Raw genomic sequence first — 60948 nt, 5'->3', positions numbered from 1 at the left:
TTTCGTGTCCTGACCCTCCTCAGGGGCTCACCGTCTTGCCACACACTGTGTAGAACTAGTTCCAGCTGAAATCTGAGCCAGCTAAGTTTGAAATGTGAGAAAATTGCAGTCCTTTCAAAGTGTGATTCCTGGAGCAGCAGCAGCACCTGGGAGCCGGTTAGAAGTGCAGATTCTCACTCCCCGCCTGGACCTATTGAATCAGAAACTCTGGGGACCAGGCCCAGCAACCCATGTTTTACTAAGCCCTCCAGAAGCTTCTGATGCACGTTGAAGGTTGAGACCACTGCTCGGTTTCTGTCACCATCTATGCCAAGAGGCCGCCAAACAGGCCCAAGTGCTGTTTAACTTTCCTAAAGCAAATTGACGTAACAGCAGTCGCCTGGGTTCCAACCCCGGTTGACAGGAGTTGAATTTCTTGGGGGTAGGAGGAAAGGACTGATCTATATCTTTAACTAGCGTCCCAGGTACTTCTTGTTCTGAGGGAAGTTTGGAAGCCCTTAGTATACAACTGATGTCACTGTAGTGATCTTCTAGTCAGCTGCTGGGATGAAAGTCTTCCTGCAAGCTTAGCATTCAGGAAAGGGAAGAGAAGTAACATTTACTGAGCAAGGACTGTGGGCCAGCCACTGTTCTAGACATTTCACATACATTACTTCCTACTGATGTTTATAACAACCCTATGAGGTAAAGTTTGTGCTCAGAAAATCTAAGTGTTTACCGTAGGTTGCTCAGTAAGAAACACGGCTGGGATTCACCCCCAAGGTAGCTCTGTGACCTCTAATACCCTTCTGTGTGGCCACCAGCATGGCCAGCTCAACTTCTCTCTGCCATGTCAAGGGCTCACAGGACCTTCTTTTTCTCTTCTCCTTTTTCCCTTTTAATGAAGTAGAATTCTCTATTCCACAAATACTTATGGGGCCCCTACTGTGTTCAAGGTATTGTGTTGTACACAAGTGTATACAGTGTTTAAATGCAATTCAAGAAGCTCTCAGACAACAGAAGGCGCTTGAAAGGCAGTGAACTTGGTGGCCGGGAATGCAAGGTTAGGATGACCTTGGAACTGAGTGCTAGTCCCACCCTTACTAGCTGTGTGAAGTTGGCAGTTTTTTTTTTTTAAACTTAGTTTCCTCATTTGTGTAAAGACATAGGAATGCCTCTCTCACAGCGGGCAAACCCTTGATAAAGGGCCTGGCACAGGTTGAGGGCCCAGTAAATGGCTCAGTAAATAAACTGTTATTGTCTTTAGTTTATTATTGTTGCCAGCTGTGGTAGATGCCCTAATAAATTGGCCTCCACATTTCATAAGAGTTGATATTTATATTTGTAAAGTGACAATAGTTTGGTTAACTATTCCAAAAAAAAAATACTACTAAATGTCATATTCCTATAATCATTCTCTAGCCCCTTCAGATCACCCCTACCTGCAGAACCCCAATCCTCCTCTCCCCAAATCCATGGTCTCCTTCTTCCTTTGGGAAAATATTTTGTTAAGGTACTGAGCTGTGTACAGAGTATATAATGGTTAAAGGAGATGTGAAAAATGAACAAAAATTAGCCTGTCCTTACTCAGGTGGCCACTCCAGCCTGGTGGTACTCTTTGGACATCTTTCCATTTGTATGTTGCCTTACAAACACTTCTCTCCTATGCAGTGCTTGGTTCATATTGGTCTCCAGCAAATGTTGCCAAAGCCACATAGGACCAATGTGCATAATTAAGATTTGAGAGGTTTTTGATTAAAGGGGCAACTTAGACCCTGGGGAGGGATCTTGCTGGAGAAGGTTGTTGGTTACCTCCTCCCAGTGCAGCAATCCTTGCACTTACAGACCAGGATGGTTCTAGAATCGCCTTATAGAAAAGGATATTTATGTGTCCCTCTGGGTCTTTTTTTTTTGGCCAGGAAAATGGGGGACCATGAATAACACAAGCCCATAGGTTTAGGGTCCCATGGAAGGTTCTAGAAGGAAAAAAATGTGACAAACGTAGTCTTGGTGATCTACAGTTTAACTTAAGTAACACTAAAGTTTCATAATTTTATTTGAAAATTTTAATCTGTTTCTGTCCATGTGAAGTGTATATCAGATATACTGATATAAAAGAAGAAAACACAGGTGACTCTTGCAGGCCTGCACAAATAGCCTAGCTCTGGTCATCCATGTGAGCTCTGTTTCATTTCTTGCTGACTTACACTACTATTTATTTTGAAAAGAAGATTGAAGGAGAGGGGACACAAAGTTAAGACAATAGTGGAGTATAAGCAGTTTGACAGTATGAATCAAAAGTCATAAAAATGTCCATATTCTGATATAAAAATTCAATTCGGGGATTAACCTAAGAAGTTAATTTAGAATATGGGGAGGAAAGCCACATACACATTATTCATTGCTATGTCATTGGTAGGGGTCAAAATTTGGAAGCAATCTTGATGCCCTATAATAAGGATAAATGTTTAAATTTCTATTCAACAAAACATTGTGTACCTTGAAAAAGAATGATTATGAAGATTATGTGGCAACGTAGAAAATACTTAAAATGTCGTGCCTTAAGGGAAATGAGCTGGAAATTACACCACCCAAATGAAAAAGATGGAGAGGAAGTATATCAAATGATAGCAGCTGTGTTTGGGTAATGGCATGATGGTGGTTATTTTCTCCTTTTCGCTCATGATTATTTTAATTAGTTTCCAATTTTATAAATTGAAAAACCAATTAAAAATACCCAAATTAAAAAGGCAATACTTGAAGCCAGAAAGAGTGAAGTAGGGTTACTTTAAAGTTGGCTGTTCTGCATGGAGCTTCATGAGGGATTTCACATGGGACAAAATCGCAAACAGTTATTGCAGTTGGGGGGCGGGCGGTAGTATGCATTTATTCCGAGAGTTGTTGGGGTGATTGGAAAGACAGTGGAATAATAGTAACAGAAACTAGACCCTCCCACCCCCAGCTGCCAGTAATTCAACCTAGGGCTTCAAGAAGCAATTTCTGCCCATTCAAAGTGCAGCTTATCCCTGGAGACTACCTCGGGCAGACCATTGTGATGGTGATGGCGATGGCGGGGTTGTGGGCCCACCTCCACCACAGCTCCCGGAGGGTCAGGCGTTTGATGGAAGGCCTGGGCAGCTGTCTCGGCTTGGGGTTGCTGGTCATCAGAGACAAGGCAGCATGTGCAATGTTGACCTGGAGGTGAACAGTCCCCTTTCTCAGACACACTCCCTGGAGGCAACCGTCCCTCATTAGGGTACAGTTTCTAATCCAAACAACCATTAATCTTTCTCAGGGTTAAAAGGCCAGGAAAGCAAGTTTTGCTCTCTATTTTGATACTGTACTTGTATTTTACAAGAGCAGACTTACTTCACTGACCACTGGAGAACACCCCCCAGCTGTGTCCACAGCTGTGCAAAAATGCCAAGCCCAGCACAGCCCTCCTGGTGCATGGGGAAGGGAAGGGAGTGCAAAACGAGTAGGCTGTTTATTGTGGCACTTGACAAAAATCATAAACATGATGTACTTGAAACAAATTAGTGTTCTGTATCATTAAACAAGTTAGGATGCACATGTATTTAAAGTGAAAATTCCACCAAATATGATAGTTTTGTGAAAGTGATATTCTACAAACTTTTGAATACTATTCTTTTAATTTTTCTTGCCTTTGCAAGAAAAGTTATCCATATAAATGAGCTGTAACCCCTGAGAACTTTTTGGACTTTTAAAGGTAATCAATAAAAAATAGGATTTGACTTAGAAAAATTGCTTGTTGTCTCAGAAATGTCAGTGTTTGGTTTACAGAAAGGGGCTGAATTTCTTATCTCACACTCTTTTAATAGCTGGTAAGTCAAGAAACACATCTTTTCCATATTCTCAAGTTGTAAGGACCAACATGATGGGTATTAAGATAAAAAACATGAAGCCTTCCTAAATCTGTTTCTTCATGCTTGACCTTTAAATCCTTCCTGTACAGAGTCATCATCGGTATGAATACCAAACACTCCTCCTGGTGAGTCACATTTAGACATCTGGCTACTGGTAGTAAAGGCAGAGAACATTTAAGAGAGATCGAGAATGAATTTTTATGTCTCAAATTATTTTACATTAAATCTCCCAAACTCAAAATCACACATTAAGGACTATGGAATACATAAAATCTAGGCACAGCATTTTCAAGCTGGAAGAGGCCTTGGTCGAATAAAGTAAAACCCAAGACAGACCAAGGGATTGGAGTGGAGCCCATGGCCCTTGACCCTTAATCTAATGATGGTATATCACCTCGTAGAATATAAGAGTTCTAGAACTTACCTGGACTTTTTTGGGAGGGTGGGTTGAGGGGAGACATATATATGTTTTTGCTGTGCCAAATGTATTTTGAGACATTAACAACTTTTAGTAAAGTTTCTTGAAGGATCTCAGATTGGCAGAGAGTTTCGCTGTACTCTCCATCTCACAGCTTCTGCCTTCAGAATCCATGAGACTCTTGAAATGCCGGAGGAAATTTTAGCTAGATGTGGTCTGCAAGGTACAACTGAAATTCTGTTAGTGTTGTCCTATGCTTGCCTTTTGGGCACTTAGTATAAATAATTTGAATGTTCTGTAGGAATTAAAACTATACCCTAATGATATCATTTCTAAGTCAAAAATATATTCACGCATATAATAAAAAACATAAACCAAAATTTTAACAGTGGCTCTTTTCTGGATGGTGCAGTATGAACAAATATTTCCTTTTGTGTTTATCTTTGTATTACCAGTTTTTGGTACTGACCATATTTTATGTTTATAGGTAGAGAAAGCTCTATAAACATTATTTCAATGTTATTTAAAAGATCTCAAGGAACTAAAGACCTCTATACAGATAAAGTGGGTCTGGCCAGGTTGAAGGCAAGTAATGCACTTCTCTTCCGTTTTTTAAAATCCTGATGTAATTATATATACATTACGTATTTGATTAAAAGTTTAATTCAATTTTAAAAAATGAATAAATCCATAAGTACACTGAGATCCAGACTGCCAAAGCTTGAGCAGGCAAAAACCACCAGTGTGGTAACCTTTATGAGGAGAAATGAGCTGTAGAAGTTTCTGCAGGCTGGGGATAACAGAGAGGCAGACTATCATACTGCTTAGATTCTGCTTGCAAGTCTGAAGTCTATAAACTACAACCCTGCTGGCTTTTGAATTAATTTATTCTGAACACTGAGCACATCTTTCCAAAGAGGGAGTTACCATATAGGATGTTAGTGTTTTTCTCAAAAAAACAATTTATGTACCTGAGGATCGGTCTCTAATATTTTACCTCTTTGGGTCTGTCTTAAACTTTGAATATTAGTTACTAGTATTTTTATAAATTAAGATGAATTTGACCTAAAACAATAAAGTGGTATTTGTCTCTGTTCTCTGGCCCCTTTATTTTTTTGGTCCTTTTAAAATCAGAAAATATGTTCTTGTTGTAACAAATCCAAAACAACACAGATGTTTATGAAATAAAAATAGGAAGTATAAAATATAAAGTGAATATTTTCTCTTAATTCTCTATACTCCAGATTCCATTTCTCCATTGATAACTTTTAATATTTTGATGTGTATCCTTCTTTTCTCTCTCTACAGACCTATATTCAGATATAATTTCAAAAGTAAAAATCAGACCATGCAAATAAATATTTGTTCTGCTTTTTTTCCATTTAGCAGCACATCGCGGGCATATTTCCAATAGATTTATCTCATTCTTATTGATAGCATGATAGCATTCCATTATTTAATATACTATGATTTATTTATCTTTATACTATTAACAAATATTTAGGTTCTTTCAGATATTTTATCAGGATAAGTGCTGCCAGAAACATCCTTGCCATATTTCTTAACACACTTGTGCTAATATTTCTATAGGATAAATTTGTAGACTAGGGATTACTGGGGATTGGGTATGTGCATTTAAGTTTTTGATAGATACTGAGTTTTTGCCCATTTGATAAATAGAGCGGTGGCAATCTGTGGGGCTTGGGACAGGAACACGGATGCCTAAAATCTAGCCCAAGTTCCAACATAGTGGGCATTTTTCCACCGGTTTATGGAAATAGCTTGATTTTGAGCATCAGGGAATCTTCTGCAGGATAAGTTTATATCACATTCAGACTGGTATCAGTTGTGTTACACATGGAGATGAAAAGACGAAGTTCTGGCTAGTTCGGCTTCTGTTGTCAGGACTGTGATGGCCAGTGGTAATTCTTTCAATGAGAATGAAGATTAATACAGTTTCATTGAAGCTTCAAACAGAGCAGACAGATCCTCTTCTGACTGAGGGCGTGGTGCAAGCTTGGTGACCCTTTCCTGAAACAGGAAACAGAAGAATTTACCCAGGGCTTTGAAAAGATAGTTTCTAAAAGCTACTAGGTTACGTGAGTTAACTTGGCCATAAGAAACAATGACTTGATAGTAGTCCTGTCTTTAAAAATCCTATTTCTTGTTTGCTTCATACTAGCTGATCCCTAACTCAGAAGTTCATCAGGTGGCGCCTCTTTCCCACAAAGCTTTCAAAAGCCATTGCCTTTGCCTTATGTTCCGGCAACAGCCTTCTGCCCCAAGTACAGAACCGATGAACCTTGGGTAAAACACCTCCTGTAATGGCCAAACTACATTGAATGCAGCCTTGGCCAGGTAGGCTCTCTGCGCAGAGAGCACGGTCCCAGGCATAGCAGGAGCTGCCAAGGAAAATAGAACCGGGTTGTCCTTCACTTCAAAGACCGTGTATTTCATAACTTGGACTTAAGGTATATTCAAAAAGACTTCATTAGGACATCAACTTTCAGGCTACAGACAACAAGTGACTCCTTTTTAATATTACCTAAGGTTTTATTTCTACCTTCCTAAATGAATTCAGTGACTTGATCAATTTCCCCAGTGTTATTGAGTGGAGTCAGCAAAGAGGCACACCCTATTGCTATTTATACCCCCATCAGTGTCTCCTTAGTCCCAATGGGACAGGAGATTAAAAGGTACTGTAATGACTACCTTGTGTCCAGATTTCTGGGCCTAAATGAAATTAAGATATATGCCAGTGTTTTGGTTCCATTCTCATGGGTCTCTTGGTTTGTTTTCTTATGATAAGTAATTGTGTGGGAGCATACCTGGTATATGAGGCATCTCCACGAGGGCAAGGCTGTACCCACTCTTCATGCCCAGTGCTCGACACACAGTACATAGGTGTCCGACAGTTATTTGTTGAATTAACGAAAATGGTGGTGGCGGGCATCTCAAAATTCACATATGTAAGACAGAACTATGACTCTACCTGCCTCCCATTTTTCTCATCTCAGCAGTGACACCCAGTCACTCAGGGAAAAGCCTAGGAGTCCTCTTGATTCCTTTTTCCCTTCTCTGCTAGTTTAATCCACCAGCAAATTTGTCAGATCTACCTCCAAAGTAAACCTCAATCTGACCACTTATCAGCTTCTGTTCCACGCCAACCCAAGTCTAAGTCATCCTGACTCCCCCCTCCAAAAGTCTGTTTCCACTTTTGCTCTACTCTCTCCCCCTAGAGGCCATTCTCCACACAGCAGCCAGAGTGATAACTTTTTTCCCCGCCAGTGTAAATTTGTTCATATCATTACTTGCTTAATGCTCTCTGATGACTTTCCATTGCAATGACAAGACCATGGCCTCTAATGCCACTCTGTTCTGGCCCTGCTGCTCACCTCAGCTCTGACTCGTCTCCCATCAGTTCTTCTCACTTAGTCCTACCATCCCCTCTCAGTCCCACGAAAATGCTCCTCTTCCTCCTGTCTCAGGCCTTTCCCCTCTGCCCAGAGCGCTACTCCCAGATGTCTTCTCCCAGCTCTTTAACAGGGCTACCTTCACCTCTAGTCAGAAACCTCTGTGACCACCTTTGCTGGAGTTCCTGCCATACTGTCCCGCGTTTAATCACTGTCTTATTACCCATGTTTCCCTTCATACCACTAATCATTATCTGAAATGATTTCATGTGTATTTTCTTTATATATTTGATTAGATGCACATTGTCTGTCTTCTCTAGAATGTAAGCTCCATGAGGGAGTGAAGAGACTTTATTTTCCTCTTCCTTGTATCCCATTCAATGCATGGTATATAGTAGGACCTCAGCAAGTATTTGTAAGGTAAAAGGAAGAATGAAGATAGGAAGGAGGTATTAAAAAATTAACTCAAAACAGGCCTAAATGTAGACTTAAATCTAAGAGCTAAAACCAAAACTCTTAGAAGAAAACCGGAAAATTTCACGATGTTAGATGTGGCAGTAATTTCTTGGATATGACACCAAAAACACAGGCAATAAAAAAATAGGACTACATCAAAATGTAAAACTTATGTATCAAAGGACACTCTCAAGAGAGTTGAAAAGACAACTCAGATAGAATGTGGAAAGTATTTGCAAATTATAGATCTGATACGGGGTTAATAACTAGAATATATAAATAATTACTACAACTCAACAGCAGAAAACCCCAGACAAACCAACTCAAAAATAGGCAAAAGATTTGAATAGATATTTCTTTAATGAAGATATATAAATAGCCACTAAACACATGAAAAGATGCTCAACATCTTTAGTCATCAGCAAAATGCAATTCAAAACCACAATGAGTTCTCACTTCTCATCCATCAGGATAGCTATCCAAAAAATGGAAAATAAGAAATCTTGGTGAAGATGTGGAGAAACTGGAACCCTCATGCATTGTTGGTGGGATGTAAACTGATGCAGCCTCTATGGAAAACAGTTTGGCAGTTCCTCAACAAGTTAAACAGAGAATTACCCTATGATCCTGCAATTTTATTCCTAGGTATATAACCAATTGAACTGAAAGCAGGGACTAAAACATATTTGTATACCAGTGTTCATAGTAGCACTATTTACAATAGCCAGAAGGTGGAAACAAACCCAGTGTCCATCTGCAGATGAATGGATAAGCAACAGGTGGTATATCCATGCACTGGAACATTACTCAGCCATAATAAGGAATGAAATTCGGACACATTAAAGATTTATGCTAAGTGAAGACACTGTGCAGACACAAAAGGACAAGTGTTGTATGATTCCTCTTATATGAGGTACCTGCAATAGGCAAATTCATAGAGACAAAATAGAATAGAGGTTATTGGGCTGGGAAAGGGGAGTTACTGTTTCACCATTAAGCAATAGAGCAGAGCTTCTATTTGAAATGATTTCAAAGTTCTGGAAATGGATAGTAGTGATGGTTGCACAACACTAAATGTACTCAATGGCATGGAATTGTACACTTAAAAGTAAGTGGTTAAAATAGTAAATTTTATGTTAAGTATATTTTACCATGATTAAAAAATAATTAGGAAGGATGGATGGACAGAATGGAGAAGGATGGGGGGACATGCTGATAAGTATGGGTAAAACCAAAGTAAAATTTTACACTGCAGCAGATCTTCAAAGACTCCAAAGAAATTTGAAAATCCAAAGCAAGGCAGAGACTTGTTCATGGTGGCGTATGTCTATGTTGGTGGCAGGGTCAAGAACTGAAGTTCAGCATTTGCTATGGCTGACAATTCCTGCCACACCATTCTGTTTATAACAGGAGAGAATCTTCTCTGATGAGCTCAGAGGCCCTTAAAACGATCCTGTTCATCTTTGGTGAAGTAGTTCAGGAGTCTCCAAAGTACTTGAGGCCAAGCTGATCTGAGTTTCTCTTTCACATGTCTAATACCCTGGGACAGGTTAAGTGAGGACAGGGATGTAAAGTTTGTGATCTGTCCCCACTCCTATCATTTATGCCATATAAAAGCTAAACTCTCCGAATTAAGATGTGTTCGGCAATGTGCTATTATTTATAGACGTGTAAGACCGAAGGACAACTGATTAACGTGGGCACTGAAATAAATCCTGACTTCCACTTTTAGCACATTCATAAAATAACAACATTTCAGCTGGCCTCTCTGCCAGGGAGTGGAAGTGCTCATTTTGGTAGACGGCTCTCCTCAGAAATGAAATGTTTTGATTTGAAATGTAAATGTTTTTTTCCAGAGGTTTCAGAAACCCCCACTTGGAAGATTAATTTATTCTTGCCTGCTCCCCTTGCAGCCTTGCTATGGCAGTTGGAAGCCTCCGTACACAGGGCTGCTGTTTGCTGCCATCAGTATGGGATGTGGTGTTTGGTCAAGAATACTGGCCTGGTTGTTCCTTCCAGAGAAAACTGATCCCTCCTTGCTGAACATAAAAGAAGCTTTATCAAATGTCGACTACGTACATAACCTTTCTGGCAGTATTCTTTGCAGCAACCAGTCTGTCCCTCTCACTACCTTAAATCCTGTAGATACTAATAAGTGAAGATTAGCCTGCTGCATGTGTAAAATTCTGAAGTTGCCATAGCAGTCCTGTAAAATGTTCACTGCTGCCAAAAATACCAAACAAAAAACCCCACAGTAGTTCTTCATCTGCAGAACAGACAGCTTTATTGCTACAATTCCTCCGAAAGTCCTGTCAATCTCCCCTGCCCTCTCCATATATAGAGCACATTGACTCAATTACCTGGACTCCAAAATGGAACCAGTGCTAGTTTATTAAAATTAACTATGCCTCTCCCAATCACAGACACATGATTTTAAAAGCAGCATTCACGTTGGGGCTGCCTTTTGAATACAGCTTGCGGAGATCCTCACCTACTCCTTTATGGACATGACTTGTATTCAAAAGACCCAATTTACCTTGCATCTTTTGTGAAACTAAGAAATTAGTTTTGTCTAATTAAGGGTTTGCTATCTGTGATTTCCCCCATATGATACGTGCACTGAGGCATTGAATATGATACCTAATAAACGTGCCATTTTAGTGGATGGTCTCAAGTGTTAGTCTGGATCTGTTGCTATCTGGAACAGTTTCTGAAAGTAAAAGACTGAGCACAGTAGAATTTAAACAGTAAACACTTGCCAACGTGTGCTGATGGCTGGAAGATGCGTTGCCACTAGCAATTAAATGGCCAGTTTTATCTGAAAATCATGGATACCATCCCTGCAGATTGACAAACACACATTCCTGAGCAAGCAGAACTTTTCAGAACCCCTCTTGCAAAACGGACTCTATCTCTGGAACCATGCTATCAGAGGCAGTGGCCATGTCAAAACCGTGGTGACCACTTGGCTTTCATGACTTCTTGTCATTAGGTGAGTCCTATTCAGTGTAAGGAAACCTCTGAAAAAGTTACCGCCATTCAGCCAATATGCTCATCTGCGCAGAAGACTTTGGAAGAGAGAGGGCTGCGGGTATGTGTTCATTTAACACGTTTACTAGCCTGTGCTGGGTGCAGTCGAGGATGGGTGAGCAAAACATGTCCTTGTACTCATGGAATTTATGGTCTAGTAGGTTTGGATAAAATAACTGTGTTGGTCATATTTTTTGGCTATTTAGTCCTTCAGACTTGTTGGTTAGAACTAAGGGTTGGTGAGAGCCTAGGAGCTCAACTACACTTTGAGATGTTTCTTTTTTTTCATTCATTGATATTTTTAGATGCAACTGAGTCTACTGGATCTGAGTCTAACTCAGGGAAAATGCCGGCCCATGGGCCATGTTTGGTTTGTTCAGTGGGTAATTGGAATACAATACAAACATCCAGATTGTTGATTTTTTGTTGGAAATTGGAAGCTCTACCAATTGGATTTTTGTTGGAAATTGGAAGCTCAATGCTGGGACCTGAATTTCTGCTTGGGTATAATATTGTAGCTACAAAGACACTCACCCAATGAGATGGATTATGAGCTTTCCAGTTCACCAAAGTCCCCACCACTCCCTGCTGCTTTAAATTACTTTGTTCATTGCTATTACCTACCTACCTCCTGAGGACACGTGAGTCTGTTAACCCAATCCCTACAAGTATTATCTCATGTGAGTGGTGAGGTCTTCAACATTCTAAGCAGTTGCCAAGTGGGGAAGAAGCTAGTGTGAGGCCTTTGTTTAACCAGAGTAGGGTGAGGGAAAAGCACTGCTGCTTATGGTTAGCGGGAATCTGTGCGGGGGGCGGGGGGTATTCTAGTTGTTAACTCTATTTCAGAGTCCGTGATAGATCCATGCTTGCCTTAACTTTGGGTAGAAGTGCCTTTCCCTCATGTGCTTACAGTGTTTAAGTGATCCACATCTTTCCTGTTTTAGACAGGAGGACTAGTGTGATGTGGTCCAAAACCTGAGAGCTCGTGGCTCTGGCTCTATTTTACGGTGAGTTGCAGTGAACGGGGGTCTTAGCCTATTAGGACCTGATGCTATAGCACAAGGGTATCTGATCCAAAATGTAAGGTGCAATGGGAAGGTAAATTCTCTTCATAAGAAACTTGGAGGGGAAACTCTACATCTATTATGATTCTACCCAATAACGGTTGGCAGCTCAGTTTAAATTCTTTAGTGACATTTAAGTAAATAAGACCCAAAGTGACACAGATATGTATATATATGTAACTGTATAAAATACTCTCCCAGATACGTTAAAAAGTGATTTTATAATAGTATAGATTTAAAGGCCATGCCTATTTTTCACAAAATAGTAGGAATTTATAACCCTTGTAATATAAAATAATATAGTGGTCCTTTTGGAACAGCTTCGGGTAGTTTTATGGAGGGCTCTTAAAAGAGCAGAAATGGTAAAAAGGGAAATTTTGCCATACCTCAAGACAAATGTGGTAGTTTTTGCCTTGAGTTTTTATAAAAGACCCTTTCAGTTGTATCATAAAAGCTCCAAAAAAGCCACAGTTTTATGGAAGAAAAGGTGAGGGAGCCTGGCCTCTTCCCACAGGGGAAGAGAAGAGCTGTTGTCTGGTGTGGAGGAGACCTGAAAGCTGCTGGAGGACCCCTGGGTTTTCCTCTCCCCTAAGACACCCCAGGTGTACCATGTTTTCCCAGCAGCTTCATGGTTCTCAGAAGGGAGTGAGGATGACTGCATCTCTTACCTGGGGCAGCGTTCCTTTCACTAATGCAGGGATATCAGCCTTGGAGTAACCAATGGCAGCTAGGCCATCATCAACATCCAGATCGTATAAGAATTTCCGGAGTGTGTCTGCCAAAATAGGCCCAGCATCTGCGATCCTGGCAGTGCGGGTGTGAGCTCCTAGAAGACACAAAGTGCTGACTGTAGAGAGAGAGGGTGTCATTCAGTCACAAGATAGCTGACTGTATAACCTACTGCGGCCTCCCTCCCACCAAGGACAAGGGCGCCGCTGTGCCTCCACATGGAGGCCAGCCCAGCAATCAACCCTGCAGGACACAGATGGGCCAGGCCAGCTTGCAGAACCCTGAGATCCTTTGCAGAGGCGTTGGCTGAGGCTAACCTGGCTTTCACATTGCCAGTGGGCCGCTCGCCCCTGGTGTGGTGGGAAGAAGAGGAACTGAGCCAGAAAAGAAGCACAGGGAGGAGACCAAAAAAGAAGGCTGGTGTTTGGATGAGGAGGAAGGAGCATTTGTAGGAGAAAACACAGCTTATGTAACTTTCAAGGCTTGGAATTTGCTGACATCTAGAGGTATATGTGTTCAGTGTCTTTTCTCACACCAACATCTTAGGAAAGAAGACCAACCCCTTGCAAACACCTTGTGAGGCAAGGACATTTAGAGGTACAAAAGCTCCAACACTGACTGCGCCAAAGGAGGAAAATGACAAAAATGGATTATGTGTGGCCAGGGAAGGAAATACTTTCTCTCTATTGCTATAAAACTTCTTATTTTGGGCTCCGTTGCCAAAGGGCAGGGCGAGTGCCTCTAAATAAATATCATAGAACCAGTCAGACAGAACCAAGAATGCAAAGACCCTCAGAAAATAGTATTTACTCTGTAGGTAATAATGATGTTGGTGAAGGGGGAAGAAGGTTGCCAAGGGGTGGAAATTTGGACACGATTAGTAATCAATACATGAGATTGTAGAGACATGAGTGTGGAAGAGCTAGGGGTTCTGCCCTCAGACAGGGTAGCAGTGGGAGTTCCCAGACCCTTAGCTCTCCAGCTCCTCGTCCGTTCTGGTCGAACACATCACTGCTAGGAAGTGAAGCATGTGACAAACAGATGTGGCGTAAGTTATTATCCAGAATGCCTCATGTTGAGTCAAAGCCCATGTGTAGTTATGTCCCTACTGAAGCACACTATTCAATTAGTTTTAACCTTTTTCTTCTATGACAGCAAGAACTGTTTCAGTAATCCAGGAAAAGGTATAAATGGAACCAGATACGGGGCTAGTTGGGCGGGTGGCTGGATGCAAGGTAAACCTTGCCTGACAAGACCAGTCTGTATTACACAGTGGCAACTGAAATATGGATTAGGTGGAAAGGTGACACGATACAAGGTTTATGAGGTTTTTATGTTCCTGGGATTGCTGCCATAAAACACACCATCAAAGCCTCTGGGTTTTCCTGTGAAGTATTTTAGAAAAAAAGAGAGGGTAGGAAAAAGAATAAATTGTTATAAAGCTAAGAAAATCTAAGATTACATAGGGAATTAAAATATTTAATGGCTAAGTATGGAATCACATTAAACAAAACTTCCTAGGCAAGGAGGAAGAGTTGGTGGATTCTTCTACCCCAAGTTTTATCTATTGGAGGAATTGCTTTCTCAGTGATGTTGGTTGCCTGGAATTTTAGCTTTGAGTTCTCTGAGACTTTCCCATTTACCATACATCTAGCCTACTGTTTGGGCTTCTTCCTACTTAACTACTGCATATTTACCAGGCATCTGTCTGAGTCCCCAAAATGGCTAAAAAACATCCCCGATCCGAAAGGGAAAAGGGACACAAGATCCTTGGTAAGGTGGGCACTGTATTTCCAGCAGCCCAGACTGGGCAATAAGCCCCCTGCACCGTTTCTCTACCCTGGACTTCTCTCATTAGCATTCCCAGCACAGCACCTGGAACTCTGTGAAAACACACACGTCAGCGTGAGAGAGACGTGGAGGTGAAGCAGGACATGTGGAAGGGGTGTGTGGTCATGCCTACCTTCTCGGAAATAACCTCTCCAACGGCTGGAGCTAGAAGAGCGTAATGAAGTTTTCTTTTTAGCTTTTCCCTTCCTACCCTAAGTGCAAGTAGGGGAATAAAATGTTTGGAAAGTTAATCAAATTCTTAAAGTCTACTTGAAAGAGTTCTCATCTTAGAAAAATACTAAAAATTTTTACTTAACACTAAAGCTAGCCTGAATATAATTTTTTTTTGCTTGTGAGATTCAAAAAGCACTGTGGGTGTCTTGGTATAGACATTATTTATTCTACAGAGCAGCAAAACAAACTCTTCTTTGGGATCTTTTTATAAAGTTTCTGGTTGTTTAGATTTTCTATAATTGGGAATGTATTGTTACTTCCTGAATTAGATTCATTTTATTACCTACAAAACTTAGCAAAAGCCATTTGCAACATTATTACTATGTAAAGAGTTTCATGTTCCTTGGGGATGAAAACAAGAGAAATACCATTACTACAACTTTAACATAAGCAATATTTGGTTCCATTTCATTGTTAATAGACTATTAGAAGCAAAATTACAGAATTTTAGTGCTATATAGGACTTTAGGCAGGTCACTCACATTTTATTATTAGACTATTTCAAAGCAACTTTACAGGTGTTATTATCCTTTGTGGTTTATCCTCAGAAGCAACCCTACAAAATGCTCCACATATGCGGGTCACGGATTTATGAGTAATTGTTCATACCCAGTATTTCTGCTGTTTCCAGGTGCCGTTCAGGAGACATCTGTGCTGTGAAAGTGAATACCGCTGGGGAGGTGAGTACCACAGAAAGGCCATGAGGCTGAAGAAAAACAAAATGTGGTGACCAGTGAGGCAAAGTTGGGTCTTCAACCTGCATATTCTAGATATTCAATTACTTTACTCTATACTCCAGCAATGAAGAATTGACAAATGCATTTAACAAATACATTTATGGCAACAGCAAAGAACATGAAATTTAATTAAAGAATTTATTATGATTTTACCACCAGTGGGTGATCCACATTATAATCCTTTGCTTTATAAGTCTTCACTAAGCCTGAAATTGGGTAAGACATTCCATGGCTAGAAAAGAAAGAAAGTCCTTAGGTTGACATATAGCTATCAGAAATTCAAGTTAACAAAACAAAGATACTTTTATGAGAGAGCCCTTCACGGTCTCTTGACAATATCGTTATCTCACAAAGTGATACATTCTGTTTTCTTTGATACAACAATATATTATTGCATTGGACATTTTGTGCATTTGTTAACAAAACCTCTGAAATGTTCAAATTCAAATGCTCATAGAATTGTATGTCATTAAAAAGTGTTGATGCAGAAATTGCTTCCCAAACACATTGATTTTTTTTTTTAAAGATTTTATTTACTTATTTGACAGAGAGACAGCCAGCGAGAGAGAGAACACAAGCATGGGGAGTGGGAGAGGAAGAAGCAGGCTCCCAGCGGAGGAGCCTGATGTGGGGCTCGATCCCAGAACACCGGGATCACGCCCTGAGCCGAAGGCAGACGCTTAACGACTGAGACACCCAGGCGCCCCCCCAAACACATTGATTAACCTGATGCTCTTGAAGAAATCAAGAATTTACTTTGAAATTTCTTTAAATGCGTTTTCTGTTTTGTTCTGTAACAAAAGGAGCACCTTGGCAGTGTGCTCCTGTGCAGCTGATGACGTGGGTGGGAGTTTTAGGAGCCAAGATGTGCTGCATTAGACACGTAAGCTTGACCCTCCAGTAATCTGTCCCATGGATAATTGATACATCCTTTCAAATGTTAGATACTAATAGAGGTGACTCATAAATGATTATTGAAGTTTGAAAGGCTATCAAGAAAAGGCATCATGGGGGTGCCTGGGTGGCTCAGTCATTAAGCATCTGCCTTTGGCTCAGGGCGTGATCCCAGGGTCCTGGGATCAAGCCCCACATCGGGCTCCCTGCTCTGCTGGGAGCCTGCTTCTTCCTCTCCCACTCCCCCTGCTTGTATTCCCTCTCTTGCTGGCTGTCTCTCTCTCTCTGTCAAATAAATAAAAATAAAATCTTAAAAAAATATGTATATATAAAAAAAGAAAAGGCATCATGGTTTTTATTTGTGGGGTTTGATTTGTTTTTATGAAAAACACTTTTTTATCCTCTTGAATTCTTGGTGAACAAACAGGACAATATTATAGTTTACTAGATGACCCAGAGATATATACCATGAGAAGCTTATATATTTATAATTAATATATTGTAAATGAAATGCTTTACAATAGTAAAATGGTCTGTAAGTCTTTTTATGTGGGTTATTGTATGACTTTGGGCTTACTCAGCAAAAGGTTTACATTTCATAGGAAGACAAAGTATTTTGGTGAACTGTATGATTACTCATCCAAAAAAGGCATCCCTTGCCTATCACTTTTGTGAGATGGATCAGAAGCTATTGGTTCTCTGAATTGCCGGTTACTTTAGGAATGTAAAAATACCAAGAAAGAAAGGGCTTTCTTGGGCTTCACAGTATTTGGAAAATTATTGCTTAGTGTTCTTTCGTGATGTGAAAGGGTTCATGTAGCTTTCAAAAGTAACTTTCTAACAATATCCAGCATCTTAGTTTGATTTCTTTTAAGAGTTGTATATGTTCTTTGTAAAAATTAGAATGGCCCATAATCCTATTTCTTCAAGATAAACATTAGGATGTTTCTTCTGGTCTTTTTATGCATATCATTAATTTACGATCATATGCACATACAGTTTCAAATATTGCTTTTGTTACTTGTTATTCTTTATAAACATTTTCCCATATCATTTTCTATTCTTCTAAAACATTATTTTTAACAGCCTTATTTTATTCTTTGAGTACTGCACTTCAGTGAACCATTCCCAAACTGTTAGAAATTAAGTTGTTTCCAAAATTTTCAATTATACATACCACTTAGGTGACTATCCTTATAAGGAAATTCTTTGATCATATGATGATGATGATTTCTTTATGCTACATTCATAGAACTAAAATTAGTGGGCCCAAGGATATAAACATTTTTCAAGCTCTTGGGAGGTTTTGATCACTTGCTTTTATTTATTAATATTGCTTATTATTTATTTATTTTAAAGATTTATTTATTTACCTGAGAGGGAACAAGCAGGAGGGGCAGAGGGAGAAGGGGAGAGAATCCTAAGCAGACTCTGCACCGAGTGCGGAGCCCGACACAGGGCTTGATCCCATGACCCTGAGATCATGACCAGAGCCGAAACCAAGAGTTGGACGCTTAACCGACTGCGCCATGCAGGCGCCCCACCCACCTGCTTTTTAGAAAGGTGGTATCAATCTGTGCTCTCAGCAGCCAAGTTTGGGGGTGACTTCACTGCACCCTCCGTAGCAAAGGCCTATTCTTAATTCTCAGTGATCACAGGTATTAAGGCATCATACCAATAAAGTTCTGATCAAACAAATCAGTTCTGGGCTACTGACAAAGATTCTGATCCCTTTCTTTTTGTGAGAGATTAGGAGAAAAAAATTCTTGAATTTGAGGTTTTAAAAATCCACAACACATGGTGAGGATGTGGAGAAATCAGAACCCTTATGCACTGCTTACTGAAATGTAAAATGGTATAGCTGCTGTGGGTTATAGTAGTAGTTCCTGAAAATTTAAACACAGAGTTACCATATGACCTAACAATTCCACTCCTAAGTATATGCTCAGTAGAAATGAAAACATATATCTACACAAAAAACTTGTACACAAATGTTCACAGCAGCATTATTCATAATAGCCAAAAAGTGGAAACAGCTAATGTCCATCTTCTGATGAATGGAGAAATAAAATGTGGCATATCCATACAGTGGAATGTTACTTGGCAGTAAAAAGGAATGACATACTGATGCATGTATGGATGAACCGTGAAAACATTATGCTATGTTAAAGGCACAAATGACCAAATATCATATAATTCCATTTATATAAAATATCCAGAGTAGGCAAATCTATAAAGACAGAAAGTAGATTAGTAGTTGCTTAAGACTGGGGGGTGTAGGAGGATTGATAGGTGGCAGCCAAGGGGTATGGGATTTCTTCTCAGGGTAATAAAATGTTCTAAAATTGATTGTGGTAATGGCTGCACAACTCCATGAATATGCTAAAGCCCACTGAATTATACATTTTGAATGGGTAAATTTTATAGTGTGTGAATTGTATCTCAATAAGGCTGTTATAAAAAAAAATCTATTGGGCGCCTAGCTGGCTTTGTTGGTGGAGCATGTGACTCTCGATCTCAGGGTCATGAGTTTGAGCCCCACATTAGGAGTAGAGTATCTTTTAAAAAAATAATAAAACTTAAAACTCCATGACCCAATAAATTACATTTGAATTAAAACATTCCAGGACCCTAAGTTAAATTTCTTCTTTCTATAGTGTATTTAGACCTTACCACTTGTCCTAAATTATAAACATTTTTTAAAATAAAAGCAATAGCTTAGGTGAAGAAATAAACTCTCAAGTTTGCTCACCACAGATGAACACCAGCATTTCCAAAGCCAATGCCAGCAAAAGCACTTGCCAAGTGCATATTAGACCTTGCTTCCAGATCATCAGGATTTCTGACAGCCCTGTGGATGATATAAATACCTACATCAACATGGGCATTTCCTAGTGAATAAAGAGCCGCCTTAGGGAAAGATCTGGGAAAAAAGAAATTTTTCCTCTAGGAAGAAAAATTAGGCAACTTATTCAAACGACATCTTGTCTTCTCAATGAAAACCGAAGGGAAACATATTTTCTCATCAATGGTTTTGGGCAAAAGCATAATAAATAATGCTGTCAGGCTGCTCATGTGATAAAAGTGCCAGGGGAAGCAAAGCACTGACCCTTGGACTGTGAGCAGCTCTAGAAAAGTGCCCTGAGACTCATTCTTCTTCTTCATTTGTCAGTGACCTTGACTGCAGCTGTGAATGGCCTGTGAGTAAACATACACTTAGAATGCACAGGGCCCAGACTGCTTCTCTGAAATGAGTCCCTGTCGCCTGGGGCTACCTGCAGGCTAAATGCAGCCTGCCCAGCCATCTTTCTTTCTGTGACACTGCCCCAAATAGAACCCTCTGGAGGCCTCTTTTAGTATCTGAGGAAACTATACATGTTATTTTAATATTTATCCTTATGGAAGTGGGATGTTATTGTAGGATGAGCCTTTGCTCGCTCTAGATGTCCCTACGCCACTTTGGAAAAGCAAATTCTCAAAGGCCCCTTGCAGATGCAGCTCAACCATCCTGCACACACTTGCTTAGAAACCCTGTCCTGGGGAAGGAGCCTAAGACTGTCAAGAATGACAGACCACCCCTTGCTTGCTTTTCACGATTTTGCCTGGAGTAAGGTTTCCTGTTATGAAGTAAGAGTGCTACAGCCTTTTATCTCCTTTCATTTGGAATGGTTGGGCAACTGTGGCTCCTTTCCGAACCCAGTGTTAGGTTCTTATTCCCTGAATACCAAGATGCTTTAGCAGATAATGGGGCTTTAGCCTTTCCTCTGTCCTTTATACTCCCTTACCTTCCACTGTGCTCTGCCAAGCCTTCTGTCCCTCTCTCACACACTGGCTGACCATTATCTGTTTCTGCATCTACCCAGTCAAATGCTACCCTGCTCTCTGATGGTCTCCTGAAAGAGCTGTGTCCCTTCCCTTTGCTTTACTACAAAATGCAGTCTGAGCTCCCTCTCTAGTGCAGCTTCCAGCTCGGGGCCAGGGTAAACACCATGTTCACATCTAGGTCCAACCTGCTGTGCTCTTTTCTTCTGTTATGTGTAAGTGCAAAAGTGAGTCTGGCTTTGCATAGGTCTTACTGTCTCAGGGATCAGCTTTCATCTCTAAGTATATGTTTGCTCTCTAAGGAGCCAATCATGGCTACATCATTCATAAATCTTTTGAAAGCTTTTAGAAAGCTTTTTATATCTCCTGGGACAGACAACTCTACACGTTCATTTCTTAAATTTAGTTCATGTGAGTTTGTTTATGGGGCTGACTCTGTGTGCCTTTTGACAGGGCCTGCATGGTAACAGCTAACATCTGCCTCTCTGGGTCTCATTTCAGCTCTTGGTGTAGCCAAATCTCAAAGGACATCTTCCCTCACCTGAGCTCTGGTTTCAAGACTTTGATGAATAATCCTTCTAGATGCATCCTTCAGAAATCAGGGGGTCATATTTTGTTCCCTTGCCTTTGCCTTTTCAGACTGAACGGTTCAGGTTTCATCTGTCCTCATGTGCGTACCTCCCCATCCTTTTCATCCTTCCAGAGCTTGCTGGTCTCTGGTGCCCCTCTACATCCACTGACTGATCTTTTGATGAACAGGCACGCTCAGGATATTTCAGGATCTGGCATGCTACATTTTATGTGAGGGTGGAATGTGGTTTTCCTGTTTTGGTTGTTTGTTTGTTTTTTAAAAGATTTTATTTTTAAGTAATTTCAACACCCAGTGTCGGGCTTAAACCTACAACCCCGAGATCAAGATTTGCATGCTTGACTGAGCCAGCCAGGTACCCCTTCCGTTCTGTTACTATCTCCTCTGGGCCACATACCTCTTCAGATACTTAGCGACGATCCGTAGTGCATGGACTGCCCAAATGTCGCTGATTGGGTTGCTGCCCTGGTATGCTGGGCGGGTGATAGGATTTGAAGGGCAGGGGCTCCGCATGTGGTAGGGGAGGGCAGTGTAGGACTCCAGGGCATGGCTAATAAGACATATTTAAAACACACAGATTGAAAGCACCTTCTTCTTTTTTTCCCTTCATTCAGATTACAGGCTCTCTTGGACATGTTCAGTATTCACTCCATTGCAGATATGCTCTGTAGCAGTGATAATCATAGTACGTTCCACCAGGTCAGACTCTTGCCCACAGTAGTAGTTGTTATAGAAATTAATAGTGAAGTTTATATGAATAGCACTATGGTGTTTTTTGACCAGTATGTATTACTGGATTATATATGGCTCCTTTCTAGTGCAAATAAATCTTTATGATGTTGAATTTTTACATATTTGGGTCATGAAGAAAAGCACTGAATCTAAAAAATGATCTCCTTTTAAAATATATTTACCATTTTATACCTTTTACTGATCAAATACCGTATTACCTAAGGAGGGTCATAGTTACATGAGCCTCCTATTAGGAATATGGTGCAGTGAGTGAGAACACAGACACTGGGTCAGCTGTAAATCCTGGCATCAAACCTTCCTGTTGCAGGCCTGGGGTAAGTCACTTTCTAGCCTGTGACTCTAAGACAAGGACAGATAATAGTATGTCTTCTTGGTCCTGGTGTGAAAATTAAATGAGGTGGTACACGTGAAGTACTTAGAACAATGACCAGCACATTGTAAAACTTACAATTCACCACTATTACTAAATTTTGGCCTGAAAAAAAAATTCAGTTCTTTTTTCTGACATGCCCTAAACTAAAGGTTGGCTATTTCAAGAACCAAGCTTCAGAATTTCCTCCACCTGCTGGCCTTTCATCAATTCTAATGAATCAACTGTGGGAGAGAAGAAAAAACATAGCCATCCAGATCAGTGATGCATTGGGAACACAATATAACATGAACTATTTTGGGCACGAATTATGGTTTTCAGTCTTAGAATGGAGAATTTCTACCCCTGAGAAGTAGATAATGTCTTTTGAACAAACCATTGGAAATTTTTATAAAATAGTTCGTAGATGGATGCTATGGCTTTATGGTTCTTAATCTGTTCCATCTGTGGGCAATGTAAGAATGAGGCATCTGTGTCAGGAGATAGTGACCAAATACCTATGATGTGACAGTCACTGTGCCGAGGGGCAGGGATGGAGAAGTATCATGGTCCTGTCCTCATCAAACTCACAGTGCAGTGAAGGAGATGGGCATGTGAAGTGGAGTGTCTTAGAAAGAATGTATAGGCAATTGGGAAGAGCAAAGAGTGGAGTGGTTGGTTGTACTTGAGGAGAGGAAAGGGGTGGGTCAGCAAAGGCTCCATCAAGGGAAGAATGCTCCAGTGGAACTGGAAGACGAATTCTCCAAATAGATGAAGAGCTAAGGATTAGGGATGTTCCAGGGCCAAAGAAATTTGGTCTTCTGGCAGTAGGTGTGGAAAGCCACTGAAAGACTTGTCAGGTATATGTGTGTGTGTGTGCACATGCACGCATGTATATGAGTGGTGATTATATTGCATTCTGAAAGCTTGCTGAGGCTGGAATGCAGGACAGACAGAAGGACTCTGGGAAGGAAGCAGGGAGACTGATGAGGAGACTAGTGCAACTGTCCAAGCAAGAGTTGGGCAGGTCTGAACGAAGGTGGGAATGATGAGGCTTGAGAGGAGGGAGCAGATAGGAGAGATTCAACCAGGACAAGTGGTAGAAAATGCTGGCTATGTGTGGGAACAAGAAAGAAGTTCATGGTAAGTCCTGCTGCTCACTAACTTAAGGGACTCAGGAGAAGCTGTGAGGTGGTGGGGTGGGGGTTAGAGAATTATCAGATTTCATCAAATTTAAGATGCCATGCATTATAAGATGCACCATTTTCAAAAATGTACCACTGAGGAAGAAAACCATACAGTTGTGCCACAGATTTTAAGATGTGAAAAAATGTGCACGTGCAAGTGGATGAAATAGGTGGTTCAGGACATGCTGAACGTGAAGCGTGTCCGTGGGTCACTGTGAGTGAGGCCACTGGAAGGAACATTGATCAGGGATCCATCAGCATACTGCCGCTGAGGCCCAGGGAGCATGCAGTAGACTCTGGCAAGTTACTAAACATCTCCAAGCCAGGTTTCTTTCTCGTGTGGCGCAGAGCTGTGGTGAAGTGATGATGTGTGCAAAGTGCTGAGGCGGTGAGCACAGTCCAGCTCAAGAAATGTCAGCTCCCTTTCCTGCCCTCTTCCGTGCTGTGGCAGCCCTGGCAATTTCCTGCTTCCTGTAGCCATAGAGGCAGTTGTTGTGGGTCTGAGCTGCTGCACGCCAGCTCCACCTGCTCCTTTCCCTGTGTCCCTGTGGCAGCCGCCGTGGCTGGCATGGTCCATCCTGAACAGGTCTGTGGCTCCTGCAGGAGCTCACCTAGTCACCAACCTTTATAGGTTCCATGTTTTCATCTAGGAAAGGGGACAATGACAGCCAAAGCTGGGGTGGTTGTGGAATACTAATCGATGTAAGCTTAGCAAGTGCTTTCAGCAAGAAAATACTGTCTATAGACTCAGGTACTAGAAAAGCCCCTCCAGTTGGCACCGGTACCTACCAAAGCACATCGAAGCCACTGTTGGCAACTACCCGGTCAGGCATGTGCAGGGTGTGCAGAGGATCAATCAGTCCCAGTGTGGGTTTGATGGCTCGGGAAGCAATGCCTAAGATAGGTATTTTCAATAGGGGCGATAGGTATGGACACCATTTTAAAAAATTAAGTTACTTTAGGATAACAATTTATTCCTAAAACATTAAAAATATGAGATAAGATTCATTCTCGTGAAGGGAGGCAGCAAGAACAGTTGGAAAGAGACCTGGAGTCAGAAACCTGGGTTTTTCAGTAGATCTGAAGCTCCTTCTGGTTTGAAGGAGCCAGGTGTGCACATCTCTTTCCAACTCCAGTTTGAATGATGTCACTGGCTATGATGGGAGTATTTACACCAAAGAAATTAGCCAATACTACCCATTGGGGCTTATTTACTGATTAAATTCCAGAGAGCTGGTTTACTAGCACACCACTGGTTTGGGTCCTGGTTCTGCAGCTTACTGTGTATCTTTGGGCAAGGCACTTAGTCACTCTGAATTCTTTGTTAGATTAGATCATGACAACATAGGGCTTCTATCCTTCATAGCTGATGTAAGGATCATATTAGAAAATATTATATAAAAGTCTTTGAAAAACCGTAAGGTAGAATTCAAGTATTGGCTACTATTATCTTTAATAATGTCAAACGATAATGTCATTTAATTTTAAAAAGAGATGTTACTATAAATGTGCAGTCAAATATCAATTTATTCTGCCTGGGACCTTTGGATCTTTCTGGAGTGATGGAAATGTTTTATACTTTGATTGGCTAACATGGCTGTATCTATTTGTCAACATTGAGCAAACTGACTCCTAAAATGTATGCATTTTATTATATAAAAATTATATCTCAATGAAATTGATTTAAAATGTTGAAAGGAAAAAAAATGTTGAAAAGATGTCCAAGAAAGGGAATAATCATTCACCACTGACATACAGTTACTAACTTGGGCAGAGAAATGACCAATCAAGATTATGGCATTTCAATATGCTTTTATAGGTAATTCTCAAAAAGGAGTTTATTAGACTGTTTCATATTTTGATATGTACTTGGAAAAAGAAAGAAAACACACACACACACACACACACACATACACTTTCCTTAACTCTATAACTCCTTGATTTTGAAATATTAGGATTAAACAAAAGGAGATGGGGTTGAAAGGTAAGAGAGAGAATTAAACACAATTTTTACAGGCACAGTTCTTACCAGTTTTTACTTTTAAGTGTTCATAGTCAAAGATGGCAACACCCGTAGTTTCACTTCCAGTTCCTGAGGTAGTTGGGACTTGAACAAAATAATATTAATTTACATAATGCATCTAAATAAAGGTCAGTGGAGATACTTAATTCAGCCTTAGGAAGCAAGGAACAAAGTTAGAGAAGGAAGCTCTGATGCCGCTGTTGCTCACCTGAGGTCTGTATCTATATTAATCTGCATGTATGCTGCACCTGTATGTCCATGTCTGCATTAACACACATGCATAATAGTATGTATGTCTGCATTAACACGCAGGTTTATTGTGCATGTGATGGCAGTGGCTGCATTAATACGCACACGGTTCACATGCATGGTGTCCACGTCTGCCAACATGTAGGCATGTCTAACATATACGTGCACTTTGATGAGTATGTGTGATACCTGTATCTGTATTAACACAGATGTATGATGTCCGTGCCTGTGCCAACATGTATATAGGCCTAACATGTATGTATGGTGTCCATGTAAATATTAACGTGTGTGTATATTTAACATGTATGTGTAATGTCTCTTTCTGTGTAAACAGCCAGGAACTCTGGGAATTCTAGCACCAGAGCTTATGCAGCTGCAACTAGGTATTCAAACACAGGCTGCTCAGCATCTTGGTTAGAAAACTCATATTTGCCTCTCTAAAAGACATCTTTATTCCCTCTTGGCAGCAAGCACAGTAACGTTCTGCCTTTTCTGGGCTCCGTGGTTTTGTAGTTCCGTAAAGTTTCTAAACTTTACTAATCACCCCTCTGTGTGATGCTGACACAGTTTCACCAGAGGGTTCCATTTGCCAGACATCAATTATGTTGCTCCCTGCTGATTGCTCATTCACGTCAAAGCAGTTCATCTGCCTTCAACTTAACTCCTATACCATCACAAGGCCCATACACAGTAGGGGCAGATAAAGGGGAGGAGAGAGGACAAAACTTTAGACATATATTGTCCAGTTACTAGTTACTGCATTTTTATTATAAAACTTTAAACAGTAATATGCTAACAGCCAGAAAATGGGAGGGAGGGAAGAAAAGACCAAAAGATCCCAAGGTCTGTCTGGGACAGACAAGCTATTCTGATTTGGGTTTGCGTGTCTGTCCCCAGGGCAGCCACAGAGCAGATGTTGCCCAGAGTGATGCAGCCATGCTGGCCACATGTCCCAGAGAAGAGACAAAGCCCCAGGTCAGCTGAAGAGCCATTGTGTGGAAGAAAGGGTTGAGTCAACACCAGAAAAATAATAGCGAATGTTCCCCTTATACTCCACAGTGGCTGGCAGAATGGGACAAAGGAGAGAGGGGTTTAGAAGACAAACCTGCCAACAGAGGGATCTATTAATATGGAAACGGTAACCTTCCCTCCTCCTTTACACAGTGACTTCCTAGCATAAGTCTGTAAACTTTCCTTCCACTGACCCAGATTGTCTCTGTGTAATAATGAAGATCAGAATTTTAAACATAAATGAATTGCTATCTGTTCTGCTCTCCAAACAATATACTACACTGAAATGAAGAAATCAGAAAGCTTTGGAGACGCATACCCTAAAATTCCTGGCTTGCATCTTTCCTAAGGCCTTTTGCCAATTGCAAAATAAAACGTATAAACAAACAAACAAACAAACAAACAAACAGTCTTTACCTGCAATCAGAGGCTTAAGAGGCACAGACACAGGCTTTCCCTTCCCAATGGGGGCATTGACATAATCTAGGAAATCAGAGTGAGGACTGGACGCATACAGATTAGCGGCTTTACAGGTGTCCATGGTGGAGCCACCACCGACAGCAACGTAGGCATCAAAAGCTCCCTTTTTGACAAATTCAATAGCTTCCATGAAGCTTGGAGAAGGGAAAATAAAAGACATTAGGTCATATTTTTTCATTAAAAAATTGCCACACCATTAAACGAGGCCTGGAGCAAATTTTAAGCAACAGTGAGATGTGTTGGCTTCTATAAAAAGTAAATAGCAACAATAAAATAATACCTTCTATCAGTTGGTTCCACCCTCACATTATCATAAACCTTAAAATTTATGCCATTCTTCACTAGGGAATCCATAACCATTTGTACTGGAGGGAGCTGGGAGAGGTTCTTGTCTGTCATCAAACAGACATTTTTAGCACCCATGTTTTGTAGGTCCTACAACAACAAAAATAATTTATAAGTTAGGTTTGATTGCCTGAGAACTGTAATAGACTCTCCCTCTCTGGCAAACTTAACACTGTACATTTTTAAAAACAAAGGACTCAATTGTTGTCAGTTTGCATTTGTTTTGTAACATTTATAATGGAAGATTGTAGGAATCTTAAATACTTGCCATTCCCACTTCCTTTGTAACTCCTGCTCCATATCTAATATTTGAAATGGCCATCTGAAAAAAAAAAAAAAAGATTTAGGTATAGGTTGTGTTTCATTTCTAAAAACCTATAAATGAATTGAATGGTTCCTTATTGTGTAGAGAATAAAGTTATATATTCCTTAGCATGGCCTTCATTTTAATTTACGACTCCTGAAATAGGAGGAGACAGAGATTTAAACAAATAATTATGTAATTACAGTGGGATAAAAATTCATCAGAATTCATTGCTCCTTTATTCTTGCTTCAAAAGATTACTTGGACCTTTTTTAGGATTGTTATAAGTACAAAACTAAACTGTAACATACAACATATATAAGTTGGAGAGTTTGTAGAACTGGGAATTTGTCCTGTTTTGATGGCTGAACAAAAGACAGACTGTATTCTAGACATTACTCATGTTATCAGAAGATTTGTATTCCATTATCCCCAATGAGGTACTTCGCTAAACAAGGTCTGATCAAATAATGAGATTAGGGAACACCAATTAATAGTAGATTTCAAATGAAATAATAATGCATTAGCAAAATACTCTAGTATTTTTTCAAGTCATTCATTAAAGAAGAATGGATTGATTATATCTACCTCAAAGGCATAATCTGTTGTTTTCCCAAAAGGTGCAAATCCAGGAGCTAGAAATGTAGAAATTAGCATCAGAGTAGGCCTCAAAAACAAAGCAAAAATATTATTTTTTGATAATAAATTTGTATTTCAGCGGTGAACATAAGCATCTCCCTTAAAAAGCCTTACCTAAAGAGAAAAGAAAAAGCCTTAGCTAAAATATATTTTCAAGTTTCATTGTTGCCTGTCAAATTGAAATTAAAACCTGCATTTTAAGAGAATGTAATGCTAACTTGATGCTGATTGTGTGAAAACAGTTATTTAAAATATCTTCTTCATTGAAATTAAAATATACTTTTGAAACAATATCTAAAAGTCCTCTAGAAAAAAAAAACTCTCTAGACTCTGGAGTTAGATTACTGTTACTGGACTACTGTTAGAGAACAACTATTAGTAAATTCACTAATTAGAGTCCTGCTTACACTTCTTATAACAACTGCAATCAGTTGTTTGAATTAAATTTTTTCCATGGAGAAGAAATTATCACAGGTAAGATATTTATATTTTTCAAGGTAAAGCATGTAAAAATTTCGTTCTTTTGTGAAATTTAATAAAAATTTTTATAAACTGCTTTTTCTTTGTAATGTTATCAGGTTTTAGTTATGGCAGAAATTATTTCGTGTCACATTAGAACAAGAAGGCCCCACTTAATGAGTTTTATCCTTGTTTTCATCACTCTTGGTCAGTCATAAGATTAAAAAAAAGTCTGCAACAACAATTTCCACTACCTTTTTTTTTTTTTTTAAATACAACAAGGGACCACAACTAGACAGCTATCTACCTTTGGATTCCTGAGGGCAAGGGTATCCTTAATCAAATTCAAATTTCTTTGATTCTTATCCACTTTAAAGAAATAATCTATTACTCTTGCTACTGAAGTTTAGGAAAAGACATAAATTGAATCCTAGAAAACAGTGAGATTATCTTTCGGAGACTACTAATTCTTTGAACTAAGAATTGGAAAGAACCAGCTAAAGACAAAATTCTGCAAATGTCCATGAGGACCTAAAAGGCTGGGCATGCTTTCACCAAGCAGACGGTCATTAATGACTTGGAGGTCCCTTGGCTTGTACTAAATGGTGAGCCACACCAGTGGCAGGAAAAAGCCCTCAGTCATATCTCTTCTACTCCCCAGCAGGCTTCTCTGTGGGTTCTGCTTAGTTTCCTGTATGGGTAGCCCCCCTCGTTTCCATTCTCACTGTGCTGTTTAGATTTGACCTTTCCTTCTAAGAGGTGAAATCAGTTTTTATGTCAGTAATTCATGTGACATTCTGAGGACACGCTGAAGCTACAATGAGCTTCCTGCTGCTCCGTGGACAATGGAGTTGGGAAGGATTAAGATGTTTGTGGGAACTGAAAACTTTCGTCATTATTTTTAATTACTAAGAAATAGAATGTTATTATTTTTAAAAAACTGATGCAAACAAGTTTTTTCCTTCTAGGGACCACTTAGTTCTTTAGCCTCTTTCTTTCCTGAGATGTATTAAAACTGTCCTAAGATTTCATCTTGATTAATTCTGTTTGATTAACTCAGACAATCTTAAAATCCCATCTGTGCCCTCATTTTTAGCTTTGGCAAATAATTCCATTTGAAATAGAAAAACATTATAAATAGCATTAAATATATACTTGAGCCAAACATATAATCAATCAGCACACTTTCAGCTACCATCATATAATTAGAACAAGATAGTACCAGTTGCGAGTGAAAAGGCAACCATTTCAACTTCCCTCTCACATCCCTTGATTTCCTTGATTTATCCTTTGCCCAAATGTATTATGAGCACCAAGGGAGGGATTGGAAATTTTGGCCACTTTAAAAACACAAAATGTATTATTACCTTGGGAGTAAGTATGAGAATGAGTTGGGCACTGGCATCTAGGGAAAAGAAAAAAAAAAAGTGAAACTAGAAAACCAAAAGAGAGGAAGCTTTAATGTGACTCACACTGCATTCTAGTCTTGAGATGCTATCAAAGCAGTAGCTATTGGCAAATGCTACATAGGAAAACCCAGAAATCATCATGGACAAAAAGTCCACCCAGAGTCTTTCCAGTGTTGCAGAATCATTCTTTCAGGAATTATTCAATTGGTGCTCAATAAATGTCTGCGGAAAGCTGAGATAAGCCCTCTGGGGATACAAGGAAGTTTGGGATGGGGTCTCAGTGCTCTATGAGGTCCCAGGTCTCTTACCAGGTTAGCTTTGACCAGATTGACCCAAGGTTAACTACTCAATGCACCTCCCCTCCCATTACCCCCACCCAGGGAACTTGTATTTTCCAATTGTCTTCAAGGTGTTTAATTTTCTTGAAACAGACTCTGGGCCCGAACCTCTGAGAAGCCCTCACTGGGCCTGCAGGCCTTACTGGTCACCTTGCACCTCCCTGCACCTCCATCCTTTCTCGGCCCAGCCCCGTGGACCCTCCAGCCCCTCCGGCTCCTTCACGTGCTGGTCCCCTCCCCAGTGCCAGCAGCCTTATCCCCCCCTCCCCCACCTCCCCAGTGGCCTGAAGTGCGCTCTTGCCCGTCACCCTCTCCTCCCTAATCCCTCCTCTTCTCAGTTCCCAGTCCACTTCTCTACCTTTGGCTCTGTTTCCCGTCCCAGTCCAGTCGCCTCCCGTTTCCTTCACACAGCCCCTTTCTCCTGTTCCCTATGCGTTTGAGCGTCGCAGAAGGGTTACATGTTTCTATTTCTTGACCTAGTGGGGTCCCAGTAGATACGTGAGTGCATAACCTCCCCATCCCCCCTTCCAATTTGGAGCGAAAACATCTGAGGGGGGAGGTGGAGAAGGAAGGAAAAGTGTTGAATTCAGGGGTGGTCAACACTTCAAAAACAGATTTAAGTCAAAGCGGACCCGGGAAGCGGGTGTGAGCGCCACCATGAGTCAAGGCTGCCACCTCCTGGACACGGCCGAACATGCCAAGTGTTGAGAGTCCCGGGAGCATCCCACGGGCGTGAACCATTCTCACAGCCTGCCCAGGGAAAACACAGCAGGCAAGGCCAAGGCGTTGTCCTTCACAGGTGGACTTTCTTTGGTGAACTTTCCCCGCTTTACACCATCCAAGGACAAGAAAGTGGAGGCAAGGGGAAGAAAATGTCCAGACTCAAAACTTTCCCATGCCCAGGACTGTGGGAGCACATGCTTTAGTACAGCCCTCCCCCTTCTTTTTATATTTTTAAGGTTCTGAGGCCGCCTTGATTAATCATTTCTACTTCTTGTGGTTTGAATCCCATCCTGTCTTGCCTTCCTGGGGCCTTCATCTGTTCTGTGTTTCCTAGTCTTCCCCCCCTCACTTGATCTTTGTCATTTTATTTAAGAGTTTCATGCTTCAAAGTCTCACCCTCTTGTCCCCTCTGACTTGCTCACCCTCTCTGGGTCTCCCCTCCTGGCCTAGGTCTGCTGACTCCATTTTCTTGCCTCCCACACATTGCTTGGCTTTCTGAAATCTGGCTGCTGTCTCAACAATTCCCAGCTTTCCTGCTGTATCCCTACTTCTCAGACTCCCCACCCCCTTGCACCTTGCTCTCCTAGCAATGAACACTGGGCCACCCCCTCCTTGGAGGGGTGAAATGCTTTCCTTGGCTTCTAGGACTCCCTACTCACCTGGGCTTCCTCTAATTATTCTTTCTCAAGCTCCTTTTCCACTTTGCTCATTCCTTAAATACTGGGTACTATCCTGGGCTCACCCCTTACCCTTCATAGCAAACCACTCATCAAGTCCCCCCAATATTTTTCTACCCAAATCCACCCACTTCTTGTGGGTCCTCTGCTAATCCCTGGTTTCAGTGTCATCTCTCGTCTGGATAACTAGAGTCCCTAACAGGCTTCTCTTGGCTCCACTTTTGCCACACACTGGTTAGGGGCTAATTTCCAATGATGGCCCCCCCCACTCCCTCCCATGACTCTTTGGATAAAGTTCAGACCTGGCCCTGCCTCACTGGCCCAGCTAATCTCTCTAGCCTGGTCCCTCATCTCCCTCCATCTCTGGAGCTCCTGGAAAATTTGTTCTTTTCCTTGAATGGGCCAAACATTCTCTTCCTTGCCTCCGGAACTTTGTCCTTGTTATTTCCTCTGCGTGGAACATGTTTCTCCCTCTTCTTCCAGGTAATTAGTGTCCTTTCTAGTGTCAGTTCAAATGTCACTTCCCCTGGGCAGTCTTCCCTAAGGCTGGAGGCCTCAGGCACTCTCCCTCTGTGGTCTGTACCATGCCTCCCTCTCCACTAGAACTATTATCACGCTGTATTGTTGGTACCACTCTCGTTTGTGTCTGCCTCTAGATTGTAAATTTCATGGTGGCAAAACTAGATCTACCCTTTATCACAACTTTATCCGCAATGGCTAGCATTGTATAACAGGCACAAACTAACACTGATTGAAAGAATATTGATTGAAGGAATGAGTAAATGAATAAATAAATAAATGTAGATGTTTAATGTTTAAAATCCTCTGAGCTTTTTCTCTCTTTCCTGGTGTGCCAAGACACAGAACCGAGCAGGGGTAGGGAGAACAGACTGTGGGTTCCCCCACCTTATGATAGCCTGAAACCACTGATGGGCTTCTCTACTCCTCCTGAGAAGCTGAAGAAACCACGGGTAGAGCAAAGGTCACATTTACCCAATCTCTGGCTCTGGCCTGATTATTCTGGCCTTCCTCCCAGTATCACTCGGCAGGATAAACTGGCCAAGCTTTCAGGAAAGGTCAGCCCCTCTCCTGTGCACTAAATCTCAACCTCCCCTCATTTACTCAAGGACATCACTGTATCATCTTTCTGTCCTGTATCATCAAAGTTTCCCTCCCAGTAGATCTTATCCACCAGCATAAAATATTGTTTTTCCCTTTTTATATTAACAACAACCTTCTCTTGTCCTTCTTCTCTCTGCTGATGCTGCCCCCACCACTGTCCCTGTCCTTAGCTGACTGTACCTGCTCTCTCGTTTCTCTGCTTTCTCTCTGGGTCCCCTCCCACTGATCTTTGCCCTATGACTCCACTAACAGCTTGCCAGGTCACTAATGCCCTTTACCTTGCTAATATACCACTCAGTTCTCAGTTCAGTCCTCATCTTGCCCAGCCTGTCAGCAGCATCCTCCTATCCACTCCTTTCTCCCTGGAAACACTTTCTTCCCTTGGCTTCCAGGCTGCTCCTGGCCTAGTTTCTTTTCATGCTGTTGACTCTGAATGCTGGAGGGTCCCAGGGTTGGGCCTGTGGATCCTTCTCTTTTTTTCTACTCTCACTCCCTGAGTGACCTCACCTTATTATCTCATGGTCTTGAGTGCCTTCTGTGCTGATGGTTTCCACCTTTATCCTTCTGGTTTATATGTCTTGCTTAAACTCGATTCAGCTGCCTCCTCCAACATCTCCACTTGAATGTTTATTAGGCATTTCAGCTCCTGCCTAAGACTCAGCTCCTGGTCTTCCCTTAAAGCCTCTTCCCCACCCCAGTTAAATGGCAACTTCATCCTTCCAGTTGTTTAGGCCAAACTCATCCTTGGCTGCCCCCCTCTGGCCCCCAACATCTCTGACCTCATCTTCCCCTCACTCACTCTGCTTCAGTCACCATGTTCTAAAACCATGCTTGTATTCTCCATCTCTCAGTACCTTCCCAGAGAGCCACACAGCTCACTCCTTCCTTCCATGGGTCTTTCTGTAAGTTACCTTCTCAGTGAGTGTGGTTGGCTGAGATTCTGAAGATATTCAGGTTCTAATACCTGGAACCTGTGAACATTGTACAGCAAAAGGGACTCTACAGATGTGATTAAATTAAAGATTTTGTGATGGAAAGATTATCCTGGATTATCTGGGTGGGCCCTAAATATAATCAGAGGCATCCTTATACAAGACAGGCAGAAGGAGATTTGACATAAAGAAAGGCAATGTGACCACTGAAGCAAGTGGCTACATTGCTGGCTGTGAAGATGGAGGAAGGAGCTATGGTCTACTGTTGCAAAAAGTGCAGCTCTAGAAGCTGGAAAGAGCAAGATAATGGATTCTCCTCTAGAACCTCTGAAGGGAGTATGGCCCTCTTACACCTTGATTTTGACCCAATAAAACTGATTTTGGACCTCAGAACTGTAAGAGAATAAATGTGTGTTGTTCTAAGCCACCAAGTTCATGGTAATTTGTTACAGCAGCAATAAGAAACTAATACAGTGAGGTCTTCTCTGTCCATCTTCTCTAAAATTGCATCCCCTCCTCCAACGACCCATCCTCCTTTACTTTCTCTTTAATACCTATCAACATGTAATATACCTACACACTTACACACCAGGGATATCAGGTTGTTTTGTTTCTTGCTGTACCCCATGAATGAAAACACTGCAAATCTGCAGTGATTGTGCAGTCCTTCCCTCCTGGGCTTTCTCCTACTTCCCTGACCATGTTCCTGTCCTTTAATACTGGCTCCTTTCCCTCCATTCAAAGTGCAAATCATTTGCAAATCCAAGTCCCTAAGGAGGCTGGTAGATAATGTAAATGAAAGGTCAGAGCTGCTGGCCGGCTGTGTAGCTGCTGTGCAGAATGAATGGCGGGCTCTATGCCAGGGTCTCTCAGGAAGCTGGGATGCTTGCCCTGTTCAGAGGAGGTGGCCACCACTTCACCTCAGCCCTGGCAGACCTTCCAGGTGAAATGTGGGCCCAATGATGCCATTTCCCAATTTTCCAACATTTTTATCTGAAATCTCCAACTTTTTAAATGCATACCCTATTTAAAAAATAAGCCCCATTTTGCCACTCCTGCTTTAACACATTGCTGCTCCTGGGGACCTCATTCTCAACTCTTCTAGGTTCACAGTTTGCTAAGGCCTTTGCTTCCACACCCACAGTTTCAGCTGTCCTCTATACACGTGGGTGAGTTCCAACTCACTCCTGAGCTCCAGAACAATATAGTCTATTACCTGCTGAAGGTCTTCTTCACCTGGATGTACCTGAGGTGTGTCCAATTTGAAGTTCCTCAGGTAAGTTATCATCTTCCTCTTAAAGCTAATGCTCTTATAGTCCCCATCTTGGTAAATGGCCCCAATGTTTACCTGATACCCCAGCCAGAAACTTCAACTTCTCCTTCTGTTTCACCGATCAGATACACAATCCTGATTTTAATGGACTCCTCAGTATTTCTCACATCTACCCCTTGTACCAGCAGCCTCCCCTTGGTACCTGAAGCCATCACCTTTTAGCACCTTTACTTTTGGTCTTTCTTCTCCACTGTATACTGCCACCAGAAAGCTGATGCCATGTCCTTTGTCATACAACCATTCCAAAAACATGTTCTACATGACACTGGTTCCAAGAGATATGAATAGTGTTGCTTGATAAAAATTTTATGAGAACACAGATTAGAACAAAGAGTTTAAATACAGCTAACCTTTTTTTTTCAACCTGTTGACTTCTTAGAGCAACCCTGTTGACTGCTCACAGTAGTGAGCAGTTTCCCATTTATTTAGCCATGGAATTCCACCCCCCCCCCCATGGGGCATTCAAAGTATTAGTGTTTCACAGTGAGAACTATTGCTTCCATAACTTTCCATTATCTACAGGACATAATTCAAATTCTTTAGCATAGGACTGAGAACAAGGGCCGTGAAGCTAGACTATCTGGGTTCAAATTATGGTTGTGCCATCTGCTTAGCTGTGTGACACTGGACAGATTCCTTTTCTTCGTGCTTTTTTTTAAAATCTGTAACATGAGGATAATACAGTATGGCATAGGGTTGTTGTAAGGATTACAGTTACAATTAATAGTATATGTAAAGCATGTAGGACAGTGCCTGGCACATAGTAAGTGCCTAATAAGTGCTATATTCTTATTCAGGGTCTATCTTCTCCATCCTCACTTTCTTCTATGAAGGTAGATCCAGATTTTAGCCACTTTTAGATCCTGGAACTACATCTCTTGCCAGTAGTGCTGTTCTTCCCAGTTACCTGAAATTCCTCTCTAGTCACCCTTCTTTCCCCTTATTTCTACCTGTTAGCTCAAAATTTTACATGTTTTCCCAGGCTGACTTGTGCATTTGTACATTGCACAAATATTTATCAGGTGGCTACTATATACCTCGCATTTCTGGACGGGGAGTCAGGCATGTCGTAACATTTAATACCCTGACTCCCTGTACACGCCAGGGCGTGAAGCTCCAGGTGATTTCTCACATCCATCTTTCTCTTCTGCACTCCCTGTCCTCTCTGTTCCTCACAGGCCCGTTCACAAACCCTGTCCCCTCACCAATTACCCGCTAGAGTTTAAACTGCTCCAGAGTCTTTCACCTTTGTATCCCCAGCACCTAGAATAGTTTTTGGAACGTAACTTACACCCAATACAAATGCGTTGATTGGATACATGAATTTGTTTCGGTCGCTGTGCCACGCCCTCCAATGTCTGCCTTGATATGGACCAGGCACTGTCCTCTCTGGGCCTGTTTCCTTAACGTAGAACAAGCAGGGTGCAACCTGCCTCGCTGCTCTGTGCGTGGTTGCATGGCACCCCGCTACAATGCGGTCCGACCTGGCGCACGGCTCTGACGTGCAGAGGGCACGCGCAATGGTATCCCCTTCCTCGAGTTCTTGTAAGTAACGAGTTCTTGTAAGTAACGTACGCTAAGACCGCGGGGGGCCCGGCGGGTCGCACCCAGAGGGGCTGCGTGGGCACGGCGGCATCCTCTGGTCCCCTGCCCGCCCGCCGGCCCTGCACTCACGCTGCTCGCTGCAGTTGCCTCAGCAAGTGCGCGACCCGGGCGCGCGTGGCTGCAGCCATGGCCGTGCAGTCTTCCTTCCAGTAGCCCCTCCTCCCCCCGCCCCCTCCGCCGGCCAATCCCGGCCACCGCCCTCCTGCTCCCGCCCACTGGGCCGAGACTGCCCACCCCCTATGCTCAATCTCCTGCCCCAGCGTTAGCCCTCTTGATCAGTATCATTTTCCCACGGGTAGAAATCTAAAGCGCAGTCTCACCATCCACCTCTGAAATTGCCCCAAAGGTAACTGCTTTGTAGGATCGTGGGTACTTCAGTCTCTCTACTTAAAACCCTTTATTTCACATATTGGGGATATGGGGAAAGGGAGGTAAACAGGGGCATTCTTTTTCCACTGATTCCTTTAAAATTCTACTTTGCCTTCCTATTTTCCAAATAAATTAAGACATTGCATTTAAACCGTTTTAATAGTAAATAAGGACCTTGCAAAAAGCCCGAGGTTTTTTCTTTTTTTTTTACAGTGCCAGTGCTGTCCAACTGCTAAATTAAGTCTAAAAACAAAAAAACAGAAAAATCCCAAAACAAAACAGTAACAAAACACCCTGGACATTTGAGAACTAAAAAGGTGTTAAGTGCTCTATAACAGCTTTTGATGAAGTTAAGGTACCATTAAATGGTTTCATGAGTAGTTAAAAACTTTACATGATTACACTATAGGCCAAGTGCTCCACTTCCCAGTGGGAGAGTTGATCAATGATGGCAAAGTTCGACTTTAACTTAATCAGAAAGTATCCTAAGACAATGACAATTGAACACCTGTGTTTTTAGTAATATATCATGAAATTAGAATTAATCTTTTCTTCCACAGTGATTTCTAAAGATAACTTATAAAAATGAGGAAACACTGAAAAAAGACAAAATGAACTCCCAACTTTAATTTCCTATCAACTGTCAGATCAAAAACCAGAGTAGAGTGGCTCATGGGGCTGTAACAGCAGCAAAAAGGCTCCTCTGGATTCTAGTCTACTATGAATCCTCTTCAGGAAATAATTCATTTTTATAAAGACAAGTTACTGAGATCAATTAGGGAAAGAGACCCATAAAAGCTATGAACATTTGACCTCCTAATCGAACCAGTTAAGGTCAGTTTGACGAAAGAGTCAAAGATAAGTGTTCCAGTAAAGGTTTGGTGGGTTTCTCTCTTCTCAAAACAGACCCTACCTGAAGTTTAAAAAAAACTGGGGACATAAATGTTGAGAAAGTTTTAAGTATTTCCTGGATTAATGAGGATTATTACCATTATTTAGTGAAGCCCAATTTACAATTTACAGCAAATCAGTGTTTTCACAGTATTAAAAAGCATAGAATCCTTTTTCAAAGAGACACCAGTTGTACTGCACTTTCAATATTATATCTGATACTTATTAGAAAAACTCATATTTCTTTTGTTATCACTGAAATCACCATAAATTGCCCGCTTTATGTTTTTTAGAAAGTAAATTAAAATAATCTGAACCAGGTATCCCCTGGCTTTACTTAGAATTTCTACCAATAACCAAAATGTCAAAAGTAACCTAAGATACACACTTTTATTAAATAACCTTTGTAAGAGTTACTTATAAATCCAGTTTTGAAAATGTAATCTTTCCGTTCCCATTTGATACACTCCCTTGTTATAAAAAAGTTGATTTCTCCCTCACAATATATCCAAAGTTAAAAGAAAAAAAGATGTCTGTTTAAAAAACAGAACTCATTCCCAGTTTCCACCAAATTCTTTCCCGGATTCTTATGTCCTCAAATACATCCTTTAATCTCCAGCCAAATTCTGGGTTGTGGGAAAAACATTAATTTGAAGAGTCCAACATTTACATACTATCTTGGGGGGAGGGCAGTCTATCCTTCAAGCTCAATCTCAGTGAAGGCTGCGGCCACCTGCTGCAACATCCCTCCCCACCCCCCTCGTTAACTAAAACTTAACATTTAGTATAGTTCTTGGTTTACAGAAGGGTTCGAGGGTGAAAATTATTTCCTTCTCTTTCCTCCTTGGTGGTGTCCTCCTTTCCTCTTCCCGCCCAAGCGAGGCGGTCCAGAATTCATCTTGCCTCCGAAGGCCCCTTTCCTCTTCCCTCCCTGGCTGGGCGGGGCACCTTTCCTTTTGCCCCCAGGACCCTGTCGGCCCCCCTTTCTCTTGCCCTTCTGGCTCATTTTCCTCCTCTTGGCAGCCTCCTCCTGGTCCTCCTCCCTCATCTGTTTATTGGTGGCTCTAGTCACGTCCAGCTGAGGCTTTTTGCTGTTCATCACCCGCAGCAGCTCCAACTGGCTCTTTTTCTCTGCTGCAAAGTCCCCGAAAAGGGGCTGAAACTTCCTCTTCTTGCCGGAGCCCCGGGGAGCCTTCTCCTTGGGCAAGCGCTCCTGGAAACGCCCCACAGAGGCGGTGGAGACCTTGGCCACCTGCATGGCGCGGCCCAATTCTTCCTTACTCTGGTGTCCCGTAGGGTGCATGCCAGCCGCGCTGGGCAGCTGCATCTTGTGCGCGCGAGCCAGGTTACGCAGCCGGTTCAACTCATTCTTGGCCACCCGTTCCTTCTTAGCCTGGATCCGCTTGGCGAACTGGTCCTCTAAGGGGTCGGCACCACCGGGTACCTCGATCAACCATTCCTTGGTGTCATCGCGGGCGCGCTGGTAGCCCCACCTGCGTCGCCACTGGCCACTCACCTCGTCCCACACCAGATTAGTCTTCTTCTTGGGACGGATGCCCTTGAGGCGCGCGAACTGCTGCCAGCGTGTAAGCGGCCGCGGCCGGGGCACGGGCTTCTCGCGCGGCAGGCGAGTGGTGGGTTCCGGCAGCCGTGCCACCAGCGCCTCCTCCACGCGCTCCGTGGGCAGCTGCCACAGCTGGTTGATGAGCAGCTGAGTGTTGTCCCGCGCCAGGGCCTGCAGCTCAGCCTCCGGCGTGGGTCCCGCGCGCCGCAGCCCCGTCGGGGGGTTCCGGTCTGAGGCCAGCAGGTTACCCAGGTCGAACTCCAGCTCCAGCTCCTTGTGCACCGTAATGCGCTGCAGCTTCTCTGCCTCGTCCCGCTCCGCCTTTGCCAGCAGTTCCTCCACACTCTGGCCCTCCATGGCTCTCCCTGGGCTCACTCGCTCCGGGGAGACAGTTCAAATTACGTTTCTGCCAAGACGGGCTCAAGCCGGGGCAACGCAACCACGTGCGGTTGCCGAGAAGCTCGTTCCGGAAGAGAAAGCTTAGCTTCCGGAGCAGCCGGAACAGACTCACAGTCCCGGCAACCCGAGAAAAAGCCGGCAGAGAGCAGTGTTGGAGAGCAAATGGGATTACCAGCGGCTTTTCGAGAGAGCCGGGAGGTAGGCGGTGCTAGCGCCAGGAACCTAGACTACAAATTCCAGGGCCCAATTGGGACTGTGTCTCCCAGGATGCACCGGCGGAAGGGGGAGGTGCAGATTTTGGGCGCCGCGGTTTGAGGGGGTCCCGGAGCGACAGTTAACAATTGCAGTGTAAATCAGTTCACAAGATGTTTCGCTTCTCCGCTTTCTGGGACTACATAAATTTTATTTTTACCAGAGCCTGGACCCGTTCATGGGGTTCCTGGGTGTCGACCGAGAAAGACATTTCCCCCAGATGCACATAAAGCTAGTTGTGGAAGATTTGGTTTGCTTTGCGAGCGAACAGGGCTGGCAGTTAGACTGCCCTAAGTGGGCACGGGGATGCGCCCACCCCGGCGAGCTGAGGTCTGGTAGCCCAGAGCCCCTGGATCGAATCCTCTCCTGGCTTGTGGCAAAAGAGCGCTGGGCTCTGCAGTGAAGCTGCCTGAGTTCCAATGCTGACTGCTGTTGGACCTTTGGGTATTTGGGCCTATTTTAAAACCTGTAAGATGAGGTCGGTGGTAATAGTACCTACCTCTTAGGGCTATTATAAGGATAAATGAGTTAATATGCCTCTGAGGGAGCTCGGTGTGGAACATATGAGCACTTAACAAATGTTAGCGAAATACTAATTATTAACCTTTCCAATCGTTCTATAATAGCCCTATAATCTTATACAGTGATTATACGCCAGGTTCTTGGGTCAAACTACCTAGAATCACATCTAGGTTTACGGTACCTACTTTGGACAGGTTGTTAGTAACCTAAGTCCAATTCATAAGTTGAAAAAATGGAACATTAGTTCCTGGTATATAGTAAGAACTCAATAAATATAAGTAAGCGATTTACTAATCACCATATTCCACAGAAGGAGGCTCAGAGAAGTAAAACGACTTGTCTAAGGTTATACAACTAAGAAATGCGGGAGCAGGAATTATCTTAACCCTCGCTTTAAGATGACAGGTATATTCTCTGCAATGTCTTTCAGGCCCTTGAGACACAAAATGTGTGGTCTGTAGATCAGCAGCATAGCATCACCTGAGAAGTTAGAATTGTAGAGTCTCTGGCCTCAACCCAGATGTAATGATTCAGAACCTTCACTTTTAATAAGATCTCTGGGTGATGAGTATGTACATCAAGTTTGGGAGGCACATGGCTGATTGTGTGGCTTACAGGTTTGGTTTGGTTTTTTAATGGGAAGTTGGGAGTGGTCAAGAGGGGGTTATGCTGGAAAATTACCCATGGAAATGGATATAATAGCCCTTAGGAAATAGATTCAGTTGAGTTTCAGCTAGGGAGGGCATTAGGCACAGTCCCATCTACTGTACCTGCCCCCTGAGTTTGGTTTCTGGAGCTCACTATCTTTCCTCAGCTTCCCTTTGTTCATTCACTTATCACACATATAGTGAGCACATTGTGTGTTAGTGTGCTACAATCTTCTTTCTTCCTCTTTTCTAAAAGCATTTTAGGTGGCAGTTATGAATAGAGCTGCTGTAAACAAACAGAAAACATTTTAGGATTTGCAGGGGTTTTTCTGCCCTTGTCTTAACACTCAGCACCAAGTCTTTAATACCACCCATATTGGGGGGTCAAGGCTAGGTCAAAGGCCATATTAGGTAACTGCCTTGAACCTAGCTTCGACCCTTAAAAGGTTTTGTGTTTTGCCATAGGGGAGTGTTACAGACATTGATATGGCTGTTCTGGGCTTGGCTTAGCTTCTGATTCATTCATTCATTCATTCATTCATTCATTTCATTCAACAAACGTTTGAATGATTGCCATATTCCAGACATTAGACACAAAGAATATCGAGACTGTGTGGAACAGTAGGGAAGAAGGAAAGGTTAAGAGAAATCTACAATATGGCATGATTGGGCTTTCTATAGGAAGGACATGTTTGTAGGTTTTAGCTCCTCTTTCAATCTTTAGAGTTAGGGAGAAAAAGGAGGAAATGTCAACAGGTGTTAAACGGTAAACAGTGAGTTCTCACTGCTATTTGGTTTGAATCATGTCAGTTCTTAAATGAACTCTAATTGTTTTTTTTTTTTTATAATGATTTTTTATTATATTATGTTAGTCACCATACAGTACATCCCCGGTTTTCGATGTAAGGCTCGATGATTCATTAGTTGTGTATAACACCCAGTGCACCATGCAATATGTGCCCTCCTTACTACCCATCACCGGCCTATCCCATTCCCCCACCCCCTCCCCTCTGTAGCCCTCAGTTTGTTTCTCATAGTCCATAGTCTCTCATGTTTCATTCCCCCTTCTGATTACCCCCCCTTTCTTTATCCCTTTCTTCCCCTACTGATCATTCTAGTTCTTATGTTCCATAGATGAGAGAAATCATATGATAGTTGTCTTTCTCTGCTTGACTTATTTCACTTAGCATTATCTCCTCCAGTGCCGTCCATGTTGTAGCAAATGTTGAGAACTCGTTCTTTCTGATTGCTGAAACTCTAATTGTTTTATGCTGGTGGATTGGTTTTTTACAGTCCAAGTCAATTTTAATTTTCTTATTTTTAGTCTCACTGATTTTTAATCTCACTTTGCCAATGATAATTCTGGATATATAATAGGTATTCAATACATAGTTGTTAGAACGAATAAATCTACTAAATAGACTTTTCTAAATTCATAAAAGGGTTCATGTTGGCTGTTAGATTCAAGGTGAACAAGATTAGTAAGATTGGGATTTGTGGCTTAAAAAAAATCTTAGGCAAGTAGGTGAGTGGTGGTCTCCATCTTGTGTTTGTATCATCTTTGTTAGGCAACATTTTGCAGCGTCAAGAAAAAGAAAGCCTACGAAAGATGTGCAAATATATATGATTGTATTTTAACAGTATAGCAAATGATTGTACATCTTTTGTTTTTTGTTTTTTTTCCTTTGTCTTTTCTCTTTGTTGGTTTCCCTACCTTCTTTTGTCCTATAATACAGACAGATCCCAAATTTGGTCATCAGACTCTGCTTTTCTCTTTATACCTGCTTTCTATGCCATTTCATCCACTCTCATTGTATCAGCTGCCACTTTTGTGCAGATAATTCTTAAAGGTACATTCTTAATTCCTTCCCTTTGCAGAGCTCCAGACTGAAATCTCCAACCACTTGGTGGGCTCTTCCACAGTACTCTAAAGTCAGTATGTCTAAGACTACATTACATATAATCTTCCTGAAAATTTGTTTCTTCCATTATCCAACCATCCACATTTTTTTTTACCCCAACAAAAGTTTATGGAAGGCCTTTCATGCTCAAGGTACTGTGCTGGACTTTGGGAATACAATGGTTAGTAAAACATTCTCAGTTGATGTTATCATCATTCTAGTCTGGTTACTCAGGCCTGAAACTATGATGTCATCCTTGACTTTTCTCAACTCCAAATCCAATCAGTCTAAAAGTTCTGTTAAATTTGTTCTTGTACTGTATCCTTTTCATTCCTACTACCACTACCTTATCCTTAGACTGGGTCTCTTCCATCAACTTCTCCAGATCCTCTCTCTACTCTGCTATTTGCCCCTGGCTTCCAGCTAGATGTGGTTAGCAGGAGGCAATGACAGAAGATGAGAGGGCATAAAGAGTTTAAGGTGAGAGCATGTATGCCCCTAGCCCTCTGCAGATTGCCATCGGTTGGCTGGTTCCTCTAAAAGGCTGTAGCTTCAATCAGGCAGCTCTTTCCGTCTAGCCACACACACTCTCTTAGCTCCTCTAATTGCTCCCCTGGTTCCTGCAGGCCTAGAGGTTGGTATGGCTCTTGCTGTTGTGTCACTACTCTTTGTGAGTTTCCTTAAATCATGCTCACATCTTCATAATATTTCCTTTGTTGATCTTTCTTAAATTACTCAGCTTGTGACCCTGCCTGATACCCAAGAAGCTATTCTAGGATTGTCCTTACAGTTCTTTCCCTTCCAATCCTCTCTTCAGGTCAGTCCAGAGGATTTGTCTTCTACCAATCTAGCAAAATCACTCTTCTCATAAAGTCCCTTCTCTACCTAACAATTCTTGGTCTTGGATGGTCATGATCTGGCCCCAAATAGCTCTTTACTCCATGGCATGATAGTGCTCCTTATGCTTGTTTTCTAAATATTTCTTCCCCAATTCTGTGTTTCTATCTTAGCTACCTTTCGAGAGGTAGTGAAGAACATTCCTTAAGAAAAACCAAAATGAGGCACAGGACAATTATAACAATCAACAATTATATTTTTGTAGCACCTATTGAGAAGTATTTCAATAACAAAAGTGAACTTACAGGGAGACTTTTTTTCTCTGCAGTCAGGGGCCAGAAGGTTAAAGGCATGAAAGTAATACCTTTATGTTCCCTCAAAGCATAACTACTTTGTTCAGTAAAACATTTTTGTAAGCATTTTTTTTTTCATTTTTTTGATGGTGAATTGACTTAGATTTACTTTCTAAATGTTTCTCAGTTGCCCCTTTTTGGTAGCGGAAATTGTTAGGGATGATTCAATCTTTAATCCTGCTGTGAACATAGTTATTTTGAGTATTTTTGTCTAGGAAGTTCAATGTGCCAGTAATTTGATAAAATAGCAGAAAAGGGCCCTTTAAATGCTTACATTATTTCTACATGATTCATTTTTACTGATTTATAATTTTAATTTGGAAGTACTGGAAGGGAAAATTTAATTTTGAAAATTTCTTAATCATAGATAAAATCGTGTATACATATGCCTCAGTTTTAGTCAGAATCCTATATAAAAATCCATTGTTTTGGGGCGCCTGGGTGGCACAGCGGTTAAGCGTCTGCCTTCGGCTCAGGGCGTGATCCCAGCGTTACGGGATCAAGCCCCATATCAGGCTTCTCCACTAGGAGCCTGCTTCTTCCTCTCCCACTCCCCCTGCTTGTGTTCCCTCTCTCGCTGGCTGTCTCTGTCTCTGTTGAATAAATAAATAAATAAAATCTTAAAAAAAGAAATCCATTGTTTTGTTTTACAAATGAACATAGAAGATACAGCATTAAGATTTTGTATAGTTAGTATAAAGACAGATAGAATAACTACCAAACATTGTACATTTGTCTAGAAGGAACTTTGGATTTGAGGATAGTAAAAATGATGGTCGCATTTTATTTTATTTTATTGTTTTTTAAAAATATTTTATTTATTTGAGGGAGAGAGAGAATGAGTAGGGAGGGGGGAGGCAGAAGCAGCCTCCCCGCTGAGCATGGAGCCTGTTGGCAGGGCTCGATCCCAAGACCCAGAGATCATGACCTGAGCCAAAGGCAGACACTTAACCGACTGAGCCACCCAGGCACCCCATGGTGGTAGCATTTTATAATTGACTTAAGTTGATTTGCTATCTGTAAAATACACAACAGTTTCTGCTTTTCAAAAATTGACACATACGGTTTGCCAAGAAAACTGCATTTCCCAAGATCTTATCACTACCTGTAAGATATGTAAGCACCACTGGCTGATGGTTTTCCTTCATAAGACTTCTTCACTAAATCCCAAGGGAATGAGATTGGTGTTTGGCTTTAGATTTTACCTCTATAAAAAGTTCAATATAAGAATGAAAGACTGATTTAAAAAGGAAAACCGAAGTTCCAGAACTTTAGGGGTATTTGCACTCAAAGAACCCAATAACAAAATTTAGATCCATTTATTTAAAAAATCTTTTTTTTAGGGACGCTTGGGTGGCTCAGTTGGTAAGCATCCGCCTTTGGCTCAAGTCATGATCCCAGGGCCTTGGGATCAAGCCCTGTAGGGCTCTGCATACAGCAGGGAGCCTGCTTCTCCCTCTCCCTCTGCCTGCTGCTCCCCCTACTTGTGCTCACTTTCTCTGTCAAATAAATAAAATCTTTAAAAAAAAACTTGTTAAATTATATTTTAACTTATGAAAGTAAAATTTCAGTGAGCAAGAAATCTTTTTGTGTTTTTCTTAATTAATAGAGTCTGAACAATTTTTGTAAAGCTTTAGATTTACTCCAGATTAGGCAGTTGAGTCCTGAATTCCTTTCCCCTAAGGAAGGCAACTTCATTGCCATGCAAATTTCAATTTGTCTTTGCAATCATAGGCCATGTGTGAGCCTATATTAATCTGCCAGTAAAATTTTTCTGCTTAATTTCCCACATAAGCAATATCAAGAGTACATAATGAAGTTATTGTTATGCCAAATAAACATTAATTCTTTGTCCCCCCCCCTTTTTTTTTAGTATTTTATTTATTTATTTATTTGAAAGAGAGAGAGCACAAGCAGGGGGAGCAGCAGGCAGAGGGAGAGGGAGAAGCAGTCTCCCTGCAGAGCAGGGAGCCTGATGAGGGGCTCTATGCAGGACTGGATCCCAGGACCCTGGGATGACCAGAGCTGAAGGCAGACGCTTAACTGACTGAGCCACCCAGGTGCGCCTTCTTGGTCCCTCTTAACCCAGAAGGATTTCTAAACATGGTCAACCCCATTAGTTTTTTTAGAATACATCTATGAAAAATAAAAACAATGGATAGAAATACTAAAAATATGACCACATATAGGGGAAATGCTGTAGCCTATACTTTTTCTAGGTGTTTTTCCTTGCTAAAGAAAGAAGCAAAGGAAAAAACCTCTTTTGTGGCGAGTAGGTGTGACACTGCCCTTGACAGCATCCAGAAGTGCCCTGCAGCCTCATCTGGGTCCTGTGAGCCACTTGGTAGTGCAGAAGATCCAGTTGCTTATGGTGTGTGTACTTTCCCCCGAGGCCTAAGAAACACTTATTATTTAGAATGTATAAATAATGTTCCTGGCATTTTCCAGTATTTATGGTACTTGCCTCATTATCCAAGATGGTATGAATTATCAGCTGGGCAAGCTGACTTCTTATTGTGGGTCCCAGTTTCCTTTCTGTGGAAAGCCTGTGGATTTTAGAGGTGAGGCAGTTTAGGTTTCAGGCTTCAGTTTACTCATCTGGAAAATGAAAGGTTTTGACGAGGTGGCCTTTACCATTCATCTCTAAGGTATGTTTGTTAAAAACCTGTGTTCTTCAGACACTCCAATATTGTTTTTCCTATAATTTCCAATATATCCCATTTTACAAACCTCCCCCTCTTCCTGAGTCATTATCTCATTTCCTACGTTGGTTGTATGACTCCACATAGTGAAACAGCTCCTTGCGTGCATAAGGAGACTGACTACACAAGGGCTAATCATTTTTTAATAATGTGGAGGTTGATTATTGTATTCTGTAAGTTACTCATGATGCTTTTCTTTCTTTTTTTTCTTTGTTTTTTCCCCTTACCATTAAACTCCTTTGAGAATTGGAATGTAAGATAGAGAACGAGCAGGGTATAATCCACTTTACCTATTTATTAGCTGTTGTGGAAAAATATCTCATAGGGAAGAAGATAGAAGATATATTTATGAGAATGAAAGATTGTGGATTGACTTTATTTGTGTCTATCTGGGCCCAAGGTCTAGACCCAATGATGTTCTTTGATTGTTACAGTTGTAGAAAAGTTTTTTAAAAAGCTTCAAAGTTAACTCCCTCACAAAATAAAATTGGGGCAGTTTTGTGTCCTGGTTTTGTGTTGCTTCAGATAAAGCTAGTGAGAGAATTTCAATACAAGGAAGGTAAAGTAGAATAAAATATAATAATGTTGCTGGTGTGTTTAGTAACTATCATTCTGAGAATAAGTAAGTTTTAGTAATTTCTGGCCTGATTACCTGGGGACAAATTCCCCAAGGGAATATCACCCCATCTGAAAAATGGGCTAATATTATTTCTCAATTTTAGAGTTCTGTGAGTCAGGGATAAATTATTCAAACACACTTTTGCAAAGAAACCTAGAGAGATAGTAGGAGACAGGTTCTGGCTCCATCTCTGCTACTGTATACTTGTGCATGGCTTTGGTAAGTCACGTCATCTCTTTGTGTGTCTGTGTCCTTATCTGTGAATTGAGCTTCACTAGCTTCTCTCTATGCTGCTTCTAGATCCATGCAGCATCCTGTGCTTTTGTTAAGATGGTCTCAGGTAGAAAGAGCGGGTGATGGTGAAACATACACTTGAAGACAGAGGTTCTTAATTGGGGTTCCATGGGTGAGCTTCAGAGGGACAGGAATCCCTTGATGTTTTATGCAAATGTGTGTGCATATGCATTTTTGTGAATAGATCTTTTTCTCCCATTAGATTCTCTAAGGCATCTGTGATTCTCCACCCTTCCTTCAGAAGTTTAAGAACTGCTGTACTGTGTGGAAGTGGGAGATAAATGAAGGTTAAAAGGAGTAATGGTAAAGGCTTTATGAAAGAAGAGGAACTGGAGTTGGAGTTGGCCTTTGAACCTGGGTAGGGTTTGAATAGATGGGAGGAGGAAGAGGGGTGTTTTAGTAGATGGTAACAAGAGGAATAAAGGCATGTAGCCAGTGTTTATGGAGCAGGTACAATGTCTCAGAGACAGATTATCTTTATAAATTCTCAAAATAGGACCAGAAGATGGATATTAATGGTATCCTCATTTTATTGATGAGAAGACTGATGATCATTAGGGTTAAGTAGCTTACCCAAGGTCTTGCAGTTAGTAAATGGTAAACCAGGGTATGAACCTTTTTAGTCTAATCCCAACAATTATCATATAGTTTTTTCTCTTTTAATCTGTTAATGTGGTAAATTATATTTATATATTTCATATATTTTGCATTCTGGGATAAACCCAGTCTGATCACGATATATTATCTTTTTTATACTGCTAATTTTGGTTTGCTAACATTTTGTTTACATTTCTCCATCTATGTTCCTGTAATTTTTCTTCTTTGTACTATCTTTGTCTTGTTTGGATATCAATATTATATAGTAACTTCACTGGCTTTATTGGGGAGTATTCCTTTTCCTGATCGCTGGTGGAGTTTGAATAAAATTGGAACATCTGATTATTTGAAATTGTGGTAGAATTCCCCTATAAAATTATCTAGGTTTAGTATTACCTTGGTGAAGAGATTTTAAAGTTCTGGTTCCAATTTAGAAGATGAAGCCATTTGACTTCTCAAAACAGTTGTAGTAGGATATATATTTCTAGAAATTTGTCTATTCTAATATCTCAAATTTACTGGCATAAAAGTTTTATAATAGTCTCTTCCAAAAATTCTCCTCTTTATCTAAAGTTATAGCCATCATATCACTCCTAATATTATTTTGTCTATTCTCTTTTTTTCTTGATCAATCTTTCTAGAGATTTTCTATTTTATAAGTTTTTACAAAGATCCATTTTTCAGCTTAATTGATACTCTCCATTATATCTTTATTTAACATGTTAATTTCTACTTTTATTAATCTTCAACTTAGATTTTATTTTGTTCTTTTTCAAAACTTACACAGTTTAACTTAAGTTCATTAGTTTTCACACTTTATTTCTTAATATGTAAGTATTTAAAGCTATATCTTTCCCTTCAAGTAATGCTTTTACTGCTTCTTACAACATTTTGACTTAAGATACTTTGAATTTCAGTTAGGTCTCTATATTTTCCTGGAATATATTTTTTCTTCCTTTTATATTCACCTTTTCTTCATCTTTATGATTTAGGTATGTTTCTGGTGAGTAGCATATAGCTAGAATTTTAAAATCCTGACAGTCTCCATCTTTTAAATGGGAAGTTTAATCCATTAACTTTCAGTGGAATTTAGGATATATATTTAGGTTTGTTTTAATCTATCTTTTAAAAATTTGTCCTATTCTCCTTTTTTTTTTCTTAAAGATTTTATTTATTTATTTGACAGAGCTAGAGACAGCCAGTGAGAGAGGGAACACAAGCAGGGGGAGTAGGAGAGGAAGAAGCAGGCTCCCAGCAGAGGAGCCTGATGTGGGGCTTGATCTCATAACACCAGGATCACGCCCTGAGCCGAAGGCAGACGCTTAACCGCTATGCCACCCAGGCGCCCCTGTCCTATTCTCCTTTTTTATCTCTCTCTATTTTGAATGATGGTGTATTTGTTTTTAATCTTCCATTTTTTCTCTAATTATTTAGAAGTTAGGCACTGTTTTCCTTTTTAAGGTTTATTGGATTTTTTCCATTTATATTTAACTTAATGAGTTGTGAGGTTAATCAATGTCTTAATACTCCTGACTGAATAGTAGAGGTACTGAACTTTGATCATCCTCTATCAGATTATTTACCATTGCTGGCCAGTATTTTTTTAAACTCTTAAATTAGACATCACTATAGTTATAGGTGATATGTTTAAATTTATCAATTTGTATATTTATCAATATCTTTGCTCACTTTTTCTTTTTGTCTTTTACAAGACCAGTGCTCTAACCCCTGAGCTATGGAGCCTTCTCCTTCTTTTTGTCTTTTAAAACTTTTTTGAGTTCATTTTCTTTCTTCCTGAGGTACATTCTTATAAAATTCCTTCATTAAGTTTCCTTTTGGCAAACTTTTGTATTTTTTATTTATCTGAAAATGTCTTTAGTTTACCCTAGTTAATAAAAGATAGTTTATTTGAGGATGCAGGTTTCAATAGACAGTTACTTTCTCTCAGCACTTTGAAGATATTATTCACGTCGTCTTCTGGTTTCCATTCCTGCTCTTGAGAGGTGTGCTGTTCGGTTTTTCTTATATAAACATAATACCTTCATGTATTTTGACATAATTGTATATTTTGCTAGATTCATGGATCACAGTTGTTGCTTATGCTTCAGACCCCTACAATGAGTTTATTAGTTTTAATTTTCTGTCAATTGAGGTATTCTGTCTTGAATGATTTCCTCAAAAAATTTACATATGTGGTATAAATTCTGAGTTCTTTTATGTTTGAAAATGCCCTTTTTCTACCTCTTGTGGTTTAGTCCTGCCTATTACTGGGCCCTCTCTTCCTTTCTTTAAAGGTATTCATGTCAAGACATACCACACAAGAGCCATGACAGCAAGTAATTCAAAGATTTATTACTCACTCAGGCATGGGCAAGGTGAGGGAGGCCCCAGGGGGAGGGGACCCACCAATGGGAAGGTTCCCCAGCTTCCATATAAATGATACTCTGGCCAGGCATAGAATTCTTGGATTATAGTCACTTCTTTCAAAAGTCTCTAAACAGGATTCCTTTTTCTTTCTTTTTTCTCCCGGACTCTAGTACTATCAGTGAGGAACGTGATAGTTATTCTGATTCTCTTTCCTTTTTAAGTAATGTGGTCTCTCTTTGAAAGTTTATGTGAATTTTTCTTAATCTTTAGAGTTCAGAAATGACATTAGAATGTGCCTAAATGTATGTCATTTTCCATTAATCATGTCTGGCACTTTGTTGCCCCTGCTGTTTGAAATGTCAGGTCTTTTTTCAGCTCAGGAACACATTTTTCATTTTCCCTTTTATTTGGTTGTGGCTTGTCTTCAATTCCTTTTCTTCCTTCTGGAATGCCTTTATTTTCATTTGTATATCAGGCTTCTTGAAACTGTCTTCCATGTTTCTTTTCATGAATGATTTCCTTTTATTTGTATTTTTCTCTCTTTCATATTTTTTTCCATTTGATCTTATAGAGCTTCTAGCTTACTACTCCTGATGACTACTTTGTATTTCAGCAGTAGTATTTTTTGGATTCTTTTTGTGGGTTTTAAATTCTGATGTAATGTTTATTTTTTAATTTGCCCAGATGTATTTCTTTCCTTTAAATAAATCTACACATAAAACCAGTCTTTAAAAAAATGAATGAAGAATTGTAATCTGAAAAAAAAAAATCTACCCAAGAGTTGTCTTCATCAAAATAAAAAGCTTCTTCACAGTGAAGGAAACAATTACCAAAACTAAAAGGCAACCTATGGAATGGGAGAAAATATTTGTAAGTGACATATTCGATAAAGGGTTAGTATCCAAAATATATAAAGAACTTATAAAACTCAATACCCAAAACCAAATAATCCTGTTAAAAAATGGGCAGACATTTTTCCAAAGAAGACATCCAGATGGCCAACAGATACATGAAAAGATGCTCCATATCACTCATCATCAGGGAAGTGAACACCAAAACTGCAATGAGATACTGCCTCATACCAGTTAGAAGGGCTAAAATTAACAACACAAGAAACAACAAATGTTGGTGAGGATGAGGAGAAAGGGGAACCCTCTTATACTGTTGGTGGGAATGCAAACTGGTGCAGCCACTCTGGAAAACAGTGTGGAAGAGTTGTCATTATGTTTTAATAAAAGTTCTCCTTAGGTTTCCTTTGCCATTAAATCTGCCTCAATAGGAGCCACTTATTCAGGTATGGTCCACAAACTGTTTGCCTACTCATATCAGCTATGGGGGGTGGGGGTTGAATCCCCTATGGAGCAGGATTTGGGGTCTCTTTAAGCAGTATGGTTCTCAGTGCTGGGGAGGTTCAGTGGTCTCAGCTCTGGTTCTCCCTTAGGCAATCTTAGCATTGTCCCATGGTTGGTCAGAGAAGCCAATTTTCTCTGCAGTAGCTCGGTCCTCCTTGAGTTACAAACAAAATGTGTCCTCCACTGGCTGCCCTGCTCAATTTCCTTGGGAACTAAATATCAGATGAGGGTAGGATTGCCTCTGTCTTTCACAGTGAGCCACCCAACACACACACACACACACACACACACACACACACACACACCTCTTCCCCCATTAGCTATTTATTTTGCTTGTTAAATGATATTGAATGAAGCATGATACCTGGATATATTCATAATCCACCCCAAACCTACCTTTCTGGTCTCTTTTTCTGCTTCTCCTCCATACACCAAGTGTTTCATAAGTGCTGATTTATCCTTCTGTTTCCTGAGCACATGGTATAGTTTTTTATTTCCAGATCTTTTATCAAAAAGTGGGAGAAATAAGAATGAGAGTAGAAACATAGACCCAAGATGACATCATCCCAGAATGTTTCCCAACCACATTTTTAAAAACAAATAAGGAAACTGAGTTGTTCAGGCTCACATAGCTAGTTTCAGTTAATATTATTAAGTGGTAGACTATGAATCCTAATAGGAAGGAGACTGGAGAAACAGTGTTGACAGAGTAGTCCTGCCAGTGAAATGCAGGAATAGAAGCAAGGTATTCCATGAGAGTTGTTAGCTCATTCATTCATTTAATGTGTATCAGTCAGAACTTCACCACATGAATTAGGGGGTAACAATTAAATGGATGAGAAATATTTTAAACAGAGAGTTGCTCCATTAGAGATCAGAAATTTGAAAATGCATGATATGTTTGGGAAAACAGCAATTTTGAACTGCTGAAACATTTGAAGGGATAGCAGAAATGAGGCTATGAAGGTCAGATGGGGCCAGATTGTAAAGGGGTTTGCATGTTACATTTTGTTCTATATTTATTCAGCCAACATTTACTGAAAACTTACTGTGTGCCAGGAGCCATGCTAGCACTGAGAAAATAGGAGTGAGAAAGACAGTGTTTCTGTTCTCTAGGAACTAAATGCATTAGGGAGTTGATGGAATGAAGTGATTTAAGCCTGTAGATTGATGAAAATTTCACTTTAGTGTCAGTCAAGGGGAAAGAGACTGGAAACAGAGAGTCCAGGTAGGTAGGATACCACTGCCTTAGTTCAAGAGAGAAATGATGTGTGCGTGGACTATGGAGGGTGATGGCAGTTGTCAGAGCAGATGTAACGGGGATATGCATGGGGTAGGGAGAAGGTCAAGGAGGAGGACCCAGAGAGGGAGGTGTGCCAGTAGTCTCTAGCTGCAACCTTCCTTGTCTGGTCTGAAGGTGGTGGTGATGTTGCTGCATCTCAGCTCTTGTTTATGCTTCTTATGGGCTCTCAGGGAGGGTGAGAGTCTTAACCACCTATCTTGCCCCCCATTGCTTGAAGCATTGCATCAGTAAACACAGGATGTTGTTAGCTAGGTTAGAGTTCACAGTCAAGTGGTTTGTCATAATTGACTTATTGGAAATGGTCCTGTGGAGAAATTAAATTATTTTCTAAGTTTTTACTAGAGTAGCTAGAGATCCCTTTGAGATAATTCTGTGAATTATCTTATATAGCTGTTGTAAAAAGAATTGGTAAGTAAGGCAATATTGTGTAATTGTATGTATAAATATATATAGTTTGAAATTTTTAACAACTACTAGTTTTTGTTGTCTCTGTCATCATTTAACAACAGTAAAAATAAAGGGGAAATGGCAACTGCCATTTTAACAAAGGATATTTTACAACACATCCTTTCCCCCTCTTTCCTTCTTTTTGACATCTCATATAAATCTGTTTTCTTGCAATATGCAACAGAAGGATTTATTCCCTTGATAATATATTTAATAACAGACAATTTAGGAGACACTATTGATACCTTCCAAATTGTAATTTCTCAATTTCTTGTAAGCAAGTAACTGTTGAGAACATTTTGTGACAGTATATTTTTCTCCCGGTTTATAGCTCCCAGATTAGCCATATATGTAAGCTGCACACTGCAGCTTTTCATTAAACATTCACGACAGCATCTTATGCTATTTGCAGCCTTGAAAATGGACACATGATAGGTAAGATATCTTTATTTTTCACATTTTCTAGTTTGCATCAGTCGTGAGTCAACAAATACTTAGTGAATGTCCAACGCAACAGAATACCGAGTGTCATAGAAAGACAACAGGATGCCTGTACTGCAGGGATTGTTAATCCAACTGAAAAGACAAAACGCTGTTATGGAAGGCATATGAAAAGTGTGGCAGTACTTCCCAGATATTGTAATGTATATGTATGTGCTCCCTCCCTTTCATACCCCCTTACTGGTCCCAGTGCTCTTCATGGCCATGTGCTTCCTACTTATGATATGTGGAAAGAAGGGAAGTCATGTACTTCAATATTTTGGAAATAAGATCCAGTGCCTTCCAGGAAGAAACAAGATCTGAATGAAGTACCATTTAAATAAAGTGGAAGATAAAAGTTTGAAAGGATATTCTTAATATTTATGAGGTCTTTTCAGATCTGCTTAGTAGTAACCAGTAGGAAATAAAAAAATGATTTAACTTATAAACTTACTGCCTGCCAAGAGTCATAAGCTCATAAGTTTAATTGGGAAAAGTCAGTATTTTCTTATTTGATGCTGCTGCCCCTTCTGGTTTATGTTCAGAGAAGAAGGGTGACTTTCCCAGGGAACCCTGTCTTCTAATACTGTCTTTGGCCGGGGGCCTCCACTGTGCTCTCCTCTCACCAGCTCCAGAGCCCAGGCAAGAGCAGGTGCTTAAGATGGTACCAGGGAGTCATCAGAGTCAGCACTTTCTGATTCTGTAACATTATCCCTCTCCCCTCCTGGGTCCTGTTCACTTTGGGTACAAAGGTAAGGTCTGAGCCCATTTGGGAGGTGCTGCGGGCCTGCAGCCTGGGACTCTCATACCACACGATCGTGGATCCTTAGGATCTCTAATTTCTGTTCTGAACTTTCAGTCCTTCTGTACTCTTGCTGAATTTAGATGCAACCTATCAAACTTATTAATGTTTTATACAATGAAATTATAAAAATTTAATATGATGTCATTTTAGAATTTAGACCAGTGAAAGTGACAGCTGTAATTTAACATGTAAACTATTTGTCCAGCAGAACTGAAGTGAGAGATACACAGAATTTTGGAAAATAAAACCTAGAGATATCACAAATTTGGGTTTATAATTTAAGATGGCTTAAGTACTTTCTAAAGTTTCTCTAATACCAGATTCTCCATAGCATACTGAGTCAAGTGTTTTTTTGTTTTTTGTTTTTTTCTTTTTGATATGGTGGATTGAAAATCTAGCTCCATGGGGTGCCTGGGTGGTGCAGTCGTTAAGCGTCTGCCTTCGGCTCAGGGTGTGATCCTGGCGTTCTGGGATCGAGCCCCACATCAGGCTCCTCTGCTGGGAGCCTGCTTCTTCCTCTCCCACTCCCCCTGCTTGTGTTCCCTCTCTCGCTGGCTGTATCTGTCAAATAAATAAATAAAATCTTTAAAAAAAAAATCTAGCTCCAAGTTCTTGAACCTATGAGAACAATTGATTTAGGTTAGGAATGATAACTCTAGTACCCAAAAGAGCCAGGCAGGAAATGTACCTGGTTGAAGCCCACAGCTGCCACACGTTCTGACAAACTATTTGAAGAGATCTTTGGTTTATGTCTTTCCTGGTCCAGAAATTTTGAAAATATTACTTAGCTACTATAGGTTAATCTGGGCCTGAAAATGATTACTCAAGAAACCTGTTAAATGTGTTTGCGCAATCTCTTGGAACTAGCATTTTTCCAGAAGAGGACCTGGGTAGACCTTCCAAGTATCTGCTGTGTTTGTGTCTTTGAGCAACCAATCACTTTGAAAGGACTTTACAATTTATGAGACTATGGTATAGTCTCATGTGCTCTTAAACTTTATCAGCAAGCAAAAAAAAAAAAAATAGTAAAAGAAAAAAAAGAAAGATTACAAAGAACCGAAAAACTGTCATGAGAATATAGTTTTCTAAATGTTGACACCAGAAAATCAGATATGACACCAGAGAAACAGCAGCATCTCTCCTGAAACATGCTCATCTGAAGCAAAGTTGTTATAACTCAGAGCAAGAGAGATCTGTCTTAAAGGCAAATGGTCAAGGGTGCTATGGAGATGATGCAGGAAATGATTCAGAATATTACTGAGAAATATATTTCCTTGAATATTAATAATCCCATGCAACATGTGTCAGTCTATGGCTATTATAAAATGAATTGGCTATCAGAGATTCCTATTGACTCTGTCGTTAGGTTCTGTCCATCATGTGCAACCCACACTTAGTTGCCATTATAGTATGAAAGTGGGAACTTTTAGATGACACTCTCTGCCACAGAGTTATACACAGAGTGGGTGGTTTTCAGATTCGAGTATGCGTGAGAATCACTAAAAGTGTTACAAAGGTTGGTCTTATTCTGACTCGGGGGATCTGCAGACGATGTTTTGAGACATATTGCTTTAAAATGGAAGAATAGGAAGCATCATAGAGGTTTTGATTTGTTTTCTTGGTTAATGGTCTTGTTCACACTCTTTGGAAGTTATTCTTTTAGCTAGCACAATGTTAAGATTCCTTCAAGGAAGGAAAATAGGTTTTATCATTGTTCAGAGCCCATTTTTCATATAGTCATGATGACCTCAAACTTTATACTCCTAACCCAGAACTTTTCTTTGAACTCCAGGTGTGTATATCCAGCTGTCTGCTGGAACACCTCTACTGGAATGTCTAGTAGACTTCTCCCACTTCACATAGTCATGCTAAATCCTCCCTCCAGGCCTTGTCCACTTACAGTTTTCCCAAATTTGCTTAATGGGCAACACTATTCTTCCAGCTGTCCAGGCCAAAAAGACTTGGAATCATTCAAGGGAGTATTTTTTTTCTTTTTTTTTTTAATACCCCACTTCCAATTGACTGATAAATCCCTTTGCCTCTACCTTCAAAATATATTGAGAATCTGATATTTCCCCCTTACCTCTTGCTACATCTTGGCCCAAGCTTTTACTTGTCACCTGAATTATTGTAGGTCTCCTTACTATTCTCCTTACTTCCATTCGTGTTCCTTTATAATCTGTTCTCAACACAGCAGCCAGAGTGTTCTAAAATCAAAACTACATCATGTCTCTCTTCTCCAAGCCCTGCAGCGGCTTCCTGTGTCACCCAGAGTAACAGCCAAAAAACTGAGATTGACCTACAAAGTTTGAGATCTCTTTGATCTTTTCTGAAATCCCTATCCCTCCTGCTCACTTTCTTCTAGGCTCAGTGTCCTCCACACTATTTCTTGAAGCCATAGGGCCTTTGTACTAGCTGTTTCCTCATTGTTCTAGTTCCCCAGAATGCTCTTCTCTGGAATATTTGAATGGTCCCTTCCTCACCTCCTTCAGGTCTTTGTTCAAATGTTGCCTTCTCCAAGGGCAACTCTTACTCCTTTATGTGAAACTGTGATCCCCTTTACCTCATGCCCATCTGAGTCCCCTAATTCCCTTTGCCCTGTTCTGGTTTTACGTAGCACTTCTCCCCTGGTAAAGTAATAGATTAGCTTTTCATTTTTTTTCATTGATTGATTGATTGAATGTTTACTTTACTTTCTTTCACACTAGAATGTAATGAAGAAATTTTTGTCTATTTTGTTCACTGGGAAGAAATTTTATCTTTTTTGTTCACTGAGGTGTCCCCAGTGCTTAGAAAGCTGCTCAGTAAATACTTGCTGAGTAAACTCAAATATTTAGGAGTAGTTACTAAAAGTCAAGTGCTGCTCTAAGTTCAAGGAATACAGCTGCAAATAGACAGGATAGCTCTGCCTTCTTGGAGCTGATATTCCTAGTGGGAACCAACTGCAAAATGGCAGAACTGTAAATGTGCAGCATTTTTTATAGAGACCAGCATGGTGGGACTGATAAGGTAGCCACAGCAGTCAGAGATGGAGGAGAATACCTAGTAGCAGTGCTATGCAAAAGGCAGAGTGGATTACAAAAGCCGTGGTCAGTTGGAAAGTGAAAACTTCCAGAAAACAGAGAATGAGTTACAGAATACTGAAGTATAGGAATTACAAAACAAACAGAAAAGTGAGCCCAAAGAAGAAAGAATATGTGGGGGAAAGGAAAGAAAACTTATGTAAACAGTGTATAATAGAAGCTCCCAATAACAGTGTCTTAACCACACAATGGTTTATTTCATTGCATAAAAGAAATCCACAGGAGGGAACCAGGTGTTGGATGGAAGCTTCGGGATCCCACCAGCAACCAAGTGTCCTATCTCTTCCATCATCCTCAGCACATGCCTTCTATCCTCAAAATCACTTCCTGGAAGGAAGCAAAGGGAAGGAAAAAGGAATCTTCCAGAAAATGACATAATACTTCTCATGGGGTAGAACTTAATCACCTGGTCATACCTACTGCAAAGGAGTCTAAGGAAGCTTGTCTTTTAATCCAGGGCATTGCCACCACAAATATCTCTACCATAGTAATAAATGAATAAATTGCAATTTATTAGAAGAGGATCCAAGATTAAATCCCAGAGTATGGGGGTGCCTGGGTGGTTCAGTCAGTTGAGCATCCGACTTTTGGTTTCGGCTCAGGTCATGATCTCTGAGTCCTGGGATTGAGCCCTGCATCAGGCTCTGTGCTGGGCACGGAGTCTGCTTGAGAGTCTCTCTCTCTCTCCTTCTCCCTCTCCCTCCTTCTTCCCCTCCCCCCACAAAAAATTTTAAAAAGGAACAAATGTATAGCGAAAAGGAAGTAATTTTACCGCAGACCATTATATCCTTAACCCTCTAGACTTCCAGTGTCTCTGCCCAGAAGCAACCACTCTTACCAGTTTCTTGTATAAGAAGCAGTCCTATAAAACTCCTGAACCTTGTGAAAATGAATGCTTGGTTCTTATTAGTAACAGTGACAACTCTGATTTGTAGGCATTAAGTGCAAGAGCAGGCTGAAATGATACCACGTCTAAGAAACTCATCCTTGGTTAGGCCAGGCAGATGTCACTGCCTCCCAAACTCCTTCACGTCTTTTTATAATTACCATTATTTTTTTGTTGTGGGAAAACATATATAACATAGAATTTAACATTTTAACTGTTTTTAAGTGTACAGGTCAGTGTCATTGAGTAAATTCACATTGTTGTTCAGCCATCACCACTGTCCATTGCCAGACTTTATCCTCATCCCAAACAGAAACTCTGTCTGTTAAACACTAACCCCTCATTCCCTCTTCCCCCAGCCCCTGGTAACCATCACTCTATATTCTGTCTCTATGAATTTGCCTATTCTATGTTATCTCATATCATTGTAATTGTACAATATCTGTCCTTTTGTGTCTTATTTGGCCTAATGCTTCAAGGCTCATCTGTGTTGTAGCGTGTGTAAGAATTACCTTCCTTTTAAAGGCTGAATAATATTCCACCGTATGGATACTCCATATTTTGTTTCTTTGTTCATCTGTTAAAGAACATTTGGGTTGTTTTCAACTTTGTGTTATTTTGAATATTGTTGCTATGAACATTGGTATACTAGTATCTGTTTTGAGTTCCTGCTTTTAATTCTTTTGTATTCTTCACATCTTTTTATAAGGTACCATGATTTATTGTAGTTGGTGCACAGATGCTTTAAATTCCTTATTAGATTCCAATCCCTTAAGAGGCAGGGTCCATGATTTTTTTTCTACTCACAAATTTACTCATTTGGTCATTCAGCAGTTATATATTGAATACCCGTTGAATACCAGGTAACAGACTAGTCTTTGGGGACACATAGTACAATGACAAATATGACTTCTGTCTTCTTGTAGCATAGGTCTAGTGAGGGACATATTTTTTTCCCCTCATTGCTTGTAGAATAATGCCTTGTACATTGTAAGTGCTCAACAAATATTTGCTGACTTTAACCAAGTCAATTAGTAAATATGTAAATAAGTAAATTAACTTACTGACTTCACATGTCCTCAGTAATTCGTGAGGGTATCATATCAGTGATTGGATAGCAGTGAACATATTTAGAACAAATGTAAACTCTGTGAGATTAGGAATCATGCTTTTTTTTTTTTAATATTTTATTCATTTATTTGACAGAGAGACAGCCAGTGAGAGAGGGAACACAAGCAAGGGGAGTGGGAGAGGAAGA

At 40.7% G+C, this 60948-nt stretch overlaps 2 protein-coding genes across 7 annotated transcripts; both read right to left on the bottom strand.

Annotated features, from left to right (window-relative positions):
• Positions 1–5739: 5739 nt before the first annotated feature.
• Positions 5740–37180, bottom strand: ADHFE1 (alcohol dehydrogenase iron containing 1). 6 transcript variants are annotated; one of them, XM_026516406.4, is made up of 14 exons: positions 37090–37180; positions 30249–30286; positions 28372–28418; positions 27748–27801; positions 27415–27569; positions 27072–27268; positions 25401–25478; positions 24161–24266; positions 21480–21632; positions 19424–19522; positions 15931–16009; positions 15650–15746; positions 12916–13073; positions 5740–6315 (listed from the first exon to the last, which is right to left on the bottom strand). In XM_026516406.4, the coding sequence occupies exons 1-14, from the start codon at positions 37146–37148 to the stop codon at positions 6232–6234; spliced, it is 1404 nt and encodes a 467-aa protein (XP_026372191.1). In that variant the 5' UTR covers positions 37149–37180; the 3' UTR covers positions 5740–6231. The 6 variants fall into 6 exon arrangements, with proteins under 6 accessions (XP_026372191.1, XP_026372189.1, XP_057163874.1 ...); XM_026516404.4 differs by having other exon boundaries at positions 36707–37171; XM_048212581.1 differs by lacking the exon at positions 5740–6315 and adding an exon at positions 8495–9693 and having other exon boundaries at positions 37090–37174.
• A 349-nt stretch (positions 37181–37529) lies between these two features.
• On the bottom strand, positions 37530–40313 carry RRS1 (ribosome biogenesis regulator 1 homolog). The gene has a single exon (XM_026516407.4). It carries the CDS (start codon positions 40199–40201, stop codon positions 39104–39106), a length of 1098 nt encoding a protein of 365 aa, XP_026372192.2. The 5' UTR covers positions 40202–40313; the 3' UTR covers positions 37530–39103.
• Between the last annotated feature and the right edge of the window lie 20635 nt (positions 40314–60948).

The sequence above is a fragment of the Ursus arctos genome, unplaced genomic scaffold (assembly GCF_023065955.2).
Source record: "Ursus arctos isolate Adak ecotype North America unplaced genomic scaffold, UrsArc2.0 scaffold_6, whole genome shotgun sequence".
In the NCBI taxonomy this organism is placed as follows: domain Eukaryota; kingdom Metazoa; phylum Chordata; class Mammalia; order Carnivora; family Ursidae; genus Ursus; species Ursus arctos.
The sequence above is the reverse complement of the archived record's forward strand: the minus strand, read 5'-3'. Positions and strand labels throughout refer to the sequence as shown.

What these genes read in the sequence shown, in the direction of transcription:
- ADHFE1 (XM_048212580.2), bottom strand. Translation starts at nt 36,873, where the DNA reads ATGCAACCACGCACAGAGCAGCGAGGCAGGTTGCACCCTGCTTGTTCT. An exon ending in TCAACGCATTTGTATTGGGT is followed by an intron (nt 30,287 to 36,706) that starts GTAAGTTACGTT and finishes TCTTTTCCCTAG; the next exon opens with ATGCCAGTGCCCAACTCATT. An exon ending in TGAAAGGAACGCTGCCCCAG is followed by an intron (nt 9,694 to 12,915) that starts GTAAGAGATGCA and finishes AACCTGTCCCAG; the next exon opens with GGTATTAGACATGTGAAAGA.
- RRS1 (XM_026516407.4), bottom strand. Translation starts at nt 40,201, where the DNA reads ATGGAGGGCCAGAGTGTGGAGGAACTGCTGGCAAAGGCGGAGCGGGAC.